The sequence below is a fragment of the Oncorhynchus tshawytscha genome, linkage group LG20 (genome assembly GCF_018296145.1).
Source record: "Oncorhynchus tshawytscha isolate Ot180627B linkage group LG20, Otsh_v2.0, whole genome shotgun sequence".
Classification (NCBI taxonomy): Eukaryota; Metazoa; Chordata; class Actinopteri; order Salmoniformes; family Salmonidae; genus Oncorhynchus; species Oncorhynchus tshawytscha.
In genome coordinates, this window is record NC_056448.1 from 3,626,517 (window position 1) to 3,698,605 (window position 72,089).

Sequence of the window (72,089 nt, forward strand, 5' to 3'; positions counted from 1 at the left end):
ACTCCTGCATTGTCTTGGCTGTGTGTTTAGGGTCATTGTCCTGTTGGAAGGTAAACCTTTGCCCCAGTCTGAGGTCCTGAGCGCTCTGGAGCAAGTTTTCATCAAGGATCATTCTGTACTTTGCTCCATTCATCTTTCCCTCAATCCTGACTAGTCTCCCAGTCCCTGTCGCTGAAAAACCTCCCCACAGCATGATGCTGCCACCACCATGCTTCACCATTGGGATGGTGCCAGGTTTTCTACAGACGTGACGCATGGCATTCAGACCAGTGTTCAATCTTGGTTTCATCAGACCAGAGGATCTTGTTTCTCATGGTCTGAGACTCTTTATGTGCCTTTTGGCAAACTCCAAGCGGGCTGTCATGTGCCTTTTACTGAGGAGTGGTTTCTGTCTGGCCACTCTACCATAAAGGCCTGATTGGTGGAGTGCTGCAGAGATGGTTGTCCTTCTGGAAGGTTCACCCATCTCCACAGAGGAACTCTGTCAGTGTGACCATTGGGTTCTTGGTCACCTCCCTGACCATGGCCCTTCTCCCCCGGTTGCTCAGTTTGGCAGGGGGGCCAGCTCTAGGAAGAGTCTTGATGGTTCCAAACTTCTTCCATTTAAGAACGATGGAGGCCACTGTGTTCTTGGGGACCAATGCCGCAGAAATGTTTTGGTACCCTTCCCCAGATCTGTGCCTCAACACAACCCTGTCTCGGAGCTCTATGGACAATTCCTTCAACCTCATGGCTTGGTTTTTTCTCTGACATGCACTGTCAACTGTGGGACCTTATATAGACAGGTGTGTGCCTTTCCAAAGTGTCCAATCAATTGAATTTACCACAGGTGGACTCCAATCAAGTTGTAGAAACATCTCAAGGATGATCAATGGAAAGGATGCAGCGGAGCTCAATTTCAAGTGTCAAAGCAAAGGGTCTGAATACTTATGTAGATGTGTCAGTTCTGTTTTTATTTTTTAAACATTTGTCATTATGGGGTATAGTGAGTAGATTGAAGAGGGAAAAAAACTATTTCATCAATTTTAGAATAAGGCTGTAATGTAACAAAATGTGGAAAAAGCCAAGGGGTTTGAATACTTTCCGAAGGCACTGTAGGCCTCTGCGGGTCATTCTGGGGTGTGTGCATTTCCAGTCTCAAATAGCCACCTCTCTCATTTACTAGCCAATAATCGGCACACGTTGTCAACAAATAAACGGCTGTTTCAAATAAATGTTATTGTTCACGAGTTAACTTTATTGAGCACCATTGAGAGTGCTCAAAAGTAGATAAAGGGCAATGGGTGTGTTACTATAATGTTTATACCGGTCACAATAAACAGTATGGTAGACTTCACAACATTTTTCTGAGCAAAAGCTGTGTGCATTAAGGAAATAGACACCTGGTGGTTGTGTTCAGTGATTGAAAAGCAAATAAACGGCCGGGCTATTATTTGAAGTATTATGGTATGTCCGGTACGTACCTGGTTGTGTGTGTGCATACTTGCATGTCTCGGTGTGTCAATTTGTGTGTCTGTGTGTAAAAGTGTGTGTGCCCGGCGCTGGGCAGGAAGCAATCACAGGCCGATGGCTGAGCTGGCGGGTTCTTCATGGGTCAGTGTGCGCAGTAATGACTCATCTCCTCCCCTCTTCTTCTCCACCACTCTGCAGCTGATTCGTCCGGCAAGCCCAGCTGAGCGCCATCACAGACAGGAAGCCACTGTCAGGCTGCATCGTGAGATTGATCCTCTAACCTAGGTCCTGTTTCAAAGGGCAGCTTTAGCCGAGACAGACGAAAACGTCTCACTCGCAAATATACGCTTGTCTGTCTGGGCAAAAACACTACAGCACAACATTATAGTAGAAAATGCAATTACTGGATCCAAAGCCTTATAATGAGAAATATAGTAAGGCACCTAAATAGAAGCCTGACTGAAACAAAGCCTATCGGAAACAGTATATTGTGCTGATGGATATCTTGCAAAGCCTATATAAGAGGGAGTCATATTTCATGTTCATTTGCATCCATTAAGCTGCTGAGTCTTCGAGGACACTTGAGAGAACAATCTGACACTGATTACATTGGCCTGCACTGGTAGTACAGTCATTTCGGCACCATGCAGAGAGAGCAGAGCAGGGACATTTAAGGACAAAACATTACAAGTAAACAAAAGGGTTTACAAGTTATAAATCAAGGATTGGTGGGGGGGGGTTCTCTCACGCTGCATGAAAATGTTTGACTAAATGAGTATATTCTTCTAGCACGACTTCCTCCACATATTTCATTTCAGTAGCTCACATGTGCTTCACTGTGTTTATGTGCATCTGAAATAGGCTTTTTATGTATCTGGTCAAATTAAACCTATTTAAAATAAAAATGAACATGTAGCATATTTCAGATTTCACTAAATATAATTCACAGGTAGGCCTGTATGCACCACAGATTTCACTAAATATAATTCACAGGTAGGCCTGTATGCACCACAGATTTCACTAAATATAATTCACAGGTAGGCCTGTATGCACCACAGATTTCACTAAATATAATTCACAGGTAGGCCTGTATGCACCACAGATTTCACTAAATATAATTCACAGGTAGGCCTGTATGCACCACAGATTTCACTAAATATAATTCACAGGTAGGCCTGTATGCACCACAGATTTCACTAAATATAATTCACAGGTAGGCCTGTATGCACCACAGATTTCTAAATATAATTCACAGGTAGGCCTGTATGCACCACAGATTTCACTAAATATAATTCACAGGTAGGCCTGTATGCACCACAGATTTCACTAAATATAAATCACAGGTAGGCCTGTATGCACTCACAGATTTCACTAAATATAATTCACAGGTAGGCCTGTATGTACCACAGATTTCACTAAATATAATTCACAGGTAGGCCTGTATGCACCACAGATTTCACTAAATATAATTCACAGGTAGGCCTGTATGCACCACAGATTTCACTAAATATAATTCACAGGTAGGCCTGTATGCACCACAGATTTCACTAAATATAATTCACAGGTAGGCCTGTATGTACCACAGATTTCACTAAATATAATTCACAGGTAGGCCTGTATGTACCACAGATTTCACTAAATATAATTCACAGGTAGGCCTGTATGCACCACAGTTGAACATTCCATAAATGAGCTGCCTTTTAATAGTTTTTCTCCGCTCAAGCCTGCAACTCAATGTCCAGTTCTGAAATGTGGCCTAGTTTTTCAGGTGAATGTCCAACGATCTCGTCCCAGCTCTTCCGACAAGTGGACACAATCCACTCATGTTCATAGTCATCTGCAGGAAAATAGAAATAAGGTCAGAATAATAATAATAGGGTCAGAATAAGGCAACAACCTTTTAAAACTATTTTTAAACAATCAATTCCTCTAAGAACTACAAGTCTAGTATAAACAAATAACCTATTCTAATAGCCTAGTTCATAAAACAACATTTGAACATTTAATCAAGGGAGACGGGGGAGACGCCTCTGAACTGGAAACAGCATATCATTGTCATTCAATTCGAGCTTCTGAAACGAACACATTCAACTTAGAAGTCCCGTTCACATCTCCGTCAAATCAAGGTAACAATTAGGAGAAAATAACTTCTTAAATCACACACACACCAAAGAAATGTACGAACATTTTACAAGGATGACTCGACTACCAAAACAACAGATAATATATTGGTTTTCATATCGTTAAAACTGAAATGAGGTAATCGTTGCAGATCACGGGGTAGCCTACAGCTTCTCTGTTGGGACTGAATCCGGGCGTCGCAGCTGCACACACTTGAGTGCTCACCCTGTGGAACAGTGTGCGCCGGGCCCATTGTTGGGAACAGGTCTGAAGCTCTCGCCTGATTGTGTGTAATTGCCTGCGATAGTCCTAACAGCCACTCCGTCGGCTCTCTCGCCACTCTACCTGGCTCACGCGTTCGGCAATTGAAATCACAGTTGCGCCCTGGCCCGGTGCCGCACCAGGCACCACAGCAGCTGCATACGAAACGAAGGCTATCCATCATTTTTTTTTTGTCGCGTTGTGTTGCCTCCCCTCTTTGCAACGGAGGTCACCGTCAAGAAGGACATCTCATCACTATTTTAAACCAATTAATACCTCTGCACCGGTTTCTGTTGGTGGCGAGGCCTTAGCACTGCAATTACCGTATCCCTGAGCGCTTATGGTAATGAGATAGAATTCACACATTTTCATTTTTTTTGTGCTGTAATTTCCCCTCTTAGGATTGTGATCGCTTCGCAGAGCGTTTAAGTCAAAGCTAAATTGATACCTTAATACAATTCTATTTGAGGGCACAGGTGGCCACCATAGTTCGATGCAATCTGAAATAAATGGAAATTCAGAATCTAAACATTTAACACTTCATGTGTTTTTAAATTCTTTGCCTACTGTGGATTTCTTATTTAAACCTGCAATAAAGCCTTCTATAATGAATACTCGAAATAGTTTAGGGGCTTTAATTTGCATATATTAATTATTGGGAAAATAATTTTGCCGACACACAAGTAAAAAATATATTTTAAAAACCCAAATGGATAATACAAATATTATCCACCAGATCCAAATGATTTTAGCCTGGTTGAATTGTTTTGTTCATTCGTCTACACATGACTGTCATGTAACAAAAAGAAAGAAAGATGAACTTTAAAAAACAAGTTTTACACTAGTGTGATGTCAGCATTAGTGGGACATTAGGTGTAGGCCTAATGGTACATTTGTGTTTTAGAGTACTGTACTATGGTAATATTGCAAACCACAAAAATGTGTATTGGGTTGTTGCTGAATGTGCTCTGTGCATGAAAAAAATGGTTTGGTTAGGGTGAAATCATTGTTTTGTGTGTGTGGTCAGGGTGACCAGTTGAAACAGCACTGAGATATCAGCTGATGTAAGAAGGGCTTTATAAATACATGTGATTTGATGAACAACCCCCATAGATATGAATCCTTATGCTACAATGATACTGTTGTCATTCTGTCAATTATAATTCCACAATCTAGCTTTGTGTGTTAAAATGAATAGTTATTAGTAGTTCTTTCAAATATAATAACCATTCATGTAAACAGTTATATTTTATGAACATTTGATTTATAGTACTTTTCAGCTGTAACAAATGCACCAAATGAAGCTTTAAATCCATGTAAAAACATTCCTGCATTAGATATTCTAAAATACATTGAAATGTTGTTTTAGTTGTTCATAACAGCTCTGAATCGATTTTAGACGCTATATGTAGCAAATAAGCAGCATAGGACAATGGTGGAAGGAATTAGAGGGACACAAGGCGAGGAAAGGAAAAGTTTGTCACAAAATGTTTAAAACAGAATGTTATTTACAAGCTTCTACAAAGGCTTTTTAATGAAGTGTGAAATGGGACACAAATGTATTACTAATAAAAATTGTGTCCCAGTTAATTTACTAAAGTGTCCCACTAACACACGCTTTTCAAATTTATTTGACCTTTATTTAACTAGGCAAGTCAGTTAAAGAACAAATTAATAGTGTTTCAATGATGGCCTAGGAACAATGGGTTTACTGCCTGTTCAGGCGCAGAACAACAGATTTGTACCTTGTCAGCTCAGGGATATGAACTTGCCACCTTTTGGTTACTAGTCCAACGCTCTAACCACTAGGCTACCTTGCCGCCCCGCTTTAGCAAAAGTATGGGTGTGATGTTGTTTTAGGGGTTTGTAGCATCCACTGAATGATAAATGATCAAGTTGTTTCATCCCAAAAAATGTGAACAAGACCTTACTTGAAATAAACATTACTTGAGAAGGAGCAAACATAACACCAGAAAGTGTCCCACTCATACATACTTCACCCTACATGTAGACTATATTGCATATTATAAACTGGGTGGTTTGAGTCCTGAATGCTGCTTGGTTGAAAACCGTGGTATATTGGTATACCACAGGTATTACCAAAAAAACAAACTTTTTACTATTCTAATTACATTGGTAAGCAGTTTATAATAGCAATAAGACACCTCGAGGGTTTGTGGTATATGGCCAATATACCATGACTAATAACTGTATGCTTTGTGCCTAAGAACAGCCCTTAGCCATTGTATATTGACAATATACCACACCTCCTCGGGCCTTATTGCTTAATTAAATGTCAGTTGGCACATCATAAACATGACATTAATGCTACAAATATTTTCTTGTTGGTTGTCTTCCCATACTAATTCTGCCTTCCCCCCCCTGGCCCTTACTGAGACTGTTTGGTGGTGTCTATAACTGGATATAACTCGTTACCCAAACTCTCTCACAGAGAGGCTCACCCACGAGCAGCAATGTAAAAGGGAAACGATAATGGCTCCTTGTAAAAGAAGGTGTTTCCTGTCAACTAATGCAACAGAAACAGCGGTAAATTAACGTAATGCCTGTCAGATCAGCTTGACCAATAGATCAGCCAGGTTAGTTACTTAACGCCTGAATATAGTCTCATTATTCTGGGAGACGTTATTTGTTGGAATTAAAATAATCTGAGTGGATTTACAATTGGAGAGGAGATAGTTTCAGGATTCAGTAAAGGACCCTGTGATATTACAGCAAACATGAACATTACTGATTGTATCTTCTGGAAAAAGCTTCAGCTTGATTGCGTTCCAAATGGCACGCTATTCTCTAGGCTATTTATAGTGCACTGCTTTTGACCAGAGCCATATGAGCCTTCGTCTAAACAGGGCACTTTATAGGGAAAAAGGTGCCATTTGGGATGCACATCTGGACTCACAATAGAGTGGCAGTAGCCAAAGCCAGGGGTGTTTTCCTTGGCAGTGGGATACAGGGCTTTGCAGACCTTTGGGGGGGGGAAGGTGCAATGATAATAAAAGTTAAAAAACAAGGGCAGCACCCACTCGCCACCACCCTCAAAAAGAGCAAACAATTTAATTACATTTCATAATTCATAACTTGAAATTCAAAACATACCAACTTCCTCTGTAGCCAACATTTCAACATTTATAGGCCTATTTATTTTCCGCAACAACAACACAATCAATAAGTATTCAATCCCTTTGATTTGCAAGCCTAAATAAGTTCAGGAGTAAACATTTGCTTAACAAGTCACATAATAAGTTGCATGGTCTCACTCTCTGTGCAATAATAGTGTTTAACATGATTTTTAATTGACTGCCTCATCTCTGTACCTCACACATACAATTATCCCTCAGTCGAGCAGTTAATTTCAAACACAGATTCAACCACAAAGACCAGGGAGGTTTTCCAATGCTTTCGCAAAGAAGGGCACCTATTGGAAGATGGGCGTCCTTCTTAACTCAGTTAACGGAGAGAAAGGAAACCGCTCAGCGATTTCACCATGAGGCCAATGGTGACTTTAAAACAGTTACAGAGTTTAATGGCTATGATAGGAGAAACTTGAGGATGGATCAACAACATTGTAGTTACTCCACAATACTAACCTAATTGACAGAGTGAAAAGGAAGCTTGTACAGAATACAAATATTCCAAAACACGCATTCTGTTTGCAACACGGCACTAAAGTAATACAGCAAAAAATGTGGCAAAGCAATTCACTTGTTGTCCAATACAACACATTACTGAGTACCAATCTCCAAATTTTCAAGCATAGTGGTGTCTCCATCATGTTATGTGTATGCTTTTAATCATTAAAGACTGGGGAGTTTTTCAGGATAAAAAAAAAGAAACAGAATGGAGCAAATAAGCACAAGAAAATCCTAGAGGAAAACATGGTTCAGTCTGCTTTCCACCAGACGCTGGGAGATTAACTCACCTTTCAGCAGGACAATAACCTAAAACCCGAAGGCCATATCTACAGTGAATTTTCCTGAGTGGCCGAGTCACAGTTTTGACTTAAATCTACTTGAAAATCTAGGGAAACACCTGAAAATGGTTGTCTAGCAATGATCAACAAACAATTTGACAGAGCTTGAAGAATTTAGAAAATTATGAATGGGAAAATGTTGTACAATCCAGGTATTGAAAGCTCTTAGAGACTTACCCAGAAAGACTCACAGCTGTAATCGCTCTTAGAGACTTACCCAGAAAGACTCACAGCTGTAATCGCTCTTAGAGACTTACCCAGAAATACTCACAGCTGTAATCGCTCTTAGAGACTTACCCAGAAAGTCTCACAGCTGTAATCGCTCTTAGAGACTTACCCAGAAAGTCTCACAGCTGTAACTCTTAGAGACTTACCCAGAAAGACTCACAGCTGCTCTTAGAGACTTGAAAACCCAGAAAGACTCACAGCTGTAATCGCTCTTAGAGACTTACCCAGAAAGAGTCACAGCTGTAATCGCTCTTAGAGACTTACCCAGAAAGACTCACAGCTGTAATCACTCTTAGAGACTTACCCAGAAAGACTCACAGCTGTAATCACTCTTAGAGACTTACCCAGAAAGAGTCACAGCTGTAATCGCTCTTAGAGACTTACCCAGAAAGACTCACAGCTGTAATCGCTCTTAGAGACTTACCCAGAAAGACTCACAGCTGTAATCGCTCTTAGAGACTTACCCAGAAAGTCTCACAGCTGTAATCGCTCTTAGAGACTTACCCAGAAAGACTCACAGCTGTAATCGCTCTTAGAGACTTACCCAGAAAGAGTCACAGCTGTAATCGCTCTTAGAGACTTACCCAGAAAGACTCACAGCTGTAATCACTCTTAGAGACTTACCCAGAAAGACTCACAGCTGTAATCACTCTTAGAGACTTACCCAGAAAGACTCACAGCTGTAATCGCTACCAATGGTGCTTCTACAAAGTATTGGATACTAATGTAAATACATTTGCAAAAATGTATAAAAAACATGTTTTCACATTGTCATTATGGGGTATTGTGTGTAGATGTGTGAGAGAAAAATATATATTTAAAACTCCCTATGGTCGATGTCCACTGCCCCGCGGAAAACGAATCAGCCAGGGTGAAACATATCAACAATGAAAACCCGACAGAAAAAAAAGATAGGACTGTGCAGAGATGTCGTGTGTATCAGCTCAATCTGCTCCCGTTTTCCACTATCGACTCTGTTCAGTTTGTAGCGTATATTCTGTTATACAATGGATCATGTACTTAATGTGTCTCTGGCATCAAAAAGCTGTTTAAATAGGCTATTCATGGGAGGTCTGGTGGAGCTGGAGAAATGAGAGCAACTCAGCTCACAATTCTAGGGAAAGAGAAAGGGAAAGTTTCTTCTGGACAGGGCCTAACTATACTGGCCCAATAAGCACTTGTCCTAAAGATATCCCTTATTGGGACAGGGAATAGGGTTAGGTGTCCTGGGTTTAAGACCCGCTATGGTAATCACCCTACTCGCATATTCTTAGCGAAATATTATTAGACAACTATACATTAGACAACTTTACAGAAAGCTCTTATATCACTCAAATAAGTCAATCAAATCAATGATTAGAACAGTCAGACTAAACAATAACTGACATGGAGGCATAGAGGGAAGATCGGAGTACTGTAGGAAAGTTCAAATCCCAGGTGAGGACATAATACCAGTATAAATGAACATGCACAATCTAATCATCTATTTCAAATATGTAAGTTGAAAACACTATGTTAAATGCACTGTGTGTGTGTGTGTGTGTGTGTATCCCTAACCTTGCCAACAGACAAAGAGCTATGAATGGATGTGGTTTATTGGTTTATCATCAGCTCTGCAAAAGTAAAAAGGTGTGATGTGTAATTCAACTATGTTCTGAGTATGTTTGGTGGGACGCTGATTTTTTTTCTGAGTATGGGGGGACATAGAACATGTTCGTTGGGACCATCAGGTGACATCCTGACAACTGATACACAGAATGTTCCTGCAACGTTCCCGTTAAACATGTCTAGAACATTGATATCTTATATTCTGAGAACATGGCAACATTGTTGTGTATGTTTGGTGGGACGCTGATGGAATAATAGAACATTAATATCCTATGTTCTGAGTATGTTTGGTGGGACGCTGATGGAATAATAGAACATTAATATCCTATGTTCTGAGTATGTTTGGTGGGACGCTGATGGAATAATAGAACATTAATATCCTATGTTCTGAGTATGTTTGGTGGGACGCTGATGGAATAATAGAACATTAATATCCTATGTTCTGAGTATGTTTGGTGGGACGCTGATGGAATAATAGAACATTAATATCCTATGTTCTGAGTATGTTTGGTGGGACGCTGATGGAATAATAGAACATTAATATCCTATGTTCTGAGTATGTTTGGTGGGACGCTGATGGAATAATAGAACATTAATATCCTATGTTCTGAGTATGTTTGGTGGGACGCTGATGGAATAATAGAACATTAATATCCTATGTTCTGAGTATGTTTGGTGGGACGCTGATGGAATAATAGAACATTAATATCCTATGTTCTGAGTATGTTTGGTGGGACGCTGATGGAATAATAGAACATTAATATCCTATGTTCTGAGTATGTTTGGTGGGACGCTGATGGAATAATAGAACATTAATATCCTATGTTCTGAGTATGTTTGGTGGGACGCTGATGGAATAATAGAACATTAATATCCTATGTTCTGAGTATGTTTGGTGGGACGCTGATGGAATAATAGAACATTAATATCCTATGTTCTGAGTATGTTTGGTGGGACGCTGATGGAATAATAGAACATTAATATCCTATGTTCTGAGTATGTTTGGTGGGACGCTGATGGAATAATAGAACATTAATATCCTATGTTCTGAGTATGTTTGGTGGGACGCTGATGGAATAATAGAACATTAATATCCTATGTTCTGAGTATGTTTGGTGGGACGCTGATGGAATAATAGAACATTAATATCCTATGTTCTGAGTATGTTTGGTGGGACGCTGATGGAATAATAGAACATTAATATCCTATGTTCTGAGTATGTTTGGTGGGACGCTGATGGAATAATAGAACATTAATATCCTATGTTCTGAGTATGTTTGGTGGGACGCTGATGGAATAATAGAACATTAATATCCTATGTTCTGAGTATGTTTGGTGGGACGCTGATGGAATAATAGAACATTAATATCCTATGTTCTGAGTATGTTTGGTGGGACGCTGATGGAATAATAGAACATTAATATCCTATGTTCTGAGTATGTTTGGTGGGACGCTGATGGAATAATAGAACATTAATATCCTATGTTCTGAGTATGTTTGGTGGGACGCTGATGGAATAATAGAACATTAATATCCTATGTTCTGAGTATGTTTGGTGGGACGCTGATGGAATAATAGAACATTAATATCCTATGTTCTGAGTATGGGACTGATGGAATAATAGAACATTAATATCCTATGTTCTGAGTATGGGACGCTGATGGAATAATAGAACATTAATATCCTATGTTCTGAGTATGTTTGGTGGGACGCTGATGGAATAATAGAACATTAATATCCTATGTTCTGAGTATGTTTGGTGGGACGCTGATGGAATAATAGAACATTAATATCCTATGTTCTGAGTATGTTTGGTGGGACGCTGATGGAATAATAGAACATTAATATCCTATGTTCTGAGTATGTTTGGTGGGACGCTGATGGAATAATAGAACATTAATATCCTATGTTCTGAGTATGTTTGGTGGGACGCTGATGGAATAATAGAACATTAATATCCTATGTTCTGAGTATGTTTGGTGGGACGCTGATGGAATAATAGAACATTAATATCCTATGTTCTGAGTATGTTTGGTGGGACGCTGATGGAATAATAGAACATTAATATCCTATGTTCTGAGTATGTTTGGTGGGACGCTGATGGAATAATAGAACATTAATATCCTATGTTCTGAGTATGTTTGGTGGGACGCTGATGGAATAATAGAACATTAATATCCTATGTTCTGAGTATGTTTGGTGGGACGCTGATGGAATAATAGAACATTAATATCCTATGTTCTGATGGAATAATAGTATGTTTGGTGGTGGGACGCTGATGGAATAATAGAACATTAATATCCTATGTTCTGAATAATAGTATGTTTGGTGGGACGCTGATGGAATAATAGAACATTAATATCCTATGTTCTGAGTATGTTTGGTGGGACGCTGATGGAATAATAGAACATTAATATCCTATGTTCTGAGTATGTTTGGTGGGACGCTGATGGAATAATAGAACATTAATATCCTATGTTCTGAGTATGTTTGGTGGGACGCTGATGGAATAATAGAACATTAATATCCTATGTTCTGAGTATGTTTGGTGGGACGCTGATGGAATAATAGAACATTAATATCCTATGTTCTGAGTATGTTTGGTGGGACGCTGATGGAATAATAGAACATTAATATCCTATGTTCTGAGTATGTTTGGTGGGACGCTGATGGAATAATAGAACATTAATATCCTATGTTCTGAGTATGTTTGGTGGGACGCTGATGGAATAATAGAACATTAATATCCTATGTTCTGAGTATGTTTGGTGGGACGCTGATGGAATAATAGAACATTAATATCCTATGTTCTGAGTATGTTTGGTGGGACGTTCTGATGGAATAATAGAACATTAATATCCTATGTTCTGAGTATGTTTGGTGGGACGCTGATGGCATAATAGAACATTAATATCCTATGTTCTGAGTATGTTTGGTGGGACGCTGATGGAATAATAGAACATTAATATCCTATGTTCTGAGTATGTTTGGTGGGACGCTGATGGAATAATAGAACATTAATATCCTATGTTCTGAGTATGTTTGGTGGGACGCTGATGGCATATTCTCCTAACCCTCCGAAAAGGAAACACATTAATTTTCTTGCAACGTTCCCATTTCTTATGTTCTGAGAACATGCTAACTACGCTCTGGGCGAGTTCAATTTAACAGCACATTGCATCTCTATGGGCTAAACTGTTTAGGATAAATGACCAGTCCCATATAGTCTTCCACACAATTAATTTTTGCTTGTTTTTTTTCTCCTCTTCTTCCTATGTTTAAGATAATTTAGAGCATATTGCTCATAATAATAATAATGAGGATATTTCATTGTTTACGCTTGCATTTCTGTTCCTATATTTAGCCGACTTTCCCCCCCATCATTACCCGCCCTAATTTATGACGTCTGCATACTTACATTTAAAAGTCTGAAGGGGTAAATGGTTAATCATTTTATGTTTTACTTTATATATTTTTCTCAATACCTTAAGACCATAAAACAAATATGCTGCTTTTGAAATTCCATAGATCAGGCTCCCACTCACCACTATGCTTCAACCCTGTTATTATAGTGCAGGAACCGGGTGTAAACGACCAATGGGTGGGTTTCCCTGTGGGTCCTGCTTTTTGTTTCACATCCATGGGCTTTATAGCAAAGATAATAATGACATCATTGAAGTGAAACTGACAGCATTTTAGCAACGTGAAATCGTATTTATATCTGTTCATATATACCTCCAGGAAGAATATGACAGATATTGTATGGTCATTTTCATGTTTTCATAAATTCTTAGAATGTTTGGGAATTACGTATACTAAGGCATTTGTGAAAATTCTATAGCAATATAGAGTGGGAAACCGCCCGTGCATTTGGACAGTTAATAGACACTGCAGTAAATAAAACATCTGTCTCATCCAGAAACAGAGTCTATGCAGACCGGTGCACCATAGCCAATCAGAGCTACAATAAGCCTTGACACAAATAACCCATTTGCTACAAGGGCCTGCCATTATTCAATTTGAACTGGACTGTGTGTTTACAGGCAGTTGCAACAGCGCGACTTGGATCATTAAAACGCATTCGCCAAAACATACACCTGAATGGATTTCTGCAAATATGTCAATACCATGGGAGTCCTCTTACATTTGGGAACTTTACAGTCCTATTGCTCAAACAACCATGAAAATGTAGGCTTTCTTTCCCTCAATTAAGCACATCAACAACAAGATCAACAACTAATTCTACCCAGAGCAACATGAGCTAAAATATAATGAAGGAACATTAGATAAACCCTCTCAAACCTTTTCAGCTGGTTGGCTGTCAAAATTGCACTGATAAACCATGGGGAATTGTAGCCGACATGTCCTTCTGCAGTTTACCTGCCTGGCTAAAGTTGGCTAGCTTGCTAGCTACTTCCAGACACTAATGAGAGAACACCTCACTCTGACCATTTTACTCGCCCTAGCAGAGCTGGATAGGCTGTTCACATGTTATCTAGAGTGTTCGTAACTTAACTATTGTTTTGCCTACGTTTACTGACACCAGTCATATTCAGCGGGTGTTGCGTAAATTCATCAGTTATTCTGCGCTCTGGCACACTCAGACGAGTGCTCTGACATTGGAGTAGATCGCCAGAGTGAATTTGCGAACTCAAGAGATATGCTAACTGGATAACAGTCGTTCAAGTTCTCGTTCAAGCTAACCAAATGACACATGCATCTCTAGATGTGTATAGCCACCGAAAAACTATATGAGGGGAAAAAGTCAGTCACTCACCAATGAATGACATGACATCCTCCTAGCAGCTAACGTAGCTATCTAGCTAACCTTAGGCTCCGTGTTTTTAGCTTGCTACATAAATAGATACGCTAGCCTATTAGCTATGTTATGACTGACTTGTGATCATTACCATTGCTAGTTTGACTGTATTGTGATGAAACAAACAGGGAGCAGGTCTCGAACCCTCGACCTTCTAGCCGAGGTCCGGCGCGCTATCCACTGTGCCGCAAAAGCATGCTCGTACGGCAGGGTCGATTTCCGCGCTTATAAACCCAGGGTCGTTACGCTACTCCCTCCTTTCAAAGAGCGCGACGCTACGTCTTACAGGAACGCGCTCACCGGCCAAGCACACGCACTGTCGTGGATGCGGGGTCCGATCACTTCTGACACCAATGCCCGGTGAGCGCGTTCCTGTAAGACGTAGATTCGCTAGCGCGAGGATGCGCTCTTTGAAAAGGAGGGAGTAGTGTAACGACCCTGTGTTTATAAGCGCGTAATCAACTCTGCCGCACGAGCATGCTTTTGCGGCACAGTCGATAGCGCGCTGGACTTCGGGCTAGGAGGTCGAGGGTTCGATACCTGCTCTTTGCCGTTTCATTACACTAAGTATAAAGGTGGCCTGTCAGAAACTACAACTCCCTACAACTCCCTACAACCTCACAGTTCAGGCTGGATCTGATTTATCTCTCGAGAAACGGTGATGTGCGCATTGAGCTCACAGGGGGAAAAAATTAGGGAAATGGAATTCAAATAACTGAACCGACTTTGGTCAATTAGTTGTTTAAAAAAACAGAACATTATAGAAGTTTAGGTTAATCGCTCAGCACTAATAATGATACATAAGAAACTCAAATTTACCATCTGGATTAATGGGGAATACCAAAAAGGCTAAATCACTTTCCTTAAATGTATCCATAATGGAAAGAAAATTGCCTTTATGCTGTATGCTCCGAATTCATATGACCCTGTTTTTTTGTATTCGATGAACAGCATATTGTTAGAATTAACTGAATGCCATCTGGTTATTGGGACAGACAGTAACACCATTTTGGACATGCTGGACAAATCTAACAAGACCAAATACAATTCACACGCAACCAAGGTTTTCCAGCATACAGACTCGTAGAGGCCTACAGTGCCTTCGGAAAGTATTCATTTTGTTACATTACAGCCTTATTCTAAAATTGATTAAATAGTTTTTCCCCCTCATCAATCTACACACAATACACCATAATGACAAAGTAAAAACAGGCTTTATTTATTTTTTGTAAATGTATAAAAAATAAAACAAATATCATCAAGTATTCAGACCCTTTACTCAATACTTTGCTGAAGCACCTTTGGCACCGTTTACAGCCTAGAGTTTTCTTGGGTATGACGACACAAGCTGTGGCACACCTGTATTTGGGGAGTTTCTCCCATTGTTCTCTGCAGATCCTCTCAAGCTCTGTCAGGTTGGATGGGGAGTGTAGCTGCACAACTATTTTCAGGTCTCTCCAGAGATGTTTGATCGGGTTCAAGTTCGGGCTATGGCTGGGCCCCTCAAAGACATTCAGAGACTTGTCCCAAAGCCACTCTTGCGTTGTCTTGGCTTTAAGTTGTATTTCCAGGCTCTAGCATTTTGCCCCATCCTAATATTGGTTTAGATTCTTCTGCCCCATGGCTGAGTATCAAGAGAAATATAGTGTATCCTATTGCCCTGGAAGAGGTGGTCTTCAGTGATATATCCCTTAATATTTCCCTTCAGTGATATGCCCATACTCCAATATTTCATAATAATGCCTCTGGAGGGCAGCCTTTGGAACCCCCCAATCGTCCAAATATGGAATCCGTACCCTTACCAATATCATGGACAGTAATGGTTTGAGAACATTCCAAGATTTGAAATTCACATTAATGGGCAACTCCTTTTTTCTATATTTAGAACTTAGGTCAGCAATGCTGGCCTATGGAGTCCCTTGGGAAACCCAACTACCAAAACATCCATTGATGGGATTTATAAATAAATTACATGGGCTCCCGAAAGGACTGATCTCTACAATATCTAAACATAATATCTGAGCTAGCCATTAAAGAAGTATGGTCTACAAATCTAATTTAATCTGTTCCATGCTTTAACTGGAACAGAATGTGGAAAAAATATAACCCTGGCATCCTGTAATCCGAACCATCAATTTATACATTTCAAGTTTGTTCACAGACTGTATTTAACACCCAGGAAATGTTTTATGATGAAATTGTCCCCAACTCCCAACTGTTCACTGAGTCACCTAAACATGTAAGCATATTCCTTCATATGATGTGGGAGTGCCCTGTAGTTAAATGCTTCTGGGGCAAAGTTATGAAATACATTGTAAAGTGCATAGCGGGGTGGGAAGCATGGTTTCTGGATGGGGAGAGGGAGGAAGTGGGTGGGTGGATGAGTGGGGACTGAGGGGGTGAATGGGTCAGGGTTATCTTTATATGCATTTATTCAATTTTCTTTGTACCTGTAACCACCCTGTGAAAAATAAAATGACAAAACTAAATTAAAAGGTGGTGGGGCATTGAGATCGCCTTAGACCAAAGGGAGAGTGTCCCCTACTGGCCCTCCAACAGTATCTGATCTCCCATCCAGAGACTGACCAGGACCAACTCTGCTTAGCTTCAGAGGCAAGCCAGCAGTGGTATGCTGCTGGCATTAAGGGAATGGTCTCTTTGAAATATTCCTTGCAGCAGAGGAACATTCTTATAAAAATGTTAGTTAATGACCTAATGAAACTCTTTAGGGAAAATGTTCTAAAGTTGCGGGAACGTTTGTTGTTAGCTGGGATGTCAGTCGATCACTGCCTGCCTGCCTGCCACCTCGGCTCTGTGCGGTTTGCTCCATGCAAGACGCTCTGTGAAGTTCCTAAACCTCGTTCATACACAAGGCTCTCCTAGCCAGTGTTATTACACATGATCAAGATAATGATGAGGGCTTGGCTTTGGCAACAGCAGTCTTCAGATTACAAAGCCTCCAGTGTCCTACACTTCCCCTTGAAATGCCCATATGGCCTCATAGAATTAGAAGCACTCATTCGAATTCTAACTATGAATGGTGTTCCGATGGTTTCAGGAAAATAACCTTTCATCTACAAAAGTCTCAAGATTTCTTTCGATTTCTATATATCTGTGATTCCTAGGTTGTTTATTTTTGGAGACAGAGCAGTGCTGGGGTGTGTTTGTGTGTGTGTGTGTGTGTGTGTGTGTGTGTGTGTTGCCAGGACAGGGGAGAGTAGGGAAGGGTAAAGAGGAGGATACAACAACACAGTCGATTATACCTGGGAGGCAGCCAACAGTGGGCTCCATGTGGCGTTGGTTGACAGTCAGGCAGACAGGGACACTCCTTTCTTCCACCCGCACCACCACTCCACTCCCCGGACTGGACCGACCTGAGAGATGCTGGGTCACATCCAGATGATCTGTCTCGCCCCGCCCCTCCTACGCTGCTGCTGTGAAGACTCAGAGATTCCTCCTCAGGGCTTCCTCCCATCTGCTTTTGTACTTCTTCTCAGGTCTTGGCCCAAAGCCTGGGCATTTCCCTGACTCTTCCTTCCCGGCCCAGCAGCAGCTCTCTGGGCTGAGGGCCCTGCTCCGCTCCCCCGTCCCCCTGCCCTTTTACCCCTGCCTCTTATCTTTCCCTTCTGTTCTTGATTGTGTCCCAAATATCACCCAATTCCCTATATAGTGCACAAAGTGGTGCACTATATAGGAAATAGGGTGCCATTTGGCACACAACCCTTCTTCTGTCCTGTACCACAGCTGTGAGTGCACTCTTTCCTCTCCTCCTCCAAACACGTCGTCCCCGCAGGGAGAGCAGTTCCTCTGGATGTACAGTAAGTGCAGGGACCCTCTGCTCTCCTCCTTCCTGGATGGAAGCCATTGGCAATAAATTCTGTCTTCACACCCATTTTGACAAATGTACCTTCAACCTCTCAGAGATGAAAATAAATCCAGAGGACACAGAGTGTTTTCCTTGTCACGTCATATGGGCCCGAAGCCCAATGATCCCACTCGTACACAGTTCCTCTTACACAAACACTGGATGTTGCCATTAAAAAACCCATATGAAGATTACATTTTTAATTATGCACTATAGAAGGATCTAGATAAGGGGCCAATAATCCATCAAGGAGATGATAATGGATCTGAGAGATTTATAATGTTGAGTTTGAAATCACAAATCAGTGCAAAATGAATTAAATATGTCCTGTGTAAAATCACAGAACAAACAGCAGACAGACCCAATTAATCTGAATCAGACTATTGGAACAACAGCATTGTTTTTAAAGCTCCTCCTATTTTTCTCCTCAACTCCACATTTCCTTCCCTCCGTTTCATTGATCAGTACCAGAACTGTTGTGAAGGACCCAAAGCGAGGAAAATCGGGAACATAATTCTTATTACATATAGTATGTTCAAGACATCTGTTCAGGATGTGCATCTCTTCGTCTGTTTTTGTCTATACACATGAATTAGATTTCCATGCTCCGGATCACACAGTGATTAATATGCGGATTCTTATAGGTATTATGTTTGGCTGGGACACTAGTAAATCATAGGCCGCTGTCTGCCTGTCAGCGATCATCCAAATATACACACTTTGTTTGTGGTGTGCTAATCAAAGAAAAATCCTAAATATAAATGTTCAAATCATAATTTGTTTTTCAGTTCTTGTATGTGTGTGTGTGTATGTATAGGCTAAGCTACACTCACTGTTTCCAAAGAATGCTGCCTTGGCTGCAACCTATGCCAAAAGATAACATACAGTATGTCTATTATTTCACAGGACATCACAGCTGGGCAGTCTCCCATAAAGCACCATACATCCCATTCACAGAGATACGACTAGATCCATAACCATTCCTAAACCATGACATTGTCTGGTGATGCAAAACTATGAAAAACTGGCACGGGTATTGGAATTGTGATCGGAAAACATGACATACCTCATTGCCTTCAAATCAAAGATCCCACATTTGGGCACTCAAATTGTTGGAAAAAAATGTGTTTTACATTTTCCCTTTGAAAACAAAACTAAAATGACTGCAGTGGAGAGGCAATCTTGGCTGAGAGGACCAGCAGATGATGAGTTATAGAGTAATAAGGCTGCCTCAGCAAAGTATCTGACTAAAATAATCTACTATATTAGAGAATCTGAGTAATCCACCAGTATAGTATTTTTTCAGTTTAGTATCAAATGTTTCCCCGGTGGCCGACGCTTACTCATGGGTTAATATCTACCCTGAACATTATGATAAAGGAATACATTTGACTTTGAAAGGCCCAACAATTAGATAAGAAAGACATATGTCAAAGTCAAATTGTAATGGAGACATGGTGGCACACTGAGCTCTAAAGAGCTGGAGGTTAGAAACATATGTGATACAAGACGCTAGGATCTGTTCTCACAAAAACCTTGAGGTGAGCTCCAACAGTCTCCACTCACCTGCGTTTCTGAGAAAGTGATGCTCATAGTCAGTGATGACCCTGGCATTGGGGTCATAGAATCCATCCCCACAGTCATAGCAGCCATCGGGGATGACATGCAATGAGTCTGTCAGCTGAGGCCAGGTCAGAGAGAGAGAGAGTAAGTGACTGGTTATATGTATTGAGACAAACAACAACAAAAGAAGTGACATAATTTAAGAAAGACAGACAGATTGTGGTAAAAACCCATTGAGATAATATATTATATTCCATTGCTATGGTATAGAGACTAAATAGATGATTACCCTAATTCTTTAAATAAAGTTGCACTATGCCCCCATTTCCTGGTTGCTAAAACTCTAATAGCTCCTCTAATTTCAGTTCATGTGACAAAATAAGATGGTGTGGAGAATCATTGCACCATCTAAACCACTGTGAAATAGATTTTACATAACCAACATTATTTGTTGTTTCAGCTGTTTGAAGCTGGTGTACAAAACCGAAAGTAAGACGCAAAAACAAAACTTAGGAATGGGAAGTATAGAAATGGCGCACAAAGAACATATCTACTGTTTCTTAGACTTTCAAATAGAATGATATATCTACAACTCACATTTCTATGAGAGTTTGGTCAGGTCGCCCAAAACATTACATATTGCCACTGTAAGGATTTGAGGATTTAGTCTGTTTATATTAAAGATGAACCGGCACTGTTTTAGCACCATTAAATCTTATTAAAATCGGTTCATATACACCCTCTGGAAGATTTTCACAGAAAAATAAGCTAAAGTTTACCTGCAGGTTTGAGTCCATTGCACCTCTCAGTGTAGAACTGTCTGTCATAGCCATCACAAAACTCCCAAAAAGAAAGTATACTTTCCCTGTGGATTAAACACTTTGTAGTTTCAGTGATTTAAACACTGTAGTACCCTGCATCAAACTGTTTATATTCAGTCAGAAACGTGCATCTAATGGCAAAACAGGGATATTAGGCAAAAAAGAGACAAACTTGTGTTTGGATTGGGGAATTACATTTTACCACAACATAGGCCTATGTCAATATGGTTGAATTGTCTTTTAATCATGCATCATTTGTTAAGAGATCTAGGCTATGTTCCATATCCTGTGGAGTTTTTACCATGAACAAAGGGTCTGCGCTGGCTCGGAGTAAGGTGTGTTTGGTCATGGGCTTGCTTGCTTGCTAGATCATGTCTAATGGAGCGTAGTAATCATGATAATATTCGAACTGGCTACTATTATGGCTGAGATACGCATGAATGAACGGTTGACCAAAAAGGAATGTCTTTCCTGTGTGGAGCATGCAGAGAGCACATGTAGGGGGAGAGGTATAGCAACGTAATAATTGCGACAATTAATGTATATCATTGCTAAAGGGGACCAGATGTAATGTCCACTATAACCAATGTGAAACACACACATAGACCTACACAAGTATGAAGCCCCCCCCCACACACACACAGTATGCTACACACCTGTTTGGATATTCCTTTCTCCCAAGTTCCTTCATATATGCTTCCATTTGGGAAATGGAGTACACCTTTTCCATGGAACATGTCATTCTTCATCTCCCCAACATATCTGGTCTCTGTGGGGAATTTATACTCTTCTCCCTCCATCCTGAAGAACAGAGAAAATGACATATCTAATTCACCAGTGGTGAGATGAGAACAATGAACTTCAACTTGTGCAAGAACTGGTGCAAGCTAGCTAGCTTCCCAACATTACAATTTTGACACAGACCAGTTTGCTAAATTTCTATGACAAAAATAGGGATTCATTTAGCTGCCATTCTTGAAGCCTCCAGTGTAACTGCTACCTGTGAACTCCATATTTGTTATTTTATTGAAAGCTACATAGAACAACTGGGGTTAGTTTAGCTAATAGCTGTCTGGTTTCTGTGGGCGTCACCAGTTAAAGTCATAAACTCCGCATATTTATACAATTTCTCTTATTAATATGTGATTTTTAAACCTAACCGCTGACCTTAATTTAAGACCAAAAAGCACATTTTCTTTTCCTTCACTTTTACGATTTGACCAATTTATTTTGTGCCTGTGCTATCTAGTGGGAACCAATTTCTGCAACTAGGCCTGCAGGGTGTTTGTTTGACCACGTCTCCGTGGAAACGGTGAAGCTAGGGTTGTGTCTTTTTGACAATTTCACCATTTGCATTAAGTTTATTATGCTTAAAGAAGCCGAGCATGTTATCTCTTGTCTGAGAAAAAAACAAGGCTTGTTAACTCAATACTTGAGACAATGCAAATTGCTCTAAAAATCGAGTAAAGAGACGAAATGGCTCACATTTTCTCAGTTGTGTGTCGCAAAGAAATTGCGTCACTGAAATGCATTCGAAACCTGCAGACATGCGCAATACACTGACCTTCCTTGTGCGGGTTCGTCCTGAAGGTAGACGAGGACCTTGAGTGTGTTGAGGAGTTCAGCACTTTATTCTCTCATTTCGATTATTCTAACATAAACCGAACCATGCCGGGTTCGGTGGAGGTTCCCACTTTTAACGACTTGAATGTTGAGGAGGTAAGCACGAATCATAGTATTGAGGAACAATCTGGTTGGCAATGCTAGCTAGCTAGCTAGTTAGCTAAATCAGCTGCAATTGCAGCTAGCATAGCACTAGCAGGCTGGAAACCGGTAGTTATAACGTTTTCTAAATAGGCTACTATTGTACTGGCTTCCCAACAGGTTTAGTAGCTAGGTTTCGTGTGCTAGCTTTTGTGGTGATTGGAAAGTATTGTATACGCATAGCTAGATTGCGATAAGATCTGGGTAGAAAGTTTGCTAGCATTTGGGACGTACAAACACAGCTGTCTCTAACATGCCCAGGGTTGTTGGCTATACCCTACAGTGCAAGATAAGCTAACAAGCTAGCGTGTTGTTGTGGAATTATTTTGCAATAGGCAACTAGATTAGGCTGTTAATGTTTGATATGGAAGTAGGCTAGACGTTTCTAAATACAGCATGTGTGTTTGTGTTAAATAGTGTCATATTCTTCCCTTGCTCATGTGTAGATCAGTGTGTCGTCTGCGGTGCTGAAGGGAGCTGCCCACCACTATGGCTCTCAGTGTGACAAGGCCAACAAGGAGTTCATGCTCTGTCGCTGGGAGGAGAAGGACCCAAGAAAGTGTCTGAATGAAGGGAGGAAAGTCAACGAGTGTGCTCTTAACTTCTTCAGGTAGGCAATCATAGTGTTGAGTGACTCCACACCCAAGTGATAAAGGTAGGTCTGTTTTTAACTTGAGCCACTTCAAGACTGTCTTAGTGTCATTAAAGAATCAGTGATAGTTGTGATGCGATTTTAAGCCTGTGTGTTTTTTTTTTTTTTTTACCCCTATGTTTATGAATGAAACTGCTGATCCACATTCAGCTCTCATCTCTACAATAGCATGCTAATCTTTGAGGTCTGCTGTTTTGATTTCTTTTTTTCCCCGCTTTGTTTGCATCCAATGAAACTCTACCAGGGTGTTTTGACATTAACTTACTCACCGTTATAAAGGCAACGTGTATGTTATGTTTGGGTTAAACTTAGCACATGTTTACCTTTCCACTTCTGTTCTGCAACTGACCAACAAGACTCAAGAGAGGGAGGCTGTAGCTATAGGATAACTATAGGCTGCTGCTTCTCTGTCATAATTGGGATATAGATGGAAATGGTCTGCCTGGGTTGTCTCACTGTGGGGCATGGTGTCTGTGTTTACATAAGGCTGCTGTGCACTAATAACACAACCGGACGAGCGCGCGTGCACACACAGGCACACACCTCTGCAGTGACTGGTAGCTGTCACTGAATGGGGCAGGGCTTGACATGCAGGCTCTCTCTGTGTCAGGTCCACAAATAGCACCACTTCCAAAGCAGGAACCAATAAACAATTCTGTTCCAAGATGTAAACATAGGGCTTCTGAGAATGGTAATGCATGTAATCATTGTAATGGTGCTAGATTTGACAAACTTATAATTACACCTGGTTGTTTAGGCTTTAGAGGTCCTACACCCACAAAGTTGTAGCTCACTCGCATTGCAAATGTAAATAATCCTAGGTGTAGCTAGATAGTAGTACAAGCACCTGGAATGTCTTTTAACAAAATCTGGTTCCATTATTATATTATTATGAACCCACTTGTTAATTTTTCAATAAGAAAGTCAACACATGTGCTTGGAAAGGGATACATTTAGAACTCACTCTAGTTGCCTGGGTAAGACGGAGTTGTCGGAGTGTTTTTTTTTTTTTTTTTTCAAAATTGAACTTTTTGGCCTGAACGCAAAACAATATGTCTGGCAAAAACCCAATACATCTTTCCACCCAAAGAACACCATGCCTACAGTAAAGCACGGCGCTGGCAGCATCCTGTTGTGTGTGTGGGGGGTTCTCTGCAGCAGGGACTGGAGCACTTATCAGGATAGAAGGGGAAATGGACAGTGTAAAATACTTACAGATTCTTGAGGAGAACCTGCATCCCTCTGCCAGGAAGTTGAAAATGGGAAGATGGATCACGTTTCAACATAACAATGACCCAAAGCACCGCTAAAGCAACCGTACAGCGGCTGAAGGACAAGAAGGTGAGTGGCCTTGTCAGAGCCCCGACCTAAATCCCATCCAGAATCTGTGGAATGACTTGAAGAGTGCAGCCCATGAGCAGTCACCATGCAATTTGACTGAGCTTGAACAATTCTGCAAGGAAGAATTTGGCAAATATTGCTGTCTCGTTGTGCAAAGTTAGTAGAGACGTAGGCACAATCCTAGTCATATCAGCAACCCATGCTAGTTGTTGCATATTAGATATCCCCTCTTGAAAAATGTCTAATGGATATTTTTCATTCTGTCACATGAAGCCTCCATGTGTGGTGTGCTTTTGACAACTTTCCCGGTAATTGCATTATGGAACGAACATTCACACAGCCTACTGCCTTATGCACACTGCTGCACTTATAATGTGATGAAATTGTTAATCAACATTTTAAGCTATATACATACACACAAAAGTTTGGGGTCACTTAGAAATGACCTTGTTTTCCATGAAAACATGCATAAAATGAGTTGCAAAATGAATAGGAAATATAGTTAAGACGTTGACAAAGTTATAAATCAGGATTTTTAATCATTGCTTTAGTCAAAGAATCCTCAATTTGCAGCAATTACAGCCTTGCAGACCTTTGGTGCTCTCTAGTTGTCAATTTGTTGAGGTAATCTGAAGAGATTTCACCCCATGCTTCCTGAAGCACCTCCCAGAAGTTGGATTGGCTTGATGGGCACTTCTTACGTACCATACGGTCAAGCTGCTCCCACAACAGCTCAATAGGGTTGAGATCCAGTGACTGTGCTGGCCACTCCATTATAGACAGAATACCAGCTGACTGCTGCTTCCCTAAAGTGTTATTGCATAATTTGGAGCTGTGCTTGGGTCATTGTCCTGTTGTAGGAGGAAATTGGCTCCAATTAAGCGCTGTCCACAGGGTATGGCATTGCAAAATGAAGTAATAGCCTTCCTTCTTCAAGATCCTTTTTACACTGTACAAATCTCCCACTTTACCACCACCAAAGCACCCCCAGACCATCACGTTAACTCCACTATGATTGACAGATGGTGTCAAGCACTCCTCCAGCATCTTTTCATTTTTTTTGCGTCTCACAAATGTTGTTCTTTGTGATCCGAACACCTCAAACTTAGATTTGTCTGTCCATAACACTTTTTTCCAATCTTCCCCTGTTCAATGTCTGTGTTATTCTGCCCATCTTAATCTTTTCTTTTTATTGGCCAGTCGGAAATATGGCTTTTTCTTTGCAACTCTGCCTAGAAGGCCAGCATTCCGGAGTCACCTCTTCACTGTTGACATTGAGGCAGGTGTTTTGCGGGTACTATTTAATGAAGCTGCCAGTTGAGGACTTGTGCGGCGTCTGTTTCTCAAACGAGACTAATGTACTTGTACTCTTGCTCAGTTGTGCACCGGGGCCTCCCACTCCTCTTTCTATTCTGGTTAGAGACAGTTTGCGCTGTTCTGTGAAGGGAGTAGTACACAGCGTTGTACGAGAGCTTCAGTTTCTTGGCAATTTCACGAATGGAATAGCCTTCATTTCTCAGAACAAGAATAGACTGACGAGTTTCAGAAGAAAGTTCTTTGTTTCTGGCCATTTTGAGCCTGTAATCGAACCCACAAATGCTGATGCTCCAGATACTCAACTAGTCTAAAGGCCAGTTGTATTGCTTCTTTAATCAGAACATCAGTTTTCAGCTGTGCTAACATAATTGCAAAATGCTTTTCTAATGATCAGTTAGACTTTTTTAAATAATAAACTTGGATTAGCTAACACAACATGCCATTGGAACACAGGTGTGATAGTTGCTGATAATTGGTTTCTACGCCTATGTAAATATTCCATAAAAAATCTGCCTTTTCCAGCTACAATAGTAATTTACAACATTAACAAGGTCTACACTGTTTTTCTTATCAATTTGATTTGATATCTTTTTCAAAAACAAGGACATTTCTAAGTGACCTCAAACTTCTGAACGGTAGTGTATAATATTCAACAATTGTTCCATAGTCCGTTTTGGAATAGGCCATTTCTTTCTCGACAAGCTGACCATCCTCGACTTGCATGTTCTGTTAATATTAATTACCATAATCTAAATGTGATTTGTCATTCTGAGCACCGTGGATGGACGCCCTAATCAGGTGATACACCCATTGCATATGGGTCCGGTAGGTTCCTCAAATCTCCGGTAAATTAAAATGCCATTCTGAGCACCGTGGATGGACGCCCTAATCAGGTGATACACCCATTGCATATGGGTCCGGTAGGTTCCTCAAATCTCCGGTAAATTAAAATGTCATTCTGAGCACCGTGGATGGACGCCCTAATCAGGTGATACACCCATTGCATATGGGTCCGGCAGGTTCCTCAAATCTCCGGTAAATTAAAATGTCATTCTGAGCACCGTGGATGGACGCCTAATCAGGTGATACACCCATTGCATAAGGTTCTCAAATCTCCGGTAAATTAAAATGCTGCCAGTCAGAGGTCTGGCGCCACATTTTCCTACGAAAACCCTGTCTTAGAGGTATGTTTCCTGACCGATTCCGCGTTTGGTTAATGGTGTTTGTCCTCCATGACACTGTAGACGCAGAAGCCTATTTCACTTCCACAAAATGAAGATAACTCAAGAAATCTAGTTGCTCAATTTTACATCTGAGGTGTTTGCAGTATTTCTCAAGTAAAAAAATGTGAAACGTGTTGTCTTAACCTCAAATGTAATGGCAAAATGTAGATTTCTGCCTAAATAGTAACTGCTATTCTTGTGTAATTACATGATTCTGACATGCCAAAACTTGTTATATTTGGAAAGAAGACATCTTGGAGATTGAGGAAAAGATCAGAAGATAGGAGTTATATCGTTCATAAAACTCAAGATCAAGCACAAACAACTTATTTATTTTGAAAGTCATCTTTCATTGAGTTTGCTTAAAGGCACCTAAAGGAGTCTCAGACCATGAGAAACAAGATTCTCTGGTCTGATGAAACCTTTTCATTGATGCCCAAAGCTGGAAACACATCAGATGGCTTCCACAATGTTAACAATATCAGAAGACAGTGGGATTGATAGACCTAACTAGAAATGGGCAGATGTTTTAGTAAGTGGTGTCAGGTGTGGTCATGGTGTCCCTAAACCTCTCCAAACAGTCTGCACTGTTTTTCCACACTGGGTGTGCCTAAAAGTTATTGTTCACTATAAAAATAAAAATACACATTTCTACAACAACCACTCTCAAATGTGGTGGTGTCGGGGGACATACAGGGGACATACTGAACGTTTAGCCTAGGCATATCCAATGTATTGGTCCCGCATACAAATGGTGGTGTCGGGGGACATACAGGGGACATACTGAACGTTTAGCCTAGGCATATCCAATGTATTGGTCCCACATACAAATGAACTGTTTACAGTATAAAAGCAACAGCAACAGATGTGTGTGTGTATGTATGTATATATATGTAAATCTCTACGTCTTATCAAACACAAACTTGGTTACACACATGTCCTTCACTAAAAAAGGTGCAAAAATAGAAATCAACTATTTATAAATGGAATTCGTGTTTGTTTTCCATCCCAGGTGTAGATGATTAGATTTCACTTTCACCATAGCTTGTGCATGTCATGATAGTCTTTGAAGCAGTCCCTCTCTGCCAGGAAAACAAAAGCGAACTGACATTCTGGAGGTCTGGCATTTCACTGCTTTCGGTTCTTCCTTTTGACATGTGTGTTGGATAGTGGTGGGGGGTCTTGTGATGGTTGTGAGGTTGGATAGTGGTGCTCACCTAGAGGGGGGTCTTGTGATGGTTGTGAGGTTGGATAGTGGTGGGGGGTCTTGTGATGGTGAGGTTGGATAGTGGTGGGGGGTCTTGTGATGGTGGTGAGGTTGGATAGTGGTGGGGGTCTTGTGATGGTTGTGAGGTTGGATAGTGGTGGTGGGGGGGGTCTTGTGATGGTTGTGAGGTTGGACAGTGGTGGGGGGTCTTGTGATGGTTGTGAGGTTGGATAGTGGTGGGGGGTCTTGTGATGGTTGTGAGGTTGGATAGTGGTGGGGGTCTTGTGATGGTGAGGTTGGATAGTGGTGGGGGGTCTTGTGATGGTGTGAGGTTGGATATATGGTAGTCTTGGTGTGATGGTTGTGAGGTTGGATAGTGGTGGGGGGGTCTTGTGATATATGTGAGGTTGGATAGTGGTGCTCACCTAGAGGGTGGGGGGTCTTGTGATGGTTGTGAGGTTGGATAGTGGTGCTCACCTAGAGGGGGGTCTTGTGATGGTTGTGAGGTTGGATAGTGGTGCTCACCTAGAGGGGGGGTCTTGTGATGGTTGTGAGGTTGGATAGTGGTGCTCACCTAGAGGGGGGTCTTGTGATGGTTGTGAGGTTGGATAGTGGTGCTCACCTAGAGGGGGGTCTTGTGATGGTTGTGAGGTTGGATAGTGGTGCTCACCTAGGGGGGTCTTGTGATGGTTGTGAGGTTGGATAGTGGTGCTCACCTAGAGGGGGGTCTTGTGATGGTTGTGAGGTTGGATAGTGGTGCTCACCTAGGGGGGTCTTGTGATGGTTGTGAGGTTGGATAGTGGTGCTCACCTAGAGGGGGGTCTTGTGATGGTTGTGAGGTTGGATAGTGGTGCTCACCTAGAGGGGGGTCTTGTGATGGTTGTGAGGTTGGATAGTGGTGCTCACCTAGAGGGGGTCTTGTGATGGTTGTGAGGTTGGATAGTGGTGCTCACCTAGAGGGGGTCTTGTGATGTGAGGTTGGATATGGTGCTGTGAGGTCTTGTGATAGTGGTGTCACCTAGAGGGGGGTCTTGTGATGGTTGTGAGGTTGGATAGTGGTGCTCACCTAGAGGGGGGTCTTGTGATGGTTGTGAGGTTGGATAGTGGTGCTCACCTAGAGTCTTGTGATGGTTGTGAGGTTGGATAGTGGTGCTCACCTAGAGGGGGGGGTCTTGTGATGGTTGTGAGGTTGGATAGTGGCGCTCACCTAGAGGGGGGTCTTGTGATGGTTGTGAGGTTGGATAGTGGTGCTCACCTAGAGGGGGGTCTTGTGATGGTTGTGAGGTTGGATAGTGGCGCTCACCTAGAGGGGGTCTTGTGATGGTTGTGAGGTTGGATAGTGGTGCTCACCTAGAGGGGGGGGTCTTGTGATGGTTGTGAGGTTGGATAGTGGTGCTCACCTAGAGGGGGGTCTTGTGATGGTTGTGAGGTTGGATAGTGGTGCTCACCTAGAGGGGGTCTTGTGATGGTTGTGAGGTTGGATAGTGGTGCTCACCTAGAGGGGGGTCTTGTGATGGTTGTGAGGTTGGATAGTGGTGCTCACCTAGAGGGGGGATGGTTGTGAGGTTGGATAGTGGTGTCACCTAGATATGATATGGTATAGATAGTGGTGCTCACCTAGAGGGGGGTCTTGTGATGGTTGTGAGGTTGGATAGTGGTGCTCACCTAGAGGGGGGTCTTGTGATGGTTGTGAGGTTGGATAGTATGCTCATATAGAGGGGGTCTTGTGATGGTTGTGAGGTTGGATAGTGGTGCTCACCTAGAGGGGGGTCTTGTGATGGTTGTGAGGTTGGATAGTGGTGCTCATATAGGGGGGGGTCTTGTGATGGTTGTGAGGTTGGATAGTGTGCCTCATATAGGGGGGTCTTGTGATGGTTGTGAGGTTGGATAGTGGTGCTCACCTAGATGGGGGTCTTGTGATGGTTGTGAGGTTGGATAGTGGGCTCATATAGATATATGTGATGGTTGTGAGGTATGGATAGTGGTGCTCACCTAGAGGGGGTCTTGTGATGTTGTGAGGTTGGATAGTGGTGCTCACCTAGAGGGGGGTCTTGTGATATTGTGAGGTTGGATAGTGGTGCTCACCTAGATGTATACACTTGTGATGGTTGTGAGGTTGGATAGTGGTGCTCACCTAGAGGGGGGTCTTATATGAGGTGAGGTTGGATAGTGGTGCTCACCTAGTGGGGGGTCTTGTGATGGTTGTGAGGTTGGATAGTGGTGCTCACCTAGAGGGGGGTCTTGTGATGGCTGTGAGGTTGGATAGTGGTGCTCACCTAGAGTGGGGGGGTCTTGTGATGGTTGTGAGGTTGGATAGTGGTGCTCACCTAGAGGGGGGTCTTGTGATGGTTGTGAGGTTGGATAGTGGTGCTCACCTAGAGGGGGGGAGGGTGCTCACCTAGAGGGGGGTCTTGTGATGGTTGTGAGGTTGGATAGTGGTGCTCACCTAGAGATGGGGAGTGGGGAGGGGGTCTTGTGATGGTTGTGAGGTTGGATAGTGGTGCTCACCTAGAGGGGGTCTTGTGATGGGGAGGGATAGTGGGCTCACCTAGAGGGGGGTCTTGTGATGGTTGTGAGGTTGGATAGTGGTGCTCACCTAGAGTGGGGGGGGTCTTGTGATGGTTGTGAGGTTGGATAGTGGTGCTCACCTAGAGGGGGGGGTCTTGTGATGGTTGTGAGGTTGGATAGTGGTGCTCACCTAGGGGGGTCTTGTGATGGTTGTGAGGTTGGATAGTGGTGCTCACCTAGAGGGGGGGCTTGTGATGGTTGTGAGGTTGGATAGTGGTGCTCACCTAGAGGGGGGGGGTCTTGTGATGGTTGTGAGGTTGGATAGTGGTGCTCACCTAGGCTGGGAGGGGGGTCTTGTGATGGTTGTGAGGTTGGATAGTGGTGCTCACCTAGAGGGGGGGGGTCTTGTGATGGTTGTGAGGTTGGATAGTGGTGCTCACCTAGAGGGGGGTCTTGTGATGGTTGTGAGGTTGGATAGTGGTGCTCACCTAGAGGGGGGTCTTGTGATGGTTGTGAGGTTGGATAGTGGTGCTCACCTAGAGGGGGGTCTTGTGATGGTTGTGAGGTTGGATAGTGGTGCTCACCTAGAGTGGGGGGTCTTGTGATGGTTGTGAGGTTGGATAGTGGCGCTCACCTAGAGTGGGGAGGGAGGGAGGGGGGTCTTGTGATGGTTGGATAGTGGCGCTCACCTAGAGTGGGAGGGAGGGGGGTCTTGTGATGGTTGTGAGGTTGGATAGTGGCGCTCACCTAGAGGGGAGGGAGGGGGTCTTGTGATGGTTGTGAGGTTGGATAGTGGCGCTCACCTAGAGTGGGAGGGAGGGGGGTCTTGTGATGGTTGTGAGGTTGGATAGTGGCGCTCACCTAGGGGGAGGGGAGGGAGGGGGGTCTTGTGATGGTTGTGAGGTTGGATAGTGGCGCTCACCTAGAGGAGGGGGGGTCTTGTGATGGTTGTGAGGTTGGATAGTGGCGCTCACCTAGAGGGGGGTCTTGTGATGGTTGTGAGGTTGGATAGTGGCGCTCACCTAGAGGGGGGGGGTCTTGTGATGGTTGTGAGGTTGGATAGTGGTGCTCACCTAGGGGGGGTCTTGTGATGGTTGTGAGGTTGGATAGTGGTGCTCACCTAGAGGGGGGTCTTGTGATGGTTGTGAGGTTGGATAGTGGTGCTCACCTAGAGGGGGGGGGGTCTTGTGATGGTTGTGAGGTTGGATAGTGGTGCTCACCTAGAGGGGGGTCTTGTGATGGTTGTGAGGTTGGATAGTGGTGCTCACCTAGAGTGGGGGGGTCTTGTGATGGTTGTGAGGTTGGATAGTGGCGCTCACCTAGAGGGGGGGGGTCTTGTGATGGTTGTGAGGTTGGATAGTGGTGCTCACCTGGGAGAGGGGGGGGTCTTGTGATGGTTGTGAGGTTGGATAGTGGTGCTCACCTAGAGAGGGGGGGGTCTTGTGATGGTTGTGAGGTTGGATAGTGGCGCTCACCTAGAGTGGGGGGGGGGGGTCTTGTGATGGTTGTGAGGTTGGATAGTGGTGCTCACCTAGAGGGGGGGGGGGGTCTTGTGATGGTTGTGAGGTTGGATAGTGGCGCTCACCTAGAGGGGGGGGGGGGGTCTTGTGATGGTTGTGAGGTTGGATAGTGGCGCTCACCTAGAGGGGGGGGTCTTGTGATGGTTGTGAGGTTGGATAGTGGCGCTCACCTAGAGGGAGGGAGGGGGTCTTGTGATGGTTGTGAGGTTGGATAGTGGTGCTCACCTAGAGTGGGGGGTCTTGTGATGGTTGTGAGGTTGGATAGTGGCGCTCACCTAGAGTGGGAGGGAGGGGGTCTTGTGATGGTTGTGAGGTTGGATAGTGGCGCTCACCTAGAGTGGGAGTGGGAGGGGGGTCTTGGGGTCTTGTGATGGTTGGATAGTGGCGCTCACCTAGAGTGGGAGGGAGGGAGGGGGGTCTTGTGATGGTTGTGAGGTTGGATAGTGGCGCTCACCTAGAGGGGGGGAGGGAGGGGGTCTTGTGATGGTTGTGAGGTTGGATAGTGGCGCTCACCTAGAGTGGGAGGGAGGAGGGGGTCTTGTGATGAGGTTGGATAGTGGCGCTCACCTAGAGTGGGAGGGAGGGGGTCTTGTGATGGTTGTGAGGTTGGATAGTGGCGCTCACCTAGAGGGGGAGGGAGGGGGGTCTTGTGATGGTTGTGAGGTTGGATAGTGGCGCTCACCTAGAGTGGGAGGGAGGGAGGGGTTCTTGTGATGGTGTGAGGTTGGATAGTGGCGCTCACCTAGAGTGGGAGGGGGAGGGAGGGGGGGTCTTGTGATGGTTGTGAGGTTGGATAGTGGCGCTCACCTAGAGTGGGAGGGGGGTCTTGTGATGGTTGTGAGGTTGGATAGTGGCGCTCACCTAGAGTGGGAGGGAGGGGGTCTTGTGATGGTTGTGAGGTTGGATAGTGGCGCTCACCTAGAGTGGGAGGGAGGGGGGTCTTGTGATGGTTGTGAGGTTGGATAGTGGCGCTCACCTAGAGTGGGAGGGAGGGGGTCTTGTGATGGTTGTGAGGTTGGATAGTGGCGCTCACCTAGAGTGGGGGAGGGGGTCTTGTGATGGTTGTGAGGTTGGATAGTGGCGCTCACCTAGAGTGGGGGAGGGAGGGGGGTCTTGTGATGGTTGTGAGGTTGGATAGTGGCGCTCACCTAGAGGGGAGGGAGGGGGGTCTTGTGATGGTTGTGAGGTTGGATAGTGGCGCTCACCTAGAGTGGGAGGGAGGGGGGTCTTGTGATGGTTGTGAGGTTGCGTTGGGCCCCAATTCAGCCATTTCCAACACCAGCTGCTCTCGAAGGTCAACTGGGAGAAAGGGGTTTGACCTTTAGCTTTGGCCATCTGCTTGTGGAGAATGAAAGCATTTACTGAAGCAATGTCTACAAAGTTGTTAAAAAGTCTTATTTTAAATTTTATTTATTCAACCAGGTAGGCCAGTTAAGAACACCTTTATTTAACCAGGTAGGCCAGTTGAGAACAAGTTCTCATTTACAACTGCGACCTGGCCAAGATAAAGCAAAGCAGTGCGACAAACACAGAGTTACACATGGAATAAACAAACAGTCAATAACACAATAGAAAAATTCTATATACAGTGTGTGCAAATGGCGTGAGGTGGTAAGGCAATAAATAGGCCATAGTAGTGAAGTTCCACATTGTTACTTTACAGCCTTATTCTAAAATCAATTAAATACAATAACATTCTCAGCATTCTGCACACATGACCCCATAAGACAAACTGAAAACAGGTTTTTAGAAATGTTTGCTAATATATATAAATAATATAAAAATCTTATCTTATTTACATAAGTATTCAGACCCTTTACTATGAGACTCGAAATTGCCATTGATCATCCTTGATGTTTCTACAACTTGATTGGAGTCCACCTGTGGTAAATTCAATTGATTGGACATAATTTGGAAAGGCACACACCTGTCTATATAAGGTCCCACAGTTGACAGTGCATGTCAGAGCAGAAACCAAGCCACGAGGTCGAAGAAATTGTCCATAAAGCTCAGAGACAGGATTATGTCATGGTACAGATCTGGAGAAAGATACCAAAACATTTCTGCAGCATTGAAGGTCCCCAAGAACACAGTGGCCTCCATCGTTCTTAAATGGAAAAAGTTTGTAACCACCAAGACTACGTAGAGCTGGCCGCCCTGACAAACTGCTCAATCGGGGGAGAAGGGCCTTGGTCAGGGAGGTCACCAAGAAACCGATGGTCACTCTGACAGAGCTCCAGAGATCCTCTGTGGAGATGGGATAACCTTCCAGAAGGACAACCATCTCTGCAGCACTCCACCAATCAGGCCTTTATGGTAGAGTGGCCAGACAGAAGCCACTCCTCAGTAAAAAGGCACATGACAGCCCACTTGGAGTTTACCTAAAGGACTCTCAGACCATGATAACCAAGATTCTCTGGTCTGATGAAACCAAGTTTCAACTGTTTGGCCTGAATGCCATACATCACGTCTGGAGGAAACCTGGCACCATCCCTACTGGGAAGCATGGTGTTTGCAACATCATGCTATGGGGATGTTTTTCAGCGGGCGGGACTGGGAGACTAGTCAGGATCGAGGGAACGATTAACAGAGCAAACTACAGAGATCCTTGAACCCGCTCCAGAGCGCTCAGGACCTCAGACTGGGGCAAAGGTTCACCTTCCAACAGGATGACCCTAAGCGCAATGCAGGAGTGGCTTCAACGCAAGTCTCTGAATGTCCATGAATGGCCCAGCCAGAGCCCAGACTTGAACCCTATCTAACATCTCTGGAGAGACTTGAAAATAGTTGTGCAGCAATGCTCCCCATCCAACCTGACAGAGCTTGAGAAGATCTGCAGAGAAGACTGGGAGAAACTCCCCAAATACAGGTGTGCCAAGCTTGTAGCATCATACTTAAGGAGACTCGAGGTTGTAATTGCCGCCAAAGGTGTTTCAACAAAGTACTGAGTAAAGGGTCTGAATACTTAGGGCAATATTAAAATTTACTTTTGATTTTTAATAAATTAGCAAACATGTCTAAACTGTTTTTGCTTTGTCATTATCGGGTATTGTGTGTAGATTGATGGGAGGGGGGACAATTTTAATACATTTTAGAATAAGGCTGTAACATAACAAAATGTGGGAAAGGTCAAGGGGTCTGAACTCGGGATGCACCGATATGACATTTTTGTCCGATATAGATATCCAATATTTTCTTTGCCAAAAGACTTTGCATTACAAAGATGATTAAGTTGCTGGTGGCTCTTCTTACTATCCAATCTTGACCGTATGCTTTGAAAGGAATATTGGTTTAAACTAAAATGCAGTTCATCATTTTAGCTTTAACTGCTTATTTATTACTGTCTCTAGGCTGTCAAATTGCTATAAATGACAACTTAAGCTTTTCAAATGTGCTCAGCTGATTTGATTAATAAAATGAAAGCAAATTTACAACACATCTAATCTTTCATTTAGGGAAAAAATACTGCCTTTGTATTAAATAAAAATCTACAACACATCTAATCTTTCATTTAGGGAAAAATACTGCCTTTGTATTAAATAAAAATCTACAACACATCTAATCTTTCATTTAGGGAAAAATACTGCCTTTGTATTAAATAAAAATCTACAACACATCTAATCTTTCATTTAGGGAAAAATACTGCCTTTGTATTAAATAAAAATCTACAACACATCTAATCTTTCATTTAGGGAAAAATTCTTTGTATTAAATAAAAATCTTTTATGGGAAAAAAATACTGATTCCTGGTTTGTATTAAATTTTAAAATGAATGACAGAAAAGCCATTAGGCTTAGTAACCATGTTTCCAGTGACTCTAGATGGCTGGTTCTAATGCCCATTTACAATTTTAACATTGATGAATGACAGAAAAAAAGTAACCATGTTTCCAGTGACTCTAGATGGCTGGTTACAATAGGACTGCCCATTTAAATTTTAACATTGAAATGACAGAAAAGCCATTAGGCTTAGTAACCATGTTTCCAGTGACTCTAGATGGCTGGGTTCAATAGGACTGCCCATTTACAATTTTAACATTGATGAATGACAGAAAAATTAGGCTTAGTAACCATGTTTCCAGTGACTCTAGATGGCTGGTTACAATAGGACTGCCCATTTACAATTTTAACATTGATGAATGCCAGAAAAGCCATTAGGCTTAGTAACCATGTTTCCAGTGACTCTAGATGGCTGGTTACAATAGGACTGCCCATTTACAATTTTAACATTGATGAATGACAGAAAAGCCATTAGGCTTAGTAACCATGTTTCCAGTGACTCTAGATGGCTGGTTACAATAGGACTGCCCATTTACAATTTTAACATTGATGAATGACAGAAAAATTAGGCTTAGTAACCATGTTTCCAGTGACTCTAGATGGCTGGTTACAATAGGACTGCCCATTTACAATTTTAACATTGATGAATGACAGAAAAGCCATTAGGCTTAGTAACCATGTTTCCAGTGACTCTAGATGGCTGGTTACAATAGGACTGCCCATTTACAATTTTAACATTGATGAATGACAGAAAAGCCATTAGGCTTAGTAACCATGTTTCCAGTGACTCTAGATGGCTGGTTACAATAGGACTGCCCATTTACAATTTTAACATTGATGAATGCCAGAAAAGCCATTAGGCTTAGTAACCATGTTTCCAGTGACTCTAGATGGCTGGGTTACAATAGGACTGCCCATTTACAATTTTAACATTGATGAATGACAGAAAAGCCATTAGACTTAGTAACCATGTTTCCAGTGACTCTAGATGGCTGGGTTACAATAGGACTGCCCATTTACAATTTTAACATTGATGAATGACAGAAAAGCCATTAGGCTTAGTAACCATGTTTCCAGTGACTCTAGATGGCCGGTTACAATAGGACTGCCCATTTACAATTTTAACATTGATGAATGACAGAAAAGCCATTAGGCTTAGTAACCATGTTTCCAGTGACTCTAGATGGCTGGTTACAATAGGACTGCCCATTTACAATTTTAACATTTGGGTGAGGTTTTTCTTCACAAAGAGGACCTGCTCGGCTGTCACGAGAGTCTGTTTCTTTTTTCGTCTACAATGTGGGAAGCTGCACTGTCCACCCTAATACAGGGAGCACCAAGATACATGCGCGCAGCTTTAGCTAGGATGGGGAAACGCTGCTTGTTACTTCTGTAGTGTCCAAGTGCAACCAAAGTTATTTTGTTGGCATTTACGTATGTCTCCATTACCAGTAAAACATAATCAAAACGTATTTCACTTTTTTGTTCTTTTGTTCGGTCGTTTCATTTTCAACCAGGATTTCATAATACATGTCAAGCAGTGACGTTTCATCCCTGTCTGTCGTAGGTCCTCTTCCTCGGTGCCCAATGTCACTGTGTCCGTTTCCATCTTGCCCAGCTGTGTCTGTTAACGTTTCACGTGAACCCTGTTTCTTGTCTACATCGGAGTAGCGGTCCTTGTACCTAGCATCGAGCACCGTGGCGACACAGTAGAGGCTCAGAGAGAATGCCACCGAATCGCTTGTTCACAGCGTCTAGTAGAGTACTTTTGCCAGTTTTAATCCCACGGTCTGTGTCGGAAGTTGTTGTTGAGCAGGCGTTTCAATGCCATGACGAGAGTATCACGTCTGCTGCAGACGCAGTTGAGGAACTTTTTCTCAAGTCAGTTGTTCGAATGGAGCTAAGAGTGTGTTCATGTTTTCAGTGAGTCCATTGGTTTGTACTGATTGTTGCAGGTAACTCAGTCAGCTGCGTACACGCCAAGCACTCGTTTTTGTTCCAGCAGGCTCTCGATTATGTAAAAAGTACCGTTCCATCTGGTGGAAACGTCTTGCTTAATTAAGCCTTTCTGTTTTCACTCCAAGCTGTTCCTGTACTGGTTGCAGGTGGCTGTATGCTAGCTGTGAGTGTTTAACATGACCCACTATCTTCCTACCTGTTGCCACTGTGTCAGATGTGCTGCGTTGGGCCAAAACACCTTCGTTCACAGCCAGTTGCAGTGTGTGTCCCATGCATGGCAAACTGGCAACTCCACATTCTTCCAAAGCCTTTGTCAGGTTACGTACATTGTTCTTGAAGATTTTCCAAGTTTCAAACATTTTCTCAAATGCCATTGAAATGGCAGCAACGGTATGAGAACCAGCACATTCTTGAGCATCCAATATGGCTTTCCTCGATACGAGATCCTCGTCGACCCACTGTGCTGTCAGACTCAGCATGCTCATGGGGCTGACGTCGCTGGTCCAAATGTCAGTCGTAAAGCTAATAGCAGTGACGCAAGTAGCTTGTGGATGTGCGATTCAACAAGACTGTAACTCCGGTAGGGCAACATCTGAAAAATAGCGCCTACTCGGTAGTGTGTACCGGGGCTCGAACGCCAACCTCATCCACAACAGAGAGCGGTTGATTGTCAAGGGCAATAAATTCCATTATCTTGGCATTATTGGATTTCACCTTTGAGTTGTCTCTCTGAAATGTTCTTACTCTTTCAAATGACTGCTTGACTTGAACTTGTTTAGTTGTTGGAAGAGTGCACTTAGTTTTTATTTCTCCTTTTGTTCCAAGTAGTCGATGAACGTCTGGGGGTGATGCACTTTCAAATGAGTAATTAGGTTTGTGTTATTGAAAGATTTCACTTTCTCCCCTCAGGAAATAACAGCAGCACAAACGTTGCATATGGCCTTTCTGTTATCTTCCTTTGAAACTTCCAAATAGATCCACACAGCAGACATTGTGGGCCAGGTTAGGGATGCTGTGTTGCACGTTTAGCGCTGTATTATTCGTGGCGTCATTACGTCACCTACCTATATAGGCATGTACGTCAGCTTTGACATCGGCATTAAACTAGACATCGGGCCGATGCTAGCATTTTTGGCTAATATTGGCCGATTTCTGATACTCTCACCAACTATATCGTGCATCCCTAGTCTGAACACGTTTCAAAGGCACTGTACAATGTAGTCAAATGACACTAGAACAACCGTTAATGACTCACCGATGCCATATAGGCCATTTTACAAAGGGAGTCACTCTAAGTAATTAAGTCAACAGCTGCCCAGGGAAGTGATTGTCTGAATTGTCACCTTAAAAAAAAAAAGTATGTCCTTAACAAATTCTTGCTTCAATTTCTCCTCCAGGCAGATAAAAGGAAGCTGTGCCGAGTCCTTCACAGAGTATTGGACCTGCCTGGACTACTCCAACCTGGTGGAGTTGCGTCAGTGCCGCAAGCATCAGCAGGCCTTTGACAGCTGTGTGCTGGACAAGCTTGGCTGGGAGAGACCCAACCTGGGAGAACTGTCCAAGGTGAGTCCCGCCTCGCGGTATAGTTCTGGGCATTTTAAAAGTTACTCGACAGTAACACCCGGTATGTCGTTAATGTAACAGACTCTCATAGGGTGATCTCAGGCCCCAAGTTCATTAGCAATCATTTAATAATAACCCGATAAGGTCTGGGATTAAAAAGTTGGCATGTGTTTGCTAGCTAGTTAGCAAACGTTAGCTTTTCATTTCTGTGCAACAGTCTCTGTTTGGGACGTACAAGCAGATGTCTCTAACATCTACTGTTAGATAGACCCTACAGTGCAAGATAAGCTAGCTAGCGTGTTGTTGTGGATTTCTTGTTTTGGAATGTGACAAACTCTCATAGGGTGACACCAAGCCCCAAGTTCACTAGCAATCATTTAACAATAACCTTTGTAATGAAAAATATTTCTGATATATTATGCCCCTGACGTGCAACAGTTAATCCACTTATGAAGTATTTTTAGCTTTTGAATGACTAGCTGTATACTGCGGTATACTTGACTTTCAGTCCTCCAGCAGTGTTAAAGGGATACTGCGAGAGTTTGACATTTAGATATTTTTTTTTTTACTTACCCAGTCAGACAGCCTTAAAAAGCTACACATAGTAATCAATATTTTGCAAATTCGTTCATTTTACTGATAATAGAAATCGCAACGTATCTGTGAGCGCACGGACAGCACCATTGAGACGAATATATCGTTGCGATCTCTATACGACAACGGGTCAGAATGAGGAAGTGGATAGAATCTAGTATCAGTCAAATTTACACATTTACTAACTATTGAATGACCAACCACCCAGCTTTGGAGTAGATTTTATTTTATTGAGATCTCCATTAGCTGACGCCAGTGGCAGCACCTATGCTTGTTCTGGGCATTGGGAATCCTGTGCTGCTCGTTTAGCGCAGTATTTTTTTGTGGCGTCATTACATTATACTGGGGTATTTGGAAATGGCCACGGGATGTTTGTTTTTATTATTACTGTCCGCGTTTTCTTAATTTGAATATTTCTAGCTACTTTTTAACTTCTTGCGTCGAGCCATCCCGGATCCGGGATCGTGACTACAGCCTCAAAAGCCCATTACCATAAAGCAAAGTTAACTATTCATGAAAATCGCAAATTAAATGAAATAAATATGCTAGCTCTCAAGCTTAGCCTTTTGTTAACAAAAGCATTTCAAAACATGCTTCTCAACCATAGCAAAACAAGCATTTGTGTAACAGTATTGATAGCTAGCGTAGCATTTAGCGTTAGCATTCAGCAGGCAACATTTTCACAAAAACCAGAAAAGCATTCAAATAAAATCATTTACCTTTGAAGAACTTCGGATGTTTTCAATGAGGAGACTCTCAGATAGCAAATGTTCAGTTTTTCCTGAAAGATTATTTGTTTAGGAGAAATCGCTCCGTTTTGTTCATCACGTTTAGCTACGAAAAAAACCTGTATCCAGGAGTGTAATTCCATTCGCAAGCTCATTAGCATAACACAACGTTAACTATTCATGAAAATCGCAAATGAAATGAAATAAATGTGCTAGCTCTCAAGCTTAGCCTTTTGTTAACAACACTCATCTTAGATTTTCAAAATATGCTTTTCAACCATAGCAAAACAAGCATTTGTGTAACAGTATTGATAGCTAGCGTAGCATTTAGCGTTAGCATTCAGCGGGCAACATTTTCACAAAAACAAGAAAAGCATTCAAATAAAATCATTTACCTTTGAAGAACTTCGGATGTTTTCAATGAGGAGACTCAGTTAGATAGCAAATGTTCAGTTTGTCCAAAAAGATTCTTTGTATAGGAGAAATCGCTCCGTTTTGTACATCACGTTTGGCTACCAAAAAAACCTGAAAATTCAGTCATCAAAACGCCAAACTTTTTTCCAAATTAACTCCATAATATCGACTGAAACATGGCAAACGTTGTTTAGAATCAATCCTCAAGGTGTTTTTCACATATCTCTTCGATGATATATCGTTTGTGGATGTGTGCTTTCTCCTCTGTATCCCATGGGAAAATGCCTGCAGCTGAAGATTACGCACCAATTTAGACAAAGGACACCGGGCGGACCCCTGGTAAATGTAGTCTCTTATGGCCAATCTTCCAATGATATGCCTACAAATACATCACAATGCTGCAGACACCTTGGGCAAACGGCAGAAAGCTTAGGCTCGTTCATGGCACATTCACAGCCATATAAGGAGACATGGGAACACAGAGCCTCAAATTCTGCTCATTTCCCGTTTGAAGTTTCATCTGGGTTTCGCCTGTAGCATGAGTTCTGTGGCACTCACAGATAATATCTTTGCAGTTTTGGAAACGTCAGTGTTTTCTTTCCAAAGCTGTCAATTATATGCATAGTCGAGCATCTTTTCGTGACAAAATATCTTGTTTAAAATGGGAATGTTTTTTTATCCATAAATTAAAAGAGGCCCCCTATATCCAAGAAGTTAAGTAAATACATGCAATCAACATGTGCAATATGCCTCCCGGGTGGCGCAGTGGTTAAGGTTCGCATCCAGGCTCTGTCGTAACCGGTCGCGGGGCGACGCACAATTGGCCTAGCATCGTCCGGGTTAGGGAGGGCTTGGCCGGTAGGGATGTCCTTGTCTCATCGCGCACCAGCGACTCCTGTGGCGGGCCGGGCGCAGTGCGCACTAACCAAGGTTGCCAGGTGCATGGTGTTTCCTCCGACACATTGGTGCGGCTGGCTTCCAGGTTGGATGCGCGCTGTGTTAAGAAGCAGTGCGGCTTGGTCGTATCTCCCAAGCCTGTACGGGAGTTGTAGCGATGAGACAAGATAGTAGCTACGAAACAAGATAGTAGCTACGAAACAATTGGACACCAGGAAATTGGGGAGAAAAAGGGGGTCAAATTCAACGACAAAACATTTTTAAAAAACAAAACATGTGCAGTACGTGAGGAGATAAAGAAGATCACGTACTTAATTTCACCTGTCACCAAATTTTTCGTTATGAACCTTACCGGTAGTCCCCGGTCATGTGGTGTTTGTTTACAAGCACACAACAATGAGAGTCCGGAGCCTTGTGAGTCACTCACTGTTGTACAGCACATACCAGGTGGTCTAGTTACAGTACGGAATTTACAGCTAATTGTTTGCCAGCTAGGTATCTAATAACTATTAAGTTAACTGTCTAAAATGTGATAAATGCTCTGCTGTTGTGCATTTGGTATGCTAATTTAGTAGCTAATTAGCTATCTAGGTAAGCGGCTAGCTTCTTCCAAAATCAAACTTTGTCCGACACATAACGAAAATACATTACTAGGATGTTAGGGATCAAAATGAAACTGTGGTTTTGGTGTTATACTTTGTATTCCATGTTATAGAGAAGCTTCTCAGGAACACAGAGCATTTATTTCATGAGGATAGGCCTTACCATTGCTGAGGTCTTATTTTCAAGTGATCGGAAAAGGTCAGAGGTCGCAGACTGGTCAATGTTAATCCCTACTCAAAAATGGCTCCAAATCACCTGTCTCAATTCTTTCAACATGTTTTGTCCAGTATCTCAAGATAGGGTTGTCATTGTTATGTTATGACATTTTCAGGGCTGATGTAGAACAGCGTTGATTCAAATGAAAGTAAAAATGTATGAAATTAAATTGCTATACTGCAAATCTGGGCCTTTAATATACACGAGGCAGTACAGAATACACAATTACAGTAACTTAAGACCAATAATTTAGGATAGGGTCATCATATTATTAACAAATCCTTATGCTTTATGCAAAACTGAAAGTTTGTTACAATTTATGAAGTTAGAATTCTACTTTTTACTACTTTATTGTAGTCCAAGAGGACCCTGAGCTGTTGCTATCGATAAGGTGTCTGATTCATCATTTTCAGCTCAAATAGACTTTTATCCTGATGACGGGTTAGGGTTCCCATTTGGGAACGATCCCTTCCGACGTTAACTGGGACGTGGCGCATGGAACGCAAAAATATTCTTAGAAATATTTAACCTCCACACATTAACAAGTCCAATAGCTCAAATGAAAGATAAACACCTTGTTCATCTTGCCAGCAAGTCAGATTTCTAAAATGTTTTACGGCGAAAACATAGCACATATTTATGTCAAACCACCACCAAAGACACAGCTAATTTGAATAGCCATGTTGAACAAAATATGCAATCAACAACCGCAGGATTAAAAGAAAAATAATTCACTAACCTTTTGAAAATCTTCATCAGATGACAGTAATAGGACATGTTACACAGTACATTTATGTTTTTCTCAATAATATGCAATTTATATCCATAAATCTCTGTTTACAATGACGCCATGTTCAAAAAATGCTACTCAAATGTCCGGAGAAATGATATCTGCCGGAGCTAACGTCAGATAACAAGCAATACACATCATAAACTTTGACTAAATATACATGCTCTACATATAGTTAGAAAGATACACTTCTTAATGCAACCGCTGTGTTACATTTATTTTTAACGTTACAGAATTCGTTCACTAGGCTATAATATGAGACGGCGCTCAGAAATTAGCATTATGTTTCCTCTATCTCGGAGTCCACAGAAACCCATAATTAACACATAAATATTCCCTTACCTTTGATGTTCTTCGATCAGAAGACGTGGAACGAGTTATACTTACCAAAAACTGCGTTTGGTTTTCAAGTCTGTGTCTTTAGGTTATCAAACACGAAAAATTCCGGTCGAAATGCAGCCAAAATTCTAGTGGATGCGCATCAAAACTTCAAAATTACATATTATATGTCGACTAAACTGGTCAAACTAAGTGCAGAATCGAGCTTTAGCATGTTCTAAACATAGAAAACAATCCTTAGCTCGAACAGACAAACCTACATCGTTTGGTGAATCTTGGAACAAAGAGAGCTCCGGACCCGACGCGCGCATGAAAGTACATGTATTTTCACGTGACCCGGAGGTTTCAGCCCGCCAAAACTCGAGGGAGCGCGCGATTCTCACAATGACAGGCCCCACTGAAAGGGGACATCGCGCTGAAGAGATAGGAACTGTTCCCAGATCTGTAGCTGGTTGGGAAGGGTGGGGGCGATGACGTCAAAGTTGTCCCAACTTTTCTGTTGCCAAGAGATAGTTTGGGAGAATGGCTGCCCTGAGAGTTCTGCTTTACATACAGACATAATTTGAACGGTTTTAGAAGCTTTAGAGTGTTTTCTATTCAATAATAGGCAGATTTTTTTTCTGTTTACTATGGGCACGCAATTCCTCCAAAGGGGGCAGTAGTCAGCCCTATAGAGGTTGCTTGTTGTGAGCGCTGAGGGAATTTTTTTTTTTTTTTAATCATTTCTTAGAATTATTATTAACAATAAAAACTTTTAAATATATATATCACATTTTGACTTGTCAATAATGAGCAGATGACTTAGTAACACAATTACGGTTGCACATTTTGGGGAATATTCAGAGTTGGAAACTTTCCGTGGGACTATATGGGAATTAACGGAAATATATGCACATTTTATATTAATACAATTTAAATGTAGATGTTTTTTGCATAAGATATGTTTTACCATATCATATGGAGGCAGAAACATGAACCGTTTACCTCATCATAAGTAGACATGATTGCAAATTATTAAATTCTTCCAATAGAAATAAAATAAAACAATTTAGTTACGAATTGAACGAGTTGTCTCTTCACATGGGATGATTTCACTGAACATCAAAAGAAAGGGAATATTGAATGATCCCCAATGATCCATTGCATCTCCCCAAAAACATTTAACATAAAATGATAGTGTAGAAACTAAAGCTTTGGTTGTCTTCCTCTCAGGTGTCCATGTCTTCTCCCTCGACCTCCTCAATGTCCACCTCTTGAACATCAGACTCTTGAGGCCTCATCTTCATTTTCAGTTTCCAACTTTTTTGAGGGTGGTTTGTTGTCAGGCTCAAAAAGCCTCAAATTTGCCCGGATGGCCACCAATTTCTCAACCCTTGTATTGGTCAGCCTGTTACGTGCTCTGGTGTGTGTTCCCAAACAAGGACCAGTTGCACTCCGAGGTGGCTGATGTTGGTGGGATTTGGAGGATGATGTAGGCAACAGGGGAAAGAGCCTCAGATCCACAAAGTCCCTTCCACCAGGTGGCTGATGAGATATGTTGGACTGCCAAGAACCTTGCCCTCCTCCAGGCCAAGGTGGCGAGACACGGTAGTGATGACACCACAGGCCTTGTTGATCTCTGCACCAGACAGGATGCTCTTGCCAGCACACTTGGGCTCCAACATGTACACTGCACAGCGTAGCGTGTTTGGGCTTCAGGCAGATGTCCTCATGCTTTTTTATGTATTTCAGAACTGCAGTTTCCTCTGCTTGGAGCGACAGTGAAGTGGGCAGGGCAGTATGGATTTCTTCTCTTACATCTGTAAGCAGAGTCTGAACATCAGACAGGACGGCATGGTCTCCCTCAATCCGTACAATAGCTACTGCTATAGGTTTCAGGAGTTTCAGGCTGCTTACCACTCTTTCCCAAAATACATCATCCAGGAGGATACTCTTGATGGGGCTGTCCATATTGGCAGACTGTGATTTGGCCATTTCTTGGAGAGACTCCATCCTCTCCAGGAGACTGTCAAACATGATGCCAGCACCATCCCAACGGGTGTTGCTGGGCAGCTTCAATGTGGTGCTTGATGAGGTAGATTGCTGCTATAACTTGATGACCCTTCACATACCTAACCATTTCCTTGGCTCGCTTGTAGAGTGTATCCATTGTTTTCAGTGCCAGGATGTCCATGAGAAGCACAGCCAATGGGTAGGACTCCTCCACTTTAGACCAAGCAGCCTACATGTTCTTAGCATTGTCTGTCACCAGTGCAAATACCTTCTGTGGTCTAAGGTCATTGATGACTGCCTTCAGCTCATCTGCAATGTAGAGACCGGTGTGTCTGTGCTCTTGTAGAATACTGGTTGAGTCTACTTTCTCTATGATTTGCTTGACCATCACTTGAACTCTGTTGAACACTGCATCCAGCAAAATAGTAGATACAAGCATGTCTGGTTGGAGGGGTGTATGCTGGGCAAAGAACATTCAGAAATCTCTTCCAATACACATTGCCTGTGAGCATCAGAGGTGAACCAGTTGCATACACAGCTCAAGCAAGACATTCATCAGCATTTCTCTGACTAAGTTCCTCCATTGAGTTAAAAAAGAAAGTATAATTCCAGAAGGACCCTGAGCTGTTGCTATTGATAAGGTGTCTGATTCTTCGTTTTCAGCTCAAATAGAATTCTACTTTTTACTACTTTATTGTAGTCCAGAAGGACCCTGAGCTGTTGCTATTGATAAGGTGTCTGATTCTTCGTTTTCAGCTCAAATAGAATTCTACTTTTTACTACTTTATTGTAGTCCAGAAGGACCCTGAGCTGTTGCTATCGATAAGGTGTCTGATTCCTCATTTTCAGCTCAAATAGAATTCTACTTTTTACTACTTTATTGTAGTCCAAGAGGACCCTGAGCTGTTGCTATCGATAAGGTGTCTGATTCATAATTTTCAGCTCAAATAGACTTTTATCAGAGGTTGCTTGTTGTGAGCGCCGAGGGAACTTTATGCACTTGGAAAGATGATTCTGCATCTTTGTTGTGTTTTTCACATATGATTTGGCACAGTATTTGCAAATGTACACAGCTTTTCCTTCTACATTAGCTACAGTGAAATGTCTCCACACATCAGTTAGTGCCCATGGCATTTTCCTGTAAAGATTAGAAAAAAATGAGTAAAACAAATACAATTCCATGTACAGATAAATAGTTAAGCAGTTAGATCAAACAACTCCTGTAAGATAAATGTTTTAAAATGTAACATGTATGGAAACAGGTGAATTAACACTCCTCAGTTAGCAGGCTCAAGCAAGCTAAAACCCACATGGTAGCAAAAACTAACTAGTGGAAATGAACAAGTTAGAATGATTTAAACACACTTTGCTGTAGGCTACTATTTACTAGTTAACAAAAAATCATGTATGTCATAAAATATATTCACCCCACCCAGTATTGTAATCAAAACTTACAAGAAAGCATGTAGTCCTTGGCTCAGACAGTGTAGTAGTGGGCTCAATAGCATCTCATTGGTGTGCAAGATCTTGAGAATCAGCTGTACATGTGATGGAAGAATGCATTGTGCATGCAGAGGCTTGCAATTCCATTGAATTGGGGATAGTTTAACCAAAATATACCACAAGACCTAGAAATGCCTTGTGTATCCCACAAAAAAGGTTCCCTGTTATAAGCTAACTTTTTAAAAATGAATTTAAGCAATTTCCCGGGAAGTTTCTGACCCTTTGCAACCCTAGTTGCAACACAACATGACAACAACATGGTAGCAGTACAACATGGTAGCAGCACAAAACATGGTACAAACATGATTGGGCACAAACAACACAAAGGGCAAGAAGGTAGAGACATCAATTCATCACACAAAGCAGCCACAACTGTCAGTAAGAGTGTCCATGATTGAGTCTTTGAATGAAGAGATTGGGATAAAATTGTCCCGTTTGAGTGATTGTTGCTTGCAGCTCTTTCCAGTTGCAGCGAACTGAAAAGACAAGCGGCCCATAGATGTGTGTGCTTTGGGGACCTTTAATAGAATGTGACTGGCAGAACGGGTGTTGTATGTGGAGGATGAGGGCTGCAGTAGATATCTCAGATAGGGGGGAGTGAGGCCAAAGAGGGTTTTATAAATAAATCAACCAGTGGGTCTTGCAACGGGTATACAGAAATGACCGGATTATAGAGTGCAGTGATATTTCCTATAAGGAGCTTTGGTGGCAAATCTGATGGCCAAATAGTAAAGCACATCTAGCCGTTTGAGAGCACCCTTGGGTAGGATGGTCACCTAAATCAGGGTTAGTTTGGCAGCTGGAGCGATTATGACAGAGGAAACCAAGTCTAGATTTAACTTTACCCTGCAGCTTTGATATGTGCTGAGAGGAGGACAGTGTACCATCTAGCCATACTCCCAAGTACTTGCTCTAAACCCTCAGAGGTAGTAATCACACCTGTGGGGAGAGGACTGTTCTTCTTACCAGAGAAAGCTTGTTGGACACAAAGCTTTGTTGTAGAGCATTTAACACAAAATCTGGGGAGGGTAAATCTAATCTGCATATAAATGGATGAGAGATCTTCCTACTGCCTGAGCTATGATGATAATGTAATTTTAGAAGAGTGTGGGGCCTAGGATCGTGCCTTGGGGTACTCCCTTGGTGACAGGTAGTGGCTGAGACAGATTTTCTGACATTATACACTGCACTCTTTGAGAGAAGTAGTTAGCAAACCAGGCTAAAGACTCCTCAGAGACACCAATACTTCTTAGCCGGCACACAAGAATTTAATGGTCTACTGTGTCAAAGGCTTTGGCCAAGTCACTAAAAATAGCAGCACATTGCTTAAAATGAAGGACAATAGTGACCTCATTGAGGACCTTTAAGGCAGCAGTGACACATCCATAACCTGAGCGGAAACCAGATTGCATATCCGAGAGAATACTATAGACATCAATAAAGCCAGCCAGTTGATTATTGACAAGTTTTTCCAACACTTTTGATAAAGAGGGCAAAATAGAAATAGGCCTGTAACAGTTAGGATCAGCTTGATCTCCCCCTTAAATAAAGGACAAACTGTGGCTGCCTTCCAAGTAATGGGAACCTCCCCAGAAAGGAGAGAGAGGCTTGGCGATGATGGGTGCAGCAACCTTAAAGAAGAAAGAGTCTAAACCATCTGACCCAGATGTTTTTTGGGGGTCACATTTCAGGAGCTCCTTTAGCACCTCGTACTCAGTGACTGCCCGCAGGGAGAAACTTTGTAGCGGGGCAGGGGAGAAGGGGTGGGAGATGAGGAAATGTTGGACGGGCAAGGAGGCATGGCTGAGTGAAATATGAATTCTGACTTAATGAAGTGGTGATTTTAAAGAGCTCAGCCATGTGCTTCTTGTCAGTAACAACCACATCATCAACATTAAGGGACATGAGCAGTTGTGAGTTTATTCTCCAGGTCTTTAACCGTTTTCCAGAACTTCTTGGGGTTAGACCCACAGAGCGAGAACTGCTCCTTAAAGTAACTAACTTTGGCCTTCCGGATAGCCAGAGTGCACTTATTTGTCATTTGCCTGAACGAGAGCCAGTCAGCCTGAGTATGCTTGTGCCGAGCCTTTCGTCAAATGCAATTCTTGAGGTGGAGTAACTCTGCAAGATCACAGTCGAACCAGGGGCGGAACCAGTTTTTAATTCTCTTTATGGGGGTGCGTTTGTTAACAATACCACTGAAAATATTTTTAAAAGGTCCAAGCGTCTACATCAGAGTGGGAGGATCAAGCTGATTCTATACCATTTTACAGAGGCCACGAAGGAAGGCTTGCTCATAATTTTTTTTTTTTAGCAAGAGTCTATGACCAATCAGGGCAGGTCGTTTCACTGAGCAAAACAATTGGCCCAGCGTCGTCCATGTTTGACCGGGATAGGCCGTCATTGTAAATAAGAATTTGTTCTTAAATGACTTGCCTAGTTAATAAAAAACAGGTGCATGCTTGTCAACAATTGGCATAAGTAATTTTACAAATACTTCCAGTGCTGCTTGTCACAGATCCAATACTATTGGGATGCACTGTAGTTGGTTGAGTGATGATCTGGGTCATATTACAGGCATTCGTCACAGTTAAGAAGCTTCCTCTTGAGATGACAGCTAGTTGCTAATCAGTCAATGTTCAAGTCACCCAGAAAATAAACCTCTGTTTACATCACACACTATCAAGCATTTCACACACATTATCTGGATACTGACTGTTAGCAGTTGGTGGCCTTAAAGCAACACCCTAAAATAATAGGCTTTAGATGAGGCAGGTGAACCTGCAACCACAACACTTCAATAACACTTTAATTTAAATATATATGTGTGTGTGTGTGTGTGTGTTTGGACACCTGCGTTTCACAAAGACACTGCAGTTTCAACCAAAAATCTGACCAAAAGGACCGATTTCCACCAGTGTAATGTGGAAATAATGTCCATTGCTCGTGTTTCTTGGCCCAAGCAGGTCTCTTCTTCTTATTGGTGTCCTTTAGTAGTGGTTTCTTTGCAGCAATTTGACCATGAAGGCCTGATTCACAGAGTCTATTCTGAACAGTTGATGCGTCTTACTTGAACTCCCAAGCATTTATTTGGGCTGCAATTTGTGAGGCTGGTAACTCTAATGAACTTATCCTCTGCAGAAGAGGTAACTCTGGGTCTTCCTTTCTCGTGGCGGTCCTCATGAGAGCCAGTTTAATCATAGCGCTTCATGGTTTTTGTGACTGCACTTAAAGAAAATGTCCAGATTGACTGACCTTCGTGTCTTGAAGTAATGCTGGCCTGTCGTTTCTCTTTGCTTATTTGAGCTGTTCTTGCCATAATATGGACTTGGTCTTTTACCAAATAGGGCTGTCTTCTGTGTACCACCCCTACCTTGTCACAACAACTGATTAGCTCAAATGGAAAAGAACAAAAGCAAGAGGGGTGGGGGTAGCTATGTTTATTTCCCTGCTTTTGAAAGGAGCTGGCTACTGTACCTGGAGACTACTAGAAATTGTACTATGCTAACGATATGCTAACTTCAATTATCTCCAAACTGCATGCAGAGACACATGGTATCCATGAGTTCGTCTGACTCTGGGTAAGTAGGAAAATGACCTAAATCTCAATCCCGCAGTATCCCTTTAAGGTTAGGGTAAACAGTACTCTCTCACATTTTGAAAACAGCTTGATGACACATATTTTAATTGAGCCGACTTGGTTTATGCTTTCTCTTTCAAGTGCAAAACATTCACTCTACATACGCATAGTATACAAACCGGCCTTTTTCTCCCTCATCTTGTCTGTTCTGAAGTTGAAACCCTTATGTGTTTCTTCTCAGGTGACAAAGGTGGACACCTCTCGGCCCCTTCCTGAGAATGCTTACCACTCAAGACCCCGGCCGGAGCCCAACCCTGTCATCGAGGGCCAATTGCAACCAGCAAAGCACGGCAGTCGACTCTTCTTCTGGAGCTGGTAAAGGAGGTAGTCAGTACTCCCGGGTTGAGTTCCCCTAGGTACAGATCTAAGTTCAGCTTCCACTCCCCTAATCCTAACCTTAACCATTAGTGGGGAGAACGCTAAACTGAACCCAGATCAGCATCTAGGAGCAACTTCACCCAACACCAAGAGGCAGTCCTTCAGAGCCTCATCTTGCCTGCTGTCTCCTCCAGCACACCCACTATCTTCAGACTTCTTCGGACAGGAAGGGACTTCTTTGTGCACCAGCCATCGTACAGTACAGCTCTCCGATCCCTATGTTGTAGAAATGTTAAGGATTGAACAAAAAGCAACCTATGTGTTTATTGTTGTGAAATAAAAAAATATTTAATTTAAACTTGTTTAGAACTCTCCTGTCCTGTCTAGTAGTTAGTACATTATATCACACATTAGATCTGGTCCATTGCACAACTTGGCCTGTATCTATTCCCAAATCATTTCATGCAAATGTTGTGCTGAAATGTTTCATCTTGAGTTTGTTAGAAATAACACAATTAAATTGGTACGAACTGTAGGTAGGAGACACTAAGTTGATTGTGCAGACAGGAACAATGTATCTCGCACCTCAAATCTTGGAAGTGTAGTCATCAACTTTGTTGCGTAATTGTCTTGTTGGGTTCAGGGTCCTGGGAAGACAGCCAGTTCAAAAAGAACTCGTCAAAGGTAGTGCACTATATAGGGAATATGGTGCCATTTGGAGAGAACACCACTGTGCCAATATCCACACTAACACTGACAAAGGAAAACAGTTTAACGAGTATTGGAACAAAACTGTCTTAAGGGGTCTTTCACTGGCCAAAAGAGTACTCAATTCAACCCAACTTTGTCCCCACAGGGAATTCACCATATTACTCTGACCTGTTTTGAACTTTTCACAAAAATGTTAACAATCATAAGGTCTGTATTTATATATATACAAAAAAAGTTGTGTTAGAGGTGTAAATACTTAGCTAAAACCATTCCAAACATGGGGAAGAACCCAAGACACCATATTGTACTTTTTTCTCAATGTGTGTGGGCAAGACATAACATTTGATAGGGTCCTACATAGTCATACTAGTCAATAGTGGTTTCATGTCATTCCCATTCCCTAGCTTGCTTTCTTCAGCTGTATGGGCTGATGTCAGAGCAGTGTGGAGTCTGAAAGGTCTTTGGTGGATTTGGCCTGACGTTTCTTTGGCAGGGGGAGAGGCAGGGCTGCCTTTGCCGACCAGGGAGGGCCTGTCTGCCAGGAATACAGACGTGCACCCCAAATAGCACCCTATTCGCTTCATAGTGTACTACTATTACAAGAGCTCCTGTAGTGCTCTGGTGCACTACATAGAGGATAGGGTGCGATTTGGGACATTACCAGCATCACAGTGCACCAGCCGGGCCTCAGAGCCCCAGGGCCGCTCAGGGTATCACATCAAGGGAAACATAACACTGCTCCTTGAGTCTTAGCTTCAGTCCCAAATGGCACCCTATTCCCTATATAGTTTGGTACTTTTGACCAGGGCCCTATAGGTACCTGGTCAAAAGTAGTGCACCACTGGGATGCAGACAGTCGGTGCGTAGCCGCCGACTCAGTCCTGTCACACCACCATTGTAAAATCGATTTATTTCTTCTGACCTATCAGCATGTACCCCCTGACTGTTGGAGGTGGGGAACAGGGGAGAAAGGGTTTCAAGGGTGGGCCTTGTGGTTTGACTTCATGTTCCCTTAAAGCTTAAGGCACAACTCTGAGAATTAACCTATGCCATGTGGTTCATTTCTATAGGGACCAATAGGACTGTACGTTTGACAGGTCTCAGACTTCAACGCAACTATGTGGCCCTGGGGTGTTTTAAATTATGTAAAGTGGCCTTTTTCCAAAAACCCTGTGGCCAAGTGAACCTACTGATACAGGGTAAATGTAAAATGTTAACATCTACAGATACCCACATTCTAATGTCACTGCTTACGTGAAAATATTAATCAATCTTGAGAGTAGCGGGGACACAGTCTGTATATTCTTTACATTTTTCTCACAGGTTTCCTCTCCATCCTCTAAAAAACAAATTCACAGATGAGACCTATAGCCTACTTCAGACAGAGCAGCCTAGTATGGAGATGATGCACTCCAAATACAGGCCGATAACCACAGATTTATTGAATTCAGAAGACTTCTTAAACCAGGAAGACATGACTGTGATAGCTACACTCTTTTCCTCTACTGCCCTGTTTGGAACGCCACTCCCCCCCGAAATAGGGAAACTCAATTGTTGTCGGAGCCAATTCTGTCTTCTGCAGAAGTCCCCTGATGATCCCCTGCGGTTTCTGGTCTGTAACAGTGGCTCGTGCAGGAAGCGTCCGACATCGGTGGTTCTGACCTGGGAGATGTTTAGCGGGATGGAGGGGGAAGGGACTAAGCAGGGATGGAGGGGGAGAGGTCGAGAGGGGATGGAGTGGCACAAGGCCGGGCCTGCCTGTGGGTGGAGTTGAGTGGAGGGATGGAAGGGGGTGCTGAATGGGGGGGGCTTAATGCAGGCTAGATGCTCGAGGCAGCAGGGCCACGGGGCTTGTGACGGGCCGGGCTAAGAGCCCCATACAGGAAAAGGGGGTGGGGTCACCGTCAGTTGACAGGAAACCCACTCTGGCAGAGGAAAGAAATACAATACAGGACTTTCTCAAAGCAACAGCCTGCTCGGGACAGGAGACTGCGGTGCTAAAACACTTAAACAAACCAGCTAATTCACATTCCCAACTGTCAATATTCCCATTGTTTAGCCCACCGCTTTGGCAGAATCAAATAAATATTTGAAGTGGTGGTGGCTCGTGGGTACAAACAGTCAGTTGCTGCCCGACTCTTTCTCTCCCAGTCATCAGGTCATCTGTGTTGGAGCCCTGGGATGGGGTTCTATGAGGTGTGCAGGGAAGTCACATCGGCACTGTTTCTTTGGTCTTTTTAGTGTTTGGTATATTAACTGACCATCATTCATTGTTAGTTGTAATGCGCCTGCAAAATCACTTTTTGCTCAAGATAATCTTGATTTGAGGCATTTCTTGATTGCTCCTAGCTATTAGGGTATTGAATTAATTAAAAATCTGTCTTGCAAAAATGTCAAGTATCAATACCATTCTGAACCTCGTCAAGCGGATGTGTTTGATTTGTTTATCCTCTTGTCTTCTGTTGAGCTCTCTGATCTGTACATGCTGTTGAGCGGAGTTCAGCTTTCATGTTTCTTAATACACAGTCTGACTCTGCCACTCATGGGAATTGTCATTGCGTAGAGTACAAAGAGCTCTGGAAGACTGGATCCCCATCAGTCTAGTCTGAATAAGCCCTGGTCCTATTTCTCGTTAAGCCCCGACCTGGGTTCAAACACCATTTGAAATAATTTCAAATACTTTAGATGTGCTTTTCAAGCTCAAAGAGTGGCCCTAGCTCCTAATGTATTTCAGCTGAAGTTGGAAAAATCCTGGCATATTTTTGGAGAAATGCAAAACATGAACCATAACATGAACATGATTAGCAGATGGAGAATTCTTGCATTTTAATGGGATTACTGTCATGTGTTTGACAGGAGGGACCTATTTTACAAACTCCACACAACCACCCAAACCACTGATCCCCTGGCCAATTATAGAAATCAGTGCACCAAGCCAGTTTAGGCCAAAGGAGAAAGAACTTTACTGGGTACTAAACTGTTTCTTCAAGATCCTAGTCTCCCCGGAGGCCTGTTGTTCTAATGAATTAATAAGTCAAGTTAACACTCTTCAGCTTTTCAGACAGATCTTAACCTTCCAAAGTTTTGTTGTTTCAGGGTCCTTTTAAAAGGTGGCTGGGTATACAGAAAGGTGGCTGGGTATATTAGAGATGTGTACAAATACCATATAAAAGAAACAATTAGTCAGAAAAGAATGTGTTATATGATCACATACCTGAGCCCTGTAAAGATGGAATCGTAGCTGGTGACAGAGCTATTTTAAAGTGACAATCTCCGTTTGCACTCTAGTAGCTTTACATACGGCCTTTTACCTCCAGTGTTTTTAAAACTCCCATGAATGTTTTGGTTTAGCTAACGTTTAGCAACTGCTGTGTGATAGTGTGTGTGTGTGTGTTTCAGCGAGCTAGGTGTGAGCAGGGCAAAGACAAGACAGCACAGGTGAGCCTTCGCACCACGGCACTCTGGCTCACGTGCCTCTATAGATCTAGTGTATCTTATGTACAGTACGTGAAAACGGACATCCTAAAAATAAAAACACTTAACTGTTAATAAGTGTGTATGTATTCCCCGGGCCGATATCTTTCTATGAACATTTTTTCATGATCAGAACAAACATGAATTTTATCAACTGTTTTATATTTACTGTAAACAAATGTAGCTTAGTTTTGTATTTCGGTCCTTGAATAGCACTGTGCTGGTGAATATATTTACTGTAAACAAATGTAGCTTAGTTTTGTATTTCGGTCCTTGAATAGCACTGTGCTGGTGAATATATTTACTGTAAACAAATGTAGCTTAGTTTTGTATTTCGGTCCTTGAATAGCACTGTGCTGGTGAATATATTTGTAAGTGTTTAACACCTCTCTTCTTCAGGATCAGTAGAATGTGTTTTTAGATCTGTGCATCGGTCTAATGGGCGATGACATGATCTGTCTAAAGGTCTGCTATTTCTCCCCGGGAAGTGGTCTCACTGCTTAGCACTCCATGAGTTGTGGTACTGCATCCCAAATCAAATCAAGGTTTATTTATATAGCACATTTCAGACATGAATGCAACACGATGCGCATCACAAGAAAAAACTATGAAAATAAAAACATCTACTACACAAACATGAGGATAAAAACAAAGAATTACAAAAGCTGACAGACTTTAAAAAAGTCCATATGGCGTCTTCTGTTCAATGGGTGGTTTTGTTAAGAGCATCGATGCTCGGTCTGAACATTAACACACGCATCGGTTGCCGTGCGGATTTGGAAGCGTAATCTTTCATATCAGCGAGAAGTACTGTAAAAACATTCAATTGATGCACACCTTGTTTGGGTTAGCGGTCCCACACGGCCATATCTCCATGTTATGGCGCTTGTTTACAGACGACAGACGGACCACCTGTGCGAATTGTCTCAGAACATTTGTGCGCGCCGGAAGAAGGCTGCCAGAAACGTGTTGTTACTGTAAAATGCTTTAGGCTACGGTGATAAAGCCGGTTAAAACAGTGTACAGCAAGTGTATATTCTGCATCTGAAATTAATTTGACGGGATATGAAAGTAGAGTGCTTTATGTTTCAAGAACCGTATCGCAATTGAATATCGATGTACGTTTAGATTGAGAATTTGGTTGTTTTGGCTGCCAGAGCCAGTAACAAAAGGTCCACCTTGGACCTTAAGGAATAACGGTAACGTTAGGCTCCTTAAGAGTACACCTCGGGCTAGGTCAGCCATAGTACGGCGCCCCTGGAGCAAATTAGGGTTAAGTGCCTTGCTCAAGGGCACATCGACAGATTTTTTCACCTTGTCGGCTCGGGTATTCGAAACAGCGACCTTTCGGTTACTGGCCCAACATTCTACAGTGGTGATTTTAACATGAGCATATTGGTGGGGCAAACTCCATAAACAAAGCTCATGTGCATTGAAACCAGTACACTACACTGGCTATACATTGAATGCACTAAAAACCAGTCGAGTTTTGAGTCACACACACAAACGTTATAACATTTAGGTTATGATCAGTTTATGGTTACTCGCCATATCTTTAGCTTTTATTGTACGGGAGACGAGCATACTCGTATAGAGTAAACTAGCTTGTAATCGGTCTGCAATATTGTGACAATGCGTGCGTCTACCTGCGCCTGCCTCCCTTTTACACAAAGGGGCCCGGTTAACAATATGCAACGATGCCCTTGCTTCATCTATTGCACAGTTCCAGTTCCATCAAATACATTTCCAACTAACCCTTCTTCTACATGTGGCTCCAAGGGTATTACAGTCTGCCATCAAACATCAATATGACATGTAGCGTATAGGATATTACAGACATCTAGCCTACCTCAAAACTGCTCCATGATCCACCACCAACCACTCAACTTTAGTCTTCTTTTCCAGCTTGCTTCATTTCAATGGATGGCCCATATTTTAAAGTTAAGGTAGCTAAGCTAGTCGACATGTATCCGCTAGCTAAGCTACCTTGCTTGAAGATGTGGTAACAGTGCATGGGTAAACAACAAGCTAGCTATGAAGTTGACACTTCAGTCCAATCAGTTACCGGGCATAAGACGTTGATTTATCTGTGGCAAATGACAACGAGCCTTCTTGGGCGTGCACTGTGCTTCTATTGTAAATCAATGAACTGAAGATGGACTTTTGCTGGCTAGGTCTTCCAGCAGGTGCTGTGGTGACCTGAGCCAATCACATGCAACCAGAGAAGATCAACGATGCCTACGCTCTGTAATTTCTCTGTGCCCATCCACCACAGAAATCACAGAGTAAGGCTAAAACAGCTGCATATTGGCGCTTTCTTACTCAGCTCAATTTAACAAAACAACAATACAATAGGAAAGGGACCACGTATGCTTTATTAGATCAAGCATTTTTTTAAACATTAAATACAATTGTTTGTTTACTGATATGATATTTTTGGGACATTAAATAACACATTTGCATGCAAATCTCCTAGATATTGGTGGGGCCCCACCTGCCGTACATGATGTATCGTCACTCACACACTAACCATTAGGCTACCTGCTGCCCGCATGCATGTGTGGTCCTGGTAACCTCTTACTACACCCCAGGGTATTGTTCATAAACTATCAGGAGGATTTGTATTTGTCCATGTGAGAAATTGAGTAATATTAGTTAATGGGTAGATTGGCTGTCTGGCAATTCTGGCAAATGCCAGATGGGCCGGACCATCTTTTAATGGGGTGGGCTTGTCTATTTTTTAAAATATATATTAAAACATTTATGGACATGGCCGGTAGCTCATGGGCCTGCTTTTTTTAATGACTTTTGGGGGGGCCACAGGACCGAGTTTTGGAAACCCTAGACATTACTAGACATTTATACAGTGCTTTTTACTAAGCACTAGTCATCATGTATTAGAATAAAGTTCCATTTGGGGACTGTCTATGTATTTGAATTGTTTTATACATCTTCAGTCCAGCGAGTGGGTTTATCAGCTGCAGTAACAAGTGACTCGTGTCGGATTGGATTTACACTAAAGGCTGGACTATCACGTCTATCTCCCGCTTAATTCATTCACTAAAGGCTGGACTATCACGTCTATCTCCCGCTTAATTCATTCACTGAAAGGCTGGAAAATCCTGCCTATCTCCCGCTTAATTCATTCACTGAAGGCTGGACTATCCCGTCTATCTCCCGCTTAATTCATTCACTGAAAGGCTGGAAAATCCTGCCTATCTCCCGCTTAATTCATTCACTGAAGGCTGGAAAATCCTGCCTATCTCCCGCTTAATTCATTCACTGAAGGCTGGACTATCCCGTCTATCTCCTGCTTAATTCATTCACTGAAAGGCTGGACTATCCCGTCTATCTCCTGCTTAATTCATTCACTGAAGGCTGGACTATCCCGTCTATCTCCCGCTTAATTCATTCACTATCCCGTCTATCTCCCGCTTAATTCATTCACTGAAGGCTGGACTATCCCGTCTATCTCCCGCTTAATTCATTCACTATCCCGTCTATCTCCCGCTTAATTCATTCATGGCAGGAAGCTTGGCCCCAGTGATGCACTGGGCCGTACGCACTACCCTCTAGTGCCTTACGGTCAGATGCCGAGCAGTTGCCATACCAGGCGGTGATGCAACCAGTCAGGATGCTCTCCGGTGCAGCTGTAGAACTTTTTGAGGCTCACATAGGGGTTCCTTTTGTCCAGGTGGGAAAGGGCAGTGTGTTTGAAATTGTGTCATCTGTGGATCTGTTGGGTTGGTATGCGAATTGGAGTGGCTCTGGGGTAATTGGAAGGATGCTGTTTGTAAGCAGCCTTTCAAAGCACTTCATGGCTACCGACGTGAGTGCTACGGGGCGGTAATCATTTAGGCGGGTTACATTCACTTCCTTGGGCACAGAGACTATGGGGGTCTGCTTGAAACATGTAGGTATTACAAACTCGGTCAGAGAGAGGTTAAAAATGTCAGTGAAGACACTTGCCAGTTGGTCTGCGCATGCTTTGAGCACATGTCCTGGTAATCCATCTGGCCCCACGGCTTTGTGAATGTTGACCTGTTTAAACGTCTTGCTCACATCTGCTGCCGAGAGCGTTATCACACAGTCGTCGAGAACAGCTGGTGTTCTCGTGTATGCTTCAGCGTTGCTTGCCTCGAAGCAAGCATAAAAGGCATTTAGCTCGTCTGGTAGGCTCACATCTGGTTTTCCCTTTGTTGTCCATAATAGTTTTCAAGCCCTGCCACAACCGACAAGCATCGGAGCCGGTGTAGTAAGATTCAATCTTAATCCTGTATTGATGCTTTTCTTGTTTTTATTTTACCTTTATTTAACTAGGCAAGTCAGTTAAGAACAAATTCTTATTTTCAATGATGGCCTAGGAACAGTGGGTAAATTGCCTGTTCAGGGGCAGAACAAAAGATTTGTTCCTTGTCAGCTTGGGGATTTGAACTTGCAACCTTCTGGTTACTAGTCCAACACTCTAACCACTAGGCTACCCTGCCGCCTGGTCTAGGCTACCCTGCCGCCTGGTCTCATTTGAGGGCATATCGGGATTTCTTATAGGAGTCCGGATTAGTGTCCCGCTGTTGCCTGTAATCCATGGTTTCTGCTTGGAATATTTATGTACGGTCACTGTGGGGATGACGTTATCGATGCACTTATTGATGAAGCTGATGACTGAGGTGTTATACTCCTCAATGCCATTGGATGAATCCTGGAACATATTCCAGTCTGTGCTAGAAAAACAGTCCTGTAGCGTAGCATCCGCATAATTTGACCACTTCTGTATTGAGCGAGTCACTGCTGCTACCTGCTTTAGTTTTTGCTTTTAAGCAGGAATCAGGAGGATAGAATTATGGTCAGATTTGACCAAATCCCAGCACAAGGTGCACCTGTGTAATAATCATGCTGTTTTATCAGCTGCCTGATATGCCATGCCTATCAGGTGGATGGATTATCTTGGAAAATGAGAAATTCTCACTAACAGGGATGTAAACAAATTTGTGCACCAAATTTAAGAGCAAATTTACGATTTTTGTGCATATGGAAAATGTCTGGGATATTTTATTTCAGCTCATGAAACATGGGACCAACACTTTACATATTGCATTTATATTTTTATTCAGTGAATATGTAGCCTAATATTTAAACACTTACATGTAGCTAAGTGGGTAGGAGGGCAACACTTGACATGCACTAATTCAAAATAATAAGGTAGGCTTTTAGAAGGTAATGTACAGTTAATTCGGAAAGTATTAGGACCCCTTGACCTTTTCCACATTTTGTTATGTTACAGCCTTATTCTAAAATGTATTAAATTGTTTAGTTTTTTCCTTCATCAATCTACACACAATACCCCATAATTACAAAGCAAAAAAGGTTTTTATTCATTTTTGCAAATGTATAAAAATAAATAACTCACATTTACATAAGTATTCAGAACCTTTACTCAGTACTTTGTTAAAAAGCACCTTTGGCAGTGATTACAACCTTGGGTATTCTTGTGTATGACGCTACAAGCTTGACACACCTGTATTTGGGGAGTTTCTCCTATTCTTCTCTGCAGATTCTCTCAAGCTCTGTCAGGTTGGATGGGGAGTGTTGCTGCACAGCTATTTTCAGGTCTCTCCAGAGATGTTTGATCGGGTTCAAGTCCGGGCTCTGGCTGGGCCACTCAAGGACATTCAGAGACTACTGCATTCTCTTGGCTGTGTGCTTAGGGTCGTAGTCTTGTTGGAAGGTGAACCTTCGCCCCAGTCTGAGGTCCTCAGCGCTCTGTAACAGGTTTTCATCAAGGTCCTCTCTGTACTTTGCTCCGTCATTCTTTCTCTCGATCCTGACTGGTCTCCCTGTCCCTGCCGCTGAAAAACATCCCCACAGCATGATGCTGCCACCACCATGCTTCACTTTAAGGATGGTGCCAGGTTTCCTCCAGACGTGACACTTGACATTCAGGCCAAAGAGTTGGTTTCATCAGACCAGAGAATCTTGTTTCTCATGGTCTGAGAGTCCTTTAGATGTATTTTGGCAAACTCCAAGCAGACTGTCATGTGCCTTTTACTGAGGAGTGGCTTCCGTCTGGCCACTGCCATAAAGGCCTGATTGGTGGAGTGCTGCAAAGGTGATTGTCCTTCTGGAAGGTTCTCCCACCTCTACAGACTAACTCTGGAGCTCCCGAACCAATGATCCCCCAATTGCTCAGTTTGGCCGAGCGGCCAGAGGCCACTCTGTTGCTGGGAACCTTCAATGCTGCAGACATTTTTTGGTACCCTTCCCCAGATCTGTGCCTCGACATAGTCCTGTCTCAGAGTTCTACGGACAATTCCTTCAACCTCGTGGCTTGGTTTTTGCCCTGACATGCTCTGTCAACTGTGGGACCTTATATACTGTAGACAGGTGTGTGCCTTTCCAAATCATGTCCAATCAATTTAATTTACCACAGGTGGACTCCAATCAAGTTGTAGAAACATCTAAAGGTTGATCAATGGAAACAGGATACACCTGAGCTCAATTTCGACTCTCATAGCAAAAGGTCTGAACACTTGTGTAAATAAGGTATGTATTTTATTTTAATACATTTGCAAAAATGTCTAAACTGTTTTTGATTTGTCATTATGGGGTATTGTGTGTAGATGGATGAGAACATAATAATTGAATCAATTTTAGAATAAGGCTGTAATGTAACAAAATGTGGAAAAACTCAAGGCGTCTGAATACTTTCTGAATGCACTTTATAAGCCAATGGTCATCTAGAAGGCATTTATTCAGTGATTTTCTTTTTTGTCTTATAATAAATCATTTATAAGACATTTATAAATGGTTTCCATTTATTAATCATTACTTCCAAATTACTGAACCATTTACTAATCATTATAAGTTTTTTTGCAGTCCCTAATCTCAAGTGAGTGTTATTTATACTTTATAATTACTTTATAAGTGTTTTAAGTGACCAGTGTAATTTCTCACAAAAATATGTGCATGCCGTTGGTAGACATTCCTCCAGTACCTGGTAAAAGAACAAACATACTCCACAAGATGTTTAAGGAAATATACAAACATGTGTGAATATTTAGCTTAAAAACGTTTACAAATATGGGAGTGATGATTAATAAATGATGAGCAACTGTAAATGCCATCGAACTGGTTTATTATGGACCCTTTAAAATACAGTGTTACCCTAGAATGTTGCTGGGCCCAGCACAGGCAGTGTGAAATGCCAGGGCTGGATTTTTATCCCAGTCTGCCCCTGTATTAGGTTTTGAATTACAGTACTGACAGAATAATTGGATGTTGGGTCCAAAACAAAGAGGATACAAAATGGTTGTCTGTTGTTTGACACCTAATTTGATTCAGTGTCAGTGAGGGTAAACCCAGCTGTTGAAAGATGAATGGTATATGGATGGATACGGTGTATATGCGTGCATGCGTTACTCACATGACCACACGGATGAACTGTGTGAGTGTGTGCGTGGTGTGTGGGTGCTTGAAGCGGGGGTTGGTGAGTGCTTGAAGCGGGGGTTGGTTTGTGAGCCCAGCTGAGAGGTGCTGCAGATCCTCCAGGGCTGGCCTTGGCCTGTGTTTGTGTTGGCCCCAGGCCTTAATTACTCCTCCTGAGATACCGCTCATACAGCCCTGGGTTTTGAGTCCCAAATGGCACCCCTTAAAAGTAAGTGCACTATGTAGGGAATAGGGTGCCATTGGGACACAGTCCTGGCCTCAGGCCTATTTATTGCATCGCCGCACTGTTCCACTGTGGCGTGCGAGCTCCAAATTCTTTTATTTCTCTTTCCTCTCCACCCTGGAGAAATGGAAAGAGCCCCACTGTCATATACGGCATTGTTTGTTGAAACTCCAGCCCATGATTCATCGAGAGCTAGAATCCCAAAAAGTTGTTTCTCTCTCCATTAAGTCCAGGGCCAAGAGAGAGTGCCTCTACATATCCATATTCCACTTACTCTCTCCCTCCCTCTCCACGACTTCTATTATTTGACCCAACCGATATTTATATAAGCAACAGACCTTTTGATCCTATGATGCCCCTACTTTATTTTCATGTCTACAAGTTAAAGCGAAGTTGTTTTTAAAGCCACTTTTGCTGTCGTCTATCCTTATTAAAGGTCCAATGCAGCAGTTTTTATCTCAATATCAAATCATTTCTGGGTAACAATGATGTACCTTACTGTGATTGTTTTTAATTCAAATCGTCAGAAATAAACAAAAATAGCTTCTTAGCAAAAAGCCATTTATTAAGCAATAATTTAGCTAAAACTGTTTGGGAGTGGTCTGAGTAGGGATGGGAAAACAGAACATTAGCTGTTATTGACAGAGCATGTCAGGGCAAAAACCAAGCCACGAGGTTGAAGGAATTGTCCGTAGAACTCTGAGACAGGACTTGAAACTTTGTTTCATATTGGTCTATTAACTCATATCACCAGGCAGGCCATCCCACCAAAACAGGCTGAAATGTCATGTCTTTGAAACCAGCTCTTATGCTAAAAAGGCATTATAATTTTAACAATTTCACAGTATCATAGTGTGTAAATATATATAAAACACAGTTTTTGACTGCATTGAGCCTTTATCGTGTTCCCACACACACATTTAGAATCAAAGCTCAGTGACAGAACTTTAGTTGGCAGTGCTACATGTTTGCTATATGATCCTTTTAGCCCAGTTGCCTCATACCCAATTTCCATGCATTTTTGGCCGATGTCATTTTAATGCAGTTCTGTGTGCGGTTTCCAAGAGGTATATGGAGGCATTCTTCTGCAGTACGTTCATCTAAACAGATTTACTTAAAAGGGGCACGTTACAACTGCAGCGTAGTTCGGCTCCTCCGGTGGTTCCTATCTGACTGCTGGCTCAGCCTGCTAGGGTTTCCTATGCATGTCAAGGTGGGTTAGTCTTTCCCTGCGTCTCTGCTTGCTGGGGCCTTGGTGGGCTATCAGTCACACTGTCGGACCCAGGCCACCTCCCTCCCAGCCTCCCTAACCCTGGCCGCCCTCACTGGGTGTCCACGTCACTTTCCCCTCTTTTCTTCCATCTCCTCTCTCCCCTTTTATCCTTCTCTCCCCTCTTTGGTGGCACCCCGGAGGGTCTTTCTCTCCCCTCTTTGGTGGCACCCCGGAGGGTCTTTCTCTCCCCTCTTTGGTGGCACCCCAGAGGGTTTTTCTCTCCCCTCTTTGGTGGCACCCTGGAGGGTCTTTCTCTCCACTGCCACATTTGATCCTCTTCCCTTTGACCTGCGGCTAAACAAATAGACCATTGATTTTTCTCTTAATACTGTTCATTTTGCCCCCCTTGCCAGGGTAGACCTGAAGTGTCCGGATACATGTATCCAGAATCTGCCTGTTTTAGGATTCTTTGCCCTCAGCTCCCCCTCAGCGATCAAGCCACAAGTTCAACAAGTTGAGATGGAGATATTTTTTTCTGGTAACCACAGCAGGATAGTGTGGGATGCTAGAAATCCTGTTTACTGAATGGGCCCATGGGTTGGCAGCTGCTGTCGCCTGTTGGTTGAATTAACACACATCATCAGGCTGATATAGAAAAAAGTCAGGCACTGCTGAGTCACTCACACACACACACACACACACACACACACACACACACACACACACACACACACACACTGCATCCACATTTGGCAGGGATGCGAGAGGATTTCGCACCTCAGAAACTTTCTGGAGTGGAAATGCCTTCACACACCATCCGGTCAATCTGCCACATTCTCTCCACTATGACATCACTTGTTATCCAGGAAGTTTGTAGAATAGAATGCAGACTGGTTGCAGATTATATTGATGGCTGGAGTGTGTCGATGATTTTACAGCATGGACTTGTATTAGCCTCTGGGGAATTGCGCAGGTGTCATTTCAGATTCCAATATGGCATCCAAGGAACATAATGTGCAGTAATATGCACTAATATCTCCATGTTATGTCAGTCCGTCTACTATATCAGTCCGCCTACTACTCCACAGAAACACCTCACTGCTCTTTTATCAGTGCTGGAATCAACAGTGAAATCCCAACCAAGAAGTAGCACCACACAATTGAGAAGGCTACATGTTAAACGAATAGTTCACATGTAATTTTGGGTGAATTGTCCCTTTAAGATTTGTAAAATGTACTATCAAGCATCTTTCTATGTAGAAGGGATATATTGACATGTTCTGTTCTGCCTTCTGTTGTAAATATTGAATATCATACATTTCTATACTCTTTCATCTACCTTTCACCATTACTTGAGTTTTCACACCACTCTGGACTCCACTGTGTAGCCTATGTCTGTGAAATATTACAGAGAGAGATCTTGTTGAAAACAGTCGCACCGTGTCACGGTGTTTCCTCTGTCAAGCTAGTATGTGCTGTATTGTTGTTGTTCAGGTGCTCCGTGAGAGAGTGATGGGCAAGGGCACTCGTCCACAGCCATCTGCAGCTCCAGCCTGCCCAACGCACAGCTTGCATCCCAAATGGCAACCTATTCCCTACACCAAGAAAAGCAGTGCACTAAAATAGGGAATAGGGTGCCATTTGGAGTAGTGCACCATATAGGGAATAGGGTGCCATTTGGGGTGTATCCACAGACAAATAATCACAGCACTTCCACGTTTGCCTTGCCTGTTATTGTCCCGCCGTAGAGCCTGTACACAACTCAATTACCACGCCATTGCTTAATTGTGAACTGCCAGGCAGTTTGTGAGTCAAAACTAAAATAACTTTTTGCAAAGAAAAATAAATGGGATGGGGATTTTTCCTGGAAGGAAACCTTTAGTTTACGATATGACATGTTTCTTAATAGTGCTAAAGTGTTCTGTATTCTTTAAATAAACAAGGGTGAGTTTTGCATACTGGGGCATGAAAGAATGCAGGGTTTCGCTGCCCCTCACACACATGTCAGCAATTTGGCTGCCTTGTGTATTTTGGATGTAAAAAATAAACGCAGCATTTCAAAGTAAACGAAAGAAGGAAAGTCTTATCCGCCTGGCAGCTGTGCTCGGTACCAAATTGCTTTCAGCTGATGCACTGCAGCTCAAACTTGCTTGGGTAATGTCAAGTGATGCATTGCAATACTGAGAAAACAACACAGACAAAAAATAAATAAGGAGGAAAGAAACGGTGGAAAGTTCCTCTGCTGATCCAGCCGAACCCCCCACTCCACCTTCACTCTAGTCTTCCTCAGGTCGCTAAAGAGGAGGATTATGGTACATAAAGATACAAATCCATCACCAGGTCGTCATTGGAAATACCAATTTATTCTTATCCGACTCGCCTGGCTCAAGAAAAGTTCATAAAACCTTTTTTTGGTGAGCGATGATAAGACTTGGAACCCACCTCTTGCAAAAAACACTACTTCTCATCACAGCTTTTGCAGGGGTGAAAATATACAGAACAAATCTTACCACCTTCACTTCTCTGTTATTCGCCATAATTACCATTCAAGACCCCTGAATGTGAATGTATTACGTGACCTTTATACATGGCTACATAAGGGATGTGTGTATGACATCATGTTTTTTTTATCAATCTTGTAGGCATATGTATTTGATTTCTTGACTGATATAATCATGCCTTTCTCTACTTTAACCGCAGTTAGTTCTCGTGCTACAAATCCCTGTCTAAGTGCACCTCAATGGGCTGAGATCCTTACTTTCAATGATATGAGTAGTTATTTAACTGCCTAAGTGCACCTTTCAGTGGCGGTGTGGAGTGTAGTTGATTTTTAATGACTCGAACAGCTTCAAGTCGGATAGTGTGTGCCATTTTTATAATGATTTGTATAAACTTGTATTAACTGTAGCCTTACTGTATAGCCTTATGAATAGTGTGTAAATAGTATTTTTGTTGTCTTGGTGTTTGTCCTACATACAGTATAACTCTTATTTTATTTTGAATTTATTGTAATATCTTATGTTGTTCTTGTCTATAACTGTTCTGTACTTCATCATGTATTTGCTGCATGGCTCATGGGGATCCTAATAATTGTTTACGGTACTGTTTCCACTGGTAACTAAATTGTGCATACTAGTGCTTGTTTTAAGAAATCTCAAAGACACACACAAGACACACATTCATAGAGTATTGCTGTGTTCTTACGATCTCAATAATATTTGAACATATCTGTACCGTAACATCAAGTGCTACACTAATATACATATTTCTTTGGGGGGGGGGATATACAATTGGTAGTTACAGTCTTGTCCCATTGCTGCAACTCCTGTACGGACTCGGGAGAGGCAAAGGTCGGGAGCCATGCGTCCTGCGAAACTCGCCAATGCCGCACTGCTTCTTGCTACAATTGGTAGTTACAGTCTTGTCCCATTGCTGCAACTCCTGTACGGACTCGGGAGAGGCAAAGGTCGGGAGCCATGCGTCCTGCGAAACTTGCCAATGCCGCACTGCTTCTTGTTACACTGCTCGCTTAACCCGTAAGCCAGCCGCACCAACATGTCAGAGGAAACCCCGTACACCTGATGACCGTGTCAGTGTGCATGCGCCCGGCCCCCCACAGGAGTTGCTAGAGCGCGATGGAACAAGGACATCCCAGCTGGCCAAACCCTCCCCTAACCAGGACGACGTTGGGTCAATTGTGCGCCGCCTCATGGGTCTCCCGGTCGCAGCCTGCTGCGACACCGCCAGGTATCGAACCCGGATCCGTAGTGCCTTAGACCACTGTCCCACTCGGGGGGCCTGATATACATGTTTTAATTATGCCATTTTCACAACAATAGTCTGTGGGAAGGCTTTCCATTTGGAAGTTTTGGAAGTGTCTGCAGTGTGTCTATCAAACTTACGGTCAGAGTTCTGTCCAGCAAAACCCCCCGTCTGCTCTCTTCCAGTCACCCACACCTTGGCTAGGATGAACGAGCCACAGCAGACTCTAATGACATAAGCCCCCCAGGGCCTTCCTTTTAACACTAATATGAGACCAGTCTCCGGCTGGACCTGATGCAATGAGGTTGTTACTTAATGTACAGTCATGGTGACAATTTCTACAGCTCTGCTGTGGTGGAGCCTCAACATACATACAGTGCCTTGCGAAAGTATTCGGCCCCCTTGAACTTTGCGACCTTTTGCCACATTTCAGGCTTCAAACATAAAGATATAAAACTGTATTTTTTTGTGAAGAATCAACAACAAGTGGGACACAATCATGAAGTGGAACGACATTTATTGGATATTTCAAACTTTTTTAACAAATCAAAAACTGAAAAATTGGGCGTGGTGGATGAATACTTTCGCAAGGCACTGTATGTGTATCTGCCATGTGTTTTGACATTATACAATGCATTCTGAGTGTCACGTAAATGTGTGTTCGACCAAATATGTTATAATGAGGTGAAGGAATGGTTCATCTTTCGAGTAAACTTCCGGAGGTGAATGATCGTAGACACACCCCTTCAACATGCATACTGCAAACAGACCAAACTAATCTTGTCTAATCTTATCTTCCGGAGGTGAATGATCGTAGACACACCCCTTCAACATGCATACTGCAAACAGACCAAACTAATCTTGTCTAATCTTATCTTTGGTTGACGTGAAGAAAAAAAACATGGCGAACGTGCATAAACTACCCATCGTTGGATTACTTTCGATTTCTACAAAGTGTCTTGCTGAATTATTTAGATCAATGTTGAGTTCACCTGTGATGTGATGAATTATAAATAGTAATTGCTATTAGCTAATTCATATTGTGGTTTCTGTCAGCCGAGAGTTATCTAAATATGAATGCTTGTGTTACTTCAATCTCTAGCCTACATTTGGATGACTGTGTATACCGTCGCTACTTCTGTGAATGTCTACAACTTTGCATCCAAAAATAGACTGGTCACATTCAGGACTTTGTAAGGACTGTGTTTCTGCTAAATGTTTCTGCTGAAAAAACAGTGTGGCTCAAATGCTGACTCCTGCGTCAATTGAAACTGTACTTTCTAAATAAGCATTCTAGTCACACCGATTGGAGGGTACGCTGCAGGGACCACTGTAGAATGATCACACCCGTTTGTTGGTACATGTGAAAAGGTTAAAGCAAACTTCCTGTAATTCTACACATTTTGCCATGACTTGGCTGGCTAGATTGGGGCATCAGGTAGCCTAGTGGTTAGAGCGTTGGACAAGTAACTGAAAGGTTGCAAGATCGAATCCCTGAGCTGACAAGGTAAAAAATAAATCGTTAATAAACTTAGGGATGTAAATCATGCAGCGCCGTGTGTCACGATCGCAGATTTTAGAGAAAGAACAAAGTTTTGTCCGATTGACAAGTCTCTTCTTTTGGTCTGGGGCCACTTGGCGGCCTGGGGCCCTAAGCAACCGTCTATGTCGCTTACGGATGGAACCGGCCCTGGCTATATGTCTAAAGATAGCTGTAACATTGCACTTCAATACAAATGGGATGAAGATGTAACATATTTGGACGAATGAATTCCGATTTGTGCGGAAGCAAAAGGCTACAGACAGATCATGCTTTCCATCAGACCCTGGAACCTCCGCTGCATACAGGCATCGAGTCTTCCATTCCTCTCAACATTTTTAGAAAAAGCTGTTGTGCAGCAACTCACTGCCTTCCTGAAGACAAACAATGTATACGAAATGCTTCAGTCTGGTTTTAGACCCCATCATAGCACTGAGACTGCACTTGTGAAGGTGGTAAATGACCTTTTAATGGCATCAGATCAAGGCTCTGCATCTGTCCTCGTGCTCCTAGACCTTAGTGATCACTCCTAGACCATTGATCACCACATTATTTTGGAGAGATTGGAAACCCAAATTGGTCTACACGGACAAGTTCTGGCCTGGTTTAGATCCTATCTGTCGGAAAGATACCAGTTTGTCTCTGTGAATGGTTTGTCCTCTGACAAATCAACTGTACATTTTGGTGTTCCTCAAGGTTCCGTTTTAGGACCACTATTGTTTTCACTATATATTTTACCTCTTGGGGATGTCATTCGAAAACATAATGTTAACTTTCACTGCTATGCGGATGACACACAGCTGTACATTTCAATGAAACATGGTGAAGCCCCAAAATTGCCCTCGCTAGAAGCCTGTATTTCAGACATAAGGAAGTGGATGGCTGCAAACTTTCTACTTTTAAACTCTGACAAAACAGAGATGCTTGTTCTAGGTCCCAAGAAACAAAGAGATCTTCTATTGAATCTGACAATTAATCTTGATGGTTGTACAGTCGTCTCAAATAAAACTGCGAAGGACCTCGGCGTTACTCTGGACCCTGATCTCTCTTTTGACAAACATATTTCAAGGACAGCTTTTTTACATCTACGTAACATTGCAAAAATCTGAAACTTTCTGTCCAAAAATTATGCAGAAAAATGTATCCATGCTTTTGTTACTTCTAGGTTAGATTACTGCAATGCTCTACTTTCCAGCTACCCGGATAAAACACTAAATAAACTTCAGTTAGTGCTAAATACGGCTGCTAGAATCCAAGCTAGAACCAAAATAATTTATCATATTACTCCTGTGCTAGCCTCCCTATACTGGCTTCCTGTTAAGGCAAGGGCTGATTTCAAGGTTTTACTGCTAACCTACAAAGCTTTACATGGGCTTGCTCCTACCTATCTTTCTGATTTGGTCCTGCCGTACATACCTACACGTACGCTACGGTCACAAGATGCAGGCCTCCTAACTGTCCCTAGAATTTCTAAGCAAACAGCTGGAGGCAGGGCTTTCTCCTATAGAGCTCCATTTTTATGGAATGGTCTGCCTACCCATGTGAGAGACGCAGACTCGGTCTCAACCTTTAAGTCTTTACTGAAGACTCATCTCTTCAGTGGGTCATATGATTGAGTGTAGTCTGGCCTAGGAGTGTGAAGGTGAACGTAAAGGCTCTGGAGCAACGAAACACCCTTGCCTCTGGAGCAACGAAACACCCTTGCTGTCTCTGTCTGGCCGGTTCCCCTTTCTCCACTGGGATTCTCTGCCTCTAACCCTATTACAGGGGCTGAGTCACTGGCTTACTGGTGCTCTTTCATGCCGTCCCGATGAGACACAAATATAAGTCTTTGGCCTGAATGCCAAGCGCTATGCCTGGAGAAAACCAGGCACAGCTCGGGTCTACCGAGTGGCGCAACGGTCTAAGGCACTGAATCGCAGTGCTAGCTGTGTCACTACAGATCCTTGTTCGATTCCAGGCTGTGTCGCGGCCGGCTGTGACCGGCCGGCCATGAGGCAGCACACAATTGGCCTAGCATCGTCTGGGTTATGGGAGGGTTTGGCCGGCCGGGATGTCCTTGTCCCATCGCGCTCTCGCAACTCCTGTGGCGGGCCGGGTGCAGTGCACGCTGACAGGTGTATGGTGTTT

At 42.7% G+C, this 72,089-nt stretch overlaps 2 protein-coding genes across 2 annotated transcripts; one reads left to right on the forward strand and one right to left on the reverse strand.

Annotated features, from left to right (window-relative positions):
- Positions 1-2,819: 2,819 nt before the first annotated feature.
- On the reverse strand, positions 2,820-20,791 carry morn5 (MORN repeat containing 5). Its single transcript, XM_042302071.1, has 3 exons — positions 20,685-20,791; positions 19,909-20,023; positions 2,820-3,289 (listed from the first exon to the last, which is right to left on the reverse strand). Exons 1-3 carry the CDS (start codon positions 20,736-20,738, stop codon positions 3,171-3,173), a joined length of 288 nt encoding a protein of 95 aa, XP_042158005.1. The 5' UTR covers positions 20,739-20,791; the 3' UTR covers positions 2,820-3,170.
- Positions 20,792-22,277: 1,486 nt separating this feature from the next.
- On the forward strand, positions 22,278-51,955 carry ndufa8 (NADH:ubiquinone oxidoreductase subunit A8). The gene is made up of 4 exons (XM_024381185.2): positions 22,278-22,445; positions 22,937-23,100; positions 39,394-39,559; positions 51,457-51,955. The coding sequence occupies exons 1-4, from the start codon at positions 22,395-22,397 to the stop codon at positions 51,592-51,594; spliced, it is 519 nt and encodes a 172-aa protein (XP_024236953.1). The 5' UTR covers positions 22,278-22,394; the 3' UTR covers positions 51,595-51,955.
- Positions 51,956-72,089: the final 20,134 nt, after the last annotated feature.

Coding starts and splice junctions, on each gene's coding strand:
- ndufa8 (XM_024381185.2), top strand. CDS start 22,395: ATGCCGGGTTCGGTGGAGGTTCCCACTTTTAACGACTTGAATGTTGAG. Junction 22,446..22,936: donor ACGACTTGAATGTTGAGGAG/GTAAGCACGAAT, acceptor GCTCATGTGTAG/ATCAGTGTGTCGTCTGCGGT. Junction 23,101..39,393: donor TGTGCTCTTAACTTCTTCAG/GTAGGCAATCAT, acceptor TTTCTCCTCCAG/GCAGATAAAAGGAAGCTGTG.
- morn5 (XM_042302071.1), bottom strand. CDS start 20,738: ATGGCTATGACAGACAGTTCTACACTGAGAGGTGCAATGGACTCAAAC. Junction 20,024..20,684: donor CAATGGACTCAAACCTGCAG/GTAAACTTTAGC, acceptor ACCTGGCCTCAG/CTGACAGACTCATTGCATGT. Junction 3,290..19,908: donor TCACTTTCTCAGAAACGCAG/GTGAGTGGAGAC, acceptor ATTTTCCTGCAG/ATGACTATGAACATGAGTGG.